Below are 70,801 nucleotides of genomic sequence, written 5' to 3' on the forward strand. Positions count from 1 at the left end.
GTGTCCCCTGAGGGATACATTTTTGTGTTTTGTGCATGGCTCCATTTTATTTCCAGAACAAAGCCTGGTGCGTGGGAAGTCTTCAGTTACTATCTATTGTGTACTAACCGGATGAATGAAGTTGGTTCATTCTTGCCACGCCTGGTCCCACCTATTGCCAGACTTTGAGTCCCAGTTCCATCTCCATGTGCACCCCTCACAAGTCTGCCACTTCTATGACCCCATGGCTATAACTCTATCTTTACCCTCAGTCTCACTCTGACTCATCCGGATTCAAGCCTTGTCCTTGACCTTCACCTTATTGGTCTCCACCAGTGAGACTTTCTTTCCCCATTCACTGGGCTCCTGAATTAAATATCCTAGGCCCTCCCTGGAGGCCTGAGTTCTTAAGGGCTTTGAGATTCCACTTCACCCCGGGGCCTTGAAGCAGGCCAGGACAGAAGAGTTCCCCCCTGCAAATCCCCAAGGGGACTGTGCCAGATCCCAAGGTAAGGCTGCCTTGGAGGGGTTGGGGCTCATGCCCTAAACTCGGTGCCTTCCTTCAAATGGCTTTGGTGGTATCCGCGCAGTTAGAAGTGTGGGCAAGGCTTCCTGGCAGCGGCTCAATCCGGTCTGACGGTGGGAGGCTCCTTCCTGGTGGCTTCACTTTCCCAGGTGGCGTTGGGGGACCAGGAGGCCTGCAGCGCCTGCTCCCAACACAAGCACGAAAATGACTTTCCCACGCGCCGAGCCTTCCCCGTCCCTCCTCACACACATCCTCATGCCCTGCTCTAACTCAGAAGCACCTAGAATCACAAGCTCATTCCAAAGCGGTGGTGGAGAGAAAGCAAAGGCTTCCTTTAAAGCCACATCCGCCCCCGAGGGGAACCCCTCCAAAGTGGGCCCCCGCCGAGGTGGGACTGCCCAGGCCCGCAGGATGGCTGGGGGCGAGGCCGGGGCACCGGTGACCACCCCTGGCCGCCCCTCCTCTCCTCCCTCCTGGCCTCCCTCCTCCCCTCCCCGGTCTCCCTGTGCCCTCCAGGCCTCCGGGGAGGGTCAGCTCCGGCGGCTCAAGTTACAAGAACTTGAAGACAGGAAGATTTAGCGCGGGAGCCGCGGAGCCGCACAGTGTGCTGTTTGTCCGCCTTTGAAACCAGAGGCCCGGCGCGGGGGCGGGGGCGGCGGGAGGCCGCGGGGCGCTCGGGTGAATTATCGCTCCTTTCGGGCTCGGACTTCCAAGGCCCGGCCGCCCTCCCCCAGCCCGGCTCCTGTTTCTCCAGGTGCTGGGGTGTTTTGCTACGTGTTAATTTGCCCCAGTTGACGCGCCCATTCGTGGCCCCGGCCCCCCAGGGGGAGCCTAGCCCGCCCTGGGTGCGCCCACAGGGGCCTCGCGGGTGCGGAGACGCTGCCCCACGTCGCGCTGCCCTTGCCTCGGGCCTGGGAGGAGCAAGGGCTCGGGGGAAGCGCGTTAGGAGAGGGTGGTATCGGCGCACAGACGGTGCATTGTCCTCCGCAGGACGGCGGTCCCCTCCCCAGCGCGGCGGGCTCCTGATGGGCCGCGCGCTCGCGGCGACCCCTGCCGGCCCTCCATGCGCCCCGCCGCCTCCTCCAGGTAGCTCGCCCGGTTTCCCAGACCTGGGGAGAATGTCTGGAGACGCTTTCGGCATCTCAGACATCTGTCACAGGGTCTTCGCTAATACATCCCGAGGTCAGCCAGGCCCCGATGGCTGTGATTTTTGGAGAAACAAAAACAGGCTTTGAGCAGCTAAGCAGCTGGCCACACAGCTACTGACTGAGAGGCAAGATCGGGATGTGAGCCGAGGTTTTCTGAGCCCTGTGCGGGTCAGTGCAAGGAGAGGTGGGAGCAAAGCCACACGTGGGAAGGGGAGGGGTCTAGCAGAGGGGGTGGGGTGCCCTGCACCAGCCTGACCTTGCCCTTTGACCTTGTGTGCTTGGTTTTCACTGTTTCTCTCCCGGCTGTGCTGGGGCCAGGGTCTGCCGCCAGCCCCAGCTGACCGTCAGCGTGGTCCCCAGTAGGAGGAGGGCACCCAACTCCCCCACCTCCTTTTCTCCTACTGCCCCTGCCCTGCAGGCCTGAGGCCTAAGGAGAGGGGAGAATCCCTATGAAGTTTGGGGCGGGAGGCTGTGGATTAGAAAGTGGCTGCAAAAAGCCAGCAGTAGGAAGAAGTCTCACGGTGACAGGGCCCCTTCCCGCTCCGCTTCCCAGCTGGGCAGGGCTGGGGGTAGGAGTGGGGGAAGGGCTCAGACTGGTGAAGCAGGAGGGAGGGAGGGGCCGAGGGTCCTGAGATCCCCCACTCAGGTCCCGTCCTGCTCTACTCTGCAACTGTGAGACCAGGGCCAGGTCCTCCTGCCCCCTCTTGCCCCCTCTTGCCCCTGACCCTCACTGTGCCTCTCTGCTTCCCTCCCCTTGGGGGCCCTCCGTCGCCTCTCTTTTCTCCCAGAGATTTATAGAAGCATATCCCTAGGCAGGCCTCCATTTGTCCATGGGGGGCACCAATGAGCCCCACTCCACCATTTCCCACTAGTGAGTCCTATCAGGTAGGCAGTGAGGAATGTGGTAGGCAGGTCAGGAAAGGGGACCGGCCACCTCTCTCCCCTGCCAAAGGGGGAAAATGCCTCTTGAGCACAGCTGTGTGACATGGGCATTCAGCCTTTGGGATAGTTTCATCTCCCAGCAGCCCCTCTGCCCATTTTCTCCTTCACACCACCCTAAAGCCAGAGCTCTGGTACAGCCAACCCTCCACCCTCCCATGCGCAACATCTTACCCTTTCCCTCCCAGATTTTCTGCCTTTCAGGATTCTTCCTTAACACCTTTCAGGCTTTCTTACCACCCGTTCTTGGAAGAACCCCAGGGCTGATAGGCAAGATGGGGTACCACCAAGTGTGGGGTGAGCATGCTCAGGAGGGAGGGCTTAAAACCCTTCTCTTGCCCCCACTTAGAGAGCTGGCGTAGTTTAAGGAAGTCCAGAACGCCCTGGATTGGAATCCCAGCTTTGCTTCTCAAAGGTGTGACCTTGGGAATAATCTTGCTACTCTATCTTCTGGTGTGGTTGTAAGGACATTATGCCCAGCGCACAGTAGGCCCTTCATCAAGGATGCTTGCCGGTGTGTGAGCTCCTCTGTGTGCAGGCTGTGGGTGTGCCTGGGGGGGAGAGAGGAGGGGGGGCCCACCTAGAACAAGCCCAGAGGAACCCCTGGGGCTGGCATTTCGGGCATGGGTGGAGATGGCAACTAATGGTTCCAGTGGCTTTCTTGGCACTGAGTTAGGCGTGATGGAGATAGAAGATTCATTCATTATTTATTTTTCTTTTTTGTGGTGCTGGGGATTGAACCCAGGGCCTTGTACATGCAAGGCAAGCACTCTACCAGCTGAGCTATATCCCCAGCCCAAGATTCATTTATTAATCAGTACAATTTTGGGTTTTTTTGTTTGTTGTTTTTGGTACCAGGGATTAAACCCAGGGGTGCTTAACCATTGAGCCACAACCCCAGCCCTTTTAAAATATTTTATTTAGAGACAGGGTCTCACTGAGTTGCTTAGGGCCTCACTAAGTTGCTGAGGCTGGCTTTGAACTCGTGATCCTCCTGCCTCAGCCTCCTGAGCCACTGGGAGCCACCGTGATGGGCTCCCAGTTTAGTTTTGAATACTTTCTATGGCAACCTATGCTGGCCAGTTGTTCTAAGGCCACATTTCCTGCCCTAATGGGGTTCACGTACTAGCCAAGGGACACAGATCCAAAGAAAGTCATTGGACACATAAAACCATTGCAAGATAATTGCAAGTGAGTCTAAGGAAAATGAAGACAATTTACAAAGGGTTTAGCTGGTGGCCACCAGAGAGGGTGACATGCGGATTAAACCGAGAGGATGAGAAGGAGCTAGGGGAAAGAGTTAGTCAGAAGGGACATAAGGTGCAGAGATGACCAGGTGAGAAAAATCTTAGCTTGTTTGTAGGACTGAGAAAAGAAAAAACAACCAACAAAGGAAATGAACCTGAGGAGCCAGGCATGGTGGCACACGCTGCAATTCCCACAGTTCGGGAGGCTGAGGCAGGAGAATCATAAATTCAAAAGCCAACTTCAGTAACTTAGTGAGGCCGTGAGCAACTCAGCAAGACCCTTCCTCAAAAAATAAATAAATAAATAAATAAATAAATAGGATAGGGGGTGTAGGTTAGTGCGTAAGCACCCTGTACCAACCAACCAACCAACAAAAAACCCAAGGAGGTGAGAGCATAGGAGATGAGCAGGGAGTGGTAGGAGGTGAAGCTGAAATGAAAATAACTTTATTAAAAAGAAAGACCATATGATCATCTTGAAAGATATAGAAAACACATTTGAATAATGAGCATTTATTGTGTCGAGCATGGTGGTGCACGCCTGTCATCCCAGTGGCTGGGGAGGCTGAGGCAGGAAGATTGCAGGTTCAAAGCCCACCTCAGCAACTTAGAAGCTAAGCAACTTGGGGAGACCCTGTCTCTAAATAAAATATAGAAAAGGGCTGGGGATGTGGCTCAGTGATTAGGCGTTCCTGGGTTCAATCCCAGATACAAAAAAAAAAAAAAAAGATGGATTTGATCCAGCAGGGCTGGCTGATTGATGGGTTGGAGATGAGGGTGATGAGAAGGGAGGAATCAAAGGGGCACCTAGGCTTGGGGCTGGGGAGTTGAGGCAGATGTGGGTGCCACTTCCTGAGGGGGAAGACCTGGGGGAGGAGCTGGGGGAGGTAGGCTGCAACTCTGCTGGGTCCCCTCACATTTGAGATGCCTGTGGGGACAGGTGGTGAACAGCTGGAGAAATGAACTGGGGGAAGAGCAGCGTGGGAGGTAAATTTTTAAGGTCTTAAGCAGTAGAGGGTCTTTAAATCCATGGTCCTGGATGAGACCACCTGAGAAAGGGTCGCATGGAGAAGGGAGAGGAGAGCGACTGAGCTGGAGCCAGCAATCCCAACCGAGGAAGGGGCAGGTGGGGCGGGGAGGCCAGGAGAAGGTAGGGCAGCTTTGGGAGGGAAGAAGGCTATGGGGTGCTGAGGAGCGGAGAGAGGAAGGACAGAAAAAGAGCTGGAGGTCTTGGCCACCTCCAGGTGGTTTCTGTAGTGTGTCCTTGTGGTTGCAGCAGCAGGAAGGAAGCTCAGCCGAACTGAAGCTGCTGGGCAGACCTCCTGGGGAGGCTCCCTGGGAAGGGGTGGGTCAGAGGTCAAACTGGGTCTCTTGTTTTTAAACACTTGGCTGCCAGTACCCTCCTCAACACCTCGGATCCTACAGCGCCTACAGACTGTGGCAGCTGTGGCAGGAACTGCTAGCGGTCCATCCCCCTATCCACTGTCATCCTCTTAGTAATGGAATCCCGCAGTCCTTCACTGCGCAGGTTCCCCCTTGGAATAAAACTAGGTCTCCCTGAGTCCTCGGCAGTTCTGCCTGGTCATGAGACAGGGTTGTGACCCGAGATCACCTGTCAGGGGGAGTGTGGAGCTTCCAGAAAACACTGAATGCAAAGAGAATCTTTTAAGGTTTCTTTCTTTTTTTAAAGTGTTTTAATTTGTTCTGATTAGTTATACATGACAGAAGAATGCATTTTGACATATTGTACACAAATGGAGCACAACTGCTTCCTCTTGCTGAACATAGTGCAGAGTCACACCAGCAGTGTAATCATACCTGTATATAGGGTAATAATGTCTGTCCTTCCCATCCCCACACCCCTCCCCTCCCTGTTACTCCCCTCTGCACATTCCAAAGTTCCTTCATTCTTCCCAGCCCCGCTAAGGTTTCTTTTTGCTGTTGACTAGGTAATGTAGGTGTGAGGGCTGGAACTGGAGCAGTGCTATTGCATCATGAGGTACAGGAAACCATGTACTGAAGAAAAGGAGGAGCCTGGAATTCTGAAAACTTGGAATCTACCTACCCAACTTGGAGCTTCCTATATATGGGATCTTCCCTCCCTCTCTTTCTTTCTTTCTGTTTTGGCACTGGGGGTTGAATCCAGGGGTTCTCCAGCACTAAAATACACTCCCAGTCTTTATATCTGCCTAAGTTACCACGGCTGGCCTTGAACTTGAGATCCTCCTCCCTCAATCTCCTAAATTGCTGGGATCACAGGTGTGTGCCCCTTTGCCTGGCTTATTAGATGGGGTTTCTGAATGTGAGAGAAATAAACTCTTATATTTATAAATAACTGCTACATTGGTTTTTCTGACACTTGCAAACACTTAATTCTAACTAAAATAGCGACAAAGCAGGGATTGCCTGAGCAGAAGGGACCAGGGGTGTAGCGTCTTCTCACTGAGTTCTGGGAAATGTGTGCCTTGGCAGGAAGGAGAGGGCTGAGGCTTCTTAGCTGCTCAGGGACAGGTGCTCTGCAGGGCTCAGGATAGGCGTGGGGCCTGCCCTGGAGGTCCCCGGCTCAGGGCTGGTTACCTTGTGTATCCCTTACCCGCCGGGCCTGTTCCTCACCCTTCTCTGCTGCGCTGTGCCCAGGGAGGCCGCCACTCTGCTTCCTGTGGATGTGGCCAATGGCGTGAACCTGGGGGCTGGAGGGCAGAGGACTGAGCCCCAGGGGTGGCTGCAGGGCCCTGCCTTCCCTGACCGCCAAAGCACCTGTGCTTCCCTGGCCCTGTCTGGGTGGGGTGGCCTCCAGGGGGTTAACGTCCAGGGCCTGGCCATCTCCAGTTCCTCCCCAACTCTAGAAACAAGCCTTTCTTTAAGTCTCTTCATTTGAGCCAACTGGGGGTGAACTGAATTAGGTTTCTGGCTGGGAACCTTTTTTTTTTTTGGAATGGGGACCCAGAGGAGCTTTATCACTGAGCTATACCCCCAACCCTTTTTATTTTTTGAGACAGGGTCTCACTAAGTTGCTAAGGCTGGTCTTGAACTTGGGATCCTCCTGCCTCAGCCGCCTGAGTTGCTGGGATGACAGGCAGGTGCCACAGCCCCCAGATGTCACAGTGCCTTCTGCTGAGTCATGAGAAAGCCATGGGCCGAGGCAAACCCCAGGATCGAGAGAGAGACCAGAGGGACTCTCACAGTCAGCATCAAACAGGGTCGGAAAGGAAGAACCAAGGAGAAGAAGGCAAAGATAGCGGTGGACGACGACAGAGCAGACCAGAGACAGACCCGAGAGGGAGAGACGAGCCAGGCTGGAATCCTGGTGACTGGGAGGCTGAGGCAGGAGGATCGCAAATTCCAGACCAGCTTCAGCAACTTTGCCAGACCCTGGCTCAGTGGTAGAGTACCCCCACCCAGGCCACACACAGAGGTGCAGTGTGGACTTGGAGGGATGGACACACAGACAGATGAGGATGTGAGAATATTGGAGTCAGGGAAGCCAGAAGGAGGCCGAGGAAAGGATTGGTGTTGAGCCGCAGAAACTGCAAGAGGTGAGGCCACTGCTCCAGCAGAAGCTGGAAACCGCAGCAGAGCACAGAGAGGGTTCCCACCGGGGGTCCTGAGGAACATGTGCTGCGGGGATGCAGGTACAGCTGTAGCACCTGGCTGGTCCCAGGGTCAGGGGAGAGGGTGGCCCAGGGGACCACCACCTTTGTTCCTTGGGGAGAGCTCAGCAGCTGCTAAACCTGCACAGCTTCTTTTGGGAGGCCCCTGGGGAGCAAACACACCACTTCTCTCTCCCAGCCATCCTCGCCCTTTCCTCCACTGGCTGAATCCAACAGCTCGCAGGATGGAGTGAGGCGGCAGGAGAGGCAGTAAGGAGGCGGGCTGCAGAGTGGTGGTCCGGCAGCCTCCCCAGGATGCACTCAGAGGGGCTCCCATCGGCCTGATGGGAGCCGCAGGGTGAGTGGGCGTTCTCTGCCTCTCTTAGCTCAGTTTCCTCATCTGTCAACTCAGGTGGGAGCCCATGCCTATTTCCTAGGACAGTCATGAGGAGAAGCAGCTTGAATCTACATCTGTGGAAATGCCCAGCATAGGATCTGGCCCTTGAGCCCTTGGGTGGAGCTGTTTCTCCCTCTCCCATGTCCAGCACCCCCAGATAGGAAGTTCTGTGAGGTTCCCGGCTATGAGGAGATGCCCTGTCCTCCGGCTGGCAGTGAGCAGAGAAAGACTCTTTTAAAAAAATAGCCAGGTACGGTGGTGCATGCTTGTAATCCCAGCACTCAGGAGGCTGAGGCTGGAGGATTGTGAGTTCAAAACCAGCTTCAGCCAAATCGAGGCACTAAGCAACTCAGTGAGACCCTGTATCTAGATAAAATGCAAAATAGGGCTGGGGATGGGGTTCAGTGGTCAAGTGCCCCTGAGTTCAATCCCTAGTACCCCATCCACCAAAATAATGGCAGCAGGACACAATGGCTCATGCCTGTAAACCCAGCAACTAGGGAGGCTGAGGCAGGGGAACCACAAATTTGAGGCCAGCCTCAGCAACTTAGTGAAACCCTGTCTTAAAATAAAAAATAAAAAGGGCTGAAATGTAGCCTGGGTTCAATCCTCCATTTTTTTTCCAGTGGTGCTGGGGATTGAACCCAGGGCCTTTCGCATATGAGGCAAGCACTCTACCACATGAGCCATATCCCCAGCCCCCTCAATCCCCAAATTGTAAAATAAATATAAAATATAAACTAAAAGCAAAATCAAGTAACTCAAATCACTGGGGACATGTCAAGGGACACAGGAGCCAAATGAAATTACTCCCAATGGCCAAAGCTAGGACAATTTGAGCAACAAAATAAGTATTAAATTATGACCCAAAGAAGAAGATAAATATCCCTGAATCCATACTGATATAAATTATTGAATAAATCAATAAATGGGGAGAAAGGAGAACTCTCTGAGAAGAAGAAATCTGAATGATTTATGTAGACTCTTCTGCCACAGGAAGTGGGGACAGCACCCTGCTGTGCATATGTGGGCTGGGTGCATGGTGACATCCCCCCAAAGAATGAGGCAGGGATGAGGGGACCATGGCTTTCCAACTGACAAACTGACAAACTCTACCTCGCCAGGTGATCAAGGTCAATATCAACTGTCATAAATCACGTGGTCAGCATCCACCCTATTAAGTGACGTGATAAAAATGACACTTGGCCTCTGTGATCCTCTTCCTCCAACCCACCACCCTAGTCGAATCATTAGAAAAACATCAAATCCCAAAAGAGGGACACACTTTAGGAAATACCTGACCAGGACGTCTCAAAATTGCCAAGGTCATAAAAAAACAAGGCATGTCTTAAGAAATGGTCACAACCAACAGGAGCCTAAGGAGATGTGAAACTAAAAGCAATGTGGTCTCCTAGATGGAATCCAGACACAGCAAAAGGGCATTAGGTATAAACTAAGGCAAGCTGAGTTTCCCAGGGGCTTTAGTTAATAATAATAATGTGTCCATATTAGTTCCTCTATTGTAACAAGGCTGCCATACTAATAATGAAAGACGCCAATAATGGGGAAGACCGGGTACAGGGGGTACATGGGAACTCTCTGTGCTATTCTCTCAAATTTTATGTAAACCTAAAACATCCTAAAGAAAAGTCTATTATTTTGTAATTGTCTTTATTTATTTTGGTACCAGGGATTGAAGCCAGGGGTGCTTAACCACGGAGCCACATCCCCAGCTCTTTTTTATATTTTATTTAGAGACAGGGTCTCACTGAGTTGCTCAGGGCCTCACTAAATTGCTGAGGCTGGCGTTGAACTCACACACTCCTCCTGCCTCAGCCTCCTGAGCTGCTGGGATTCCAGGTGTGAGCCACCACACCCTGCTAAAATAGTCTTTAATATTCAGTGAATGTTTAGATTTCCAATTTGTCACAAAGCACACATATGTACTGAATTTTGAAGGAGAGAATGGAATTCATGCATGTTACAGGTCTTGGGCAGGAACTGTTGGGGGAGGAGCATGCTATGGAGAGGGGATGAAGTTTCAGTGTGAGGACGGGGGACAGTTGGTCCCAAGTCTTCAAAGCAAAGCTGACCTGCTAAGGTGGGTTCAATTGATGGAACTGCAAGATCTTGCAAGTTCCTTGGCCCGGTCCAGTGTATTATCATGGGCCTGCCTCCAGAATGATATCTTGGAGCTCGGAGGAAGGGACACAGGCTTCAGACTCAGACGTGAGGTCAGATCTTTCCTGTGCCACCTTGGAAAGTAACTCTACTCCTCTGAATTTCAGTTTCCTCATCTACAAAATCAGACGTGTTTTCAACCTTTTTTTTTTGATAATTGTGAAGATGAAATGAAATAAGAATGCATGTGAAAGTGCCAGGAATTGTCTTTCCTCTATCATCTGGAAACAGAAAGAAGTCATAGACCATTGCTGATCTAACAAAAATATTTATTTGGGAGAAAGCTGGGGCAAGGGGTGGTCACCAGTACCTGAGGAGTGTGAGTCCTCTTTGGCAAAGGGCGCATGGCCACTTTGGAGAGCTGAACCCTTGGCGGGGGCTTTGATAAGAATCGGAGGCCACACTGACATTGGGGCCAGCTGTCGCAGGGCCTGTGAGGCAGTGGATTTCTTAGGGGAGGCCTGGCGCCTGGCCTTGCGGTGATGCCTCCTCCTGATCTTGGGGGTCTTCTTGTGGGAAGCTGACGGAGAAGGCTCTTTCTGAGGCTGGTCCCCCAGAGAAGTGGGTTCCAACTTGGATGACAAGTAGGGCAAGGTTTGAAGGGTGGAGCTGGAGGCCGGGGAGGGCTGGGGGATGAGGGTCACCTTTGCCCCCAGGTTGCACTCACAGGGCCCAGGGAGCGGGGGCAGGGAGAAATTCAGGTCTTCCCACCAAGGAGTCTGCTCCAGAGAGGCCCTGGGCCAGGCCACCAGCCCCCACACGGACTCCTGCCTGGGCACTGAGAGGAGTGTCTTGATCCTGAGCAAAAGGGGAAGGAAGCTGGGGATCAGGGAGCAGAGGGAGATTCAGGAGCCGCAGAGACAGAGATGGGCATGAAGTGGACAGAGGGGAGAGCTGGGCACTGGGCAGGAGCCAGTGATAGAGACAGCAGACAAGGCAGAGGCCCACATACCCCATTTCTTCCTCTTCCTCTTCCTCCTCCTCTTCCTCTTCCTTGTGCCAAATGTCCTCCTCTGGTGAGATCTTGGACACAGATTTGAAGTTGGAGTACACACTTCTTTTCTCTTAAAAAAGGTGAGATAAGAGGGGGACCTCAGACCAGGACAGCGATTGAGAAGAGATCCTGAGATTTTTGGAGAGGAGACAGGGCCCCCATCTCCCAGCTACCCACCTCATCCCAGACTCCTGCTGTAGATATCTTTCTATTCCAGCCTGCTTCAATGCTGTTCCCACCACCCCCTCTCTGCCACTCTCCTCTCTGCCTGATACAAATTCTACCAGTTATGCAAAGCCCACTCAAAGCCTGGACCATTCTTCACCTTGAAAAATTCTTTGCTTAGGTCCCCTTAGCCCCTTGCTCCTCTCTGATGGCGGCGACCACATAGTTTGTACCTGGTATGTAAGGTATGCTTTCTGTACCATTGTTCTTATTGGTGGTAACTGATTGAACCCAGGGATGCTCTACCTCTGAGCTACATCCCCAGCCGTTTTATCTTTTGAGACAGGGTCTCACTAACTTGCCCAGGTTAGCCTTGAACTTGTGATCCTACTGCCTCAGCCCCCTGAGTCACTGGGATTACAGGTGTGTGCCACCCACACCTGGCTTCTATACATCTTTCTCACTGGTGTTTCCTTACAGGTTGGGACTATGGTCATCTCTGATCATGTCCCTCCTTGAGAGGAGGTCCACATTCATTGCTGAGTGGAAGAAAGGTCACAGGCCCCACCCCCACCATTCTATCCTACCCTTTCTGGAGTGGACAAGGGGAGGGGATTGGGAGGAAAGAGGTTTCGCCTCTTGGTCCTTCAAGGTCCAAAAATAACTGAGCTGAAAGATACCAGCCACACCTTAAAACCATTGTGACATCATCCACGTAGGTCACACACACCAAGGAGCCATTGTGTTTTCACATAACCTGGCCTGGGTGAACTCTCCTCTATGACCCAGAGGCTCTCACGATCAGAGCCCTGAGCTCATCGGGGGGAACCCTCTCCTCCTCTGAGGGGTTAGGCTGTTACCCACTTCTTAATTCTCATGACGGCTCTGGGCAGGAGGGTGTTAGGATCCCAGAACTCAAGTCCAGGCCCTGGAGGTGACTCTCTATGCAGTGCTGGGAGGTGGAGACTCCCCTTGAGCCAAAGTAAGGCTGAAGATAGGAGACCCAGAGGGAGAGGGCTGAGAGGAGCCCTAAGCAGGGGTGGGATCTCTCAGGATGCTGGCCAGGCCTTTGGGATTCCTGGTACCGGCTTGCTTTCACACTTCCCATGATAGAGTCCTCCAGACACTCTTTTTTATCTTCTTTTTCACCTTCTCAACAAGGACTCCACCCTGAAGTATATTTCTCCCCATCCCAGAAGCTCCCCCCCACCTGGCCCAGCTGAGGGTCCTTCTTCCTTCCCCGATGTTCTCTACCTTGAGAGCATTTCCATTCAGAGATCCACAAAACACTTCCGCACCACCTGAACTCCACGGGACTGCACTGAGGCCCTCTGTGTGTATGGCAGTGTATCTGGAGTTCTGGGTTAGAATTGATTTCTGAGCAAGGAAGCCCAGGGGGGAGTTGGAATCCGTTTGCCATCACTGCTGGATAGGGAGCTTCCGGCCTGTGTCCACATACTGGAAGTGACGGGCAGCTCAGCTGTAAAATAACCCTGAACTCCTAGAAATACCTTTCTTTTATGTAACCACAACCTGCGCCCCTGTTTGGGGGAGTGTGTTTATGGTTTTGGATGCCCTTGGAGGAGGCATTACAAAGTATATAAATACTTTTGGAAAAGGAGTTTGTTGTAGTGGTGGTGGTTTTTTTGCATTAAACTCCACACCCCATTTTTCTTTACTACTCTGAGTAGTGGTCTAAACACAGCATCACTGAGGGTCTATCCAGGTATCCCTCAGCCTCTGGAATGGAAGGTTCTAGGGTTTGAAGAAGCTGGGTGGGGGAATATCCAGGGGAAAAAAATAACATGCCCCAATGACTAACAGGGAGAAGTGGGGTGAGGCAGGAGGATGCCTGGTTGATAGAACACTTGGGGTTGTTGAGTCAACAGATCTCGTATTCACAGAAATCCCCAGAGAAAGGGCTTTCCTTATTGGCTACTCTGATCAAATGACTTCATCTCCTGAAACCTCAGTATCTCCATCTGGAAAGTGGGCATAACATCAGTATCCACCTCCTCGGCTTCAAGAGATATTAAATGAGACAGATTGCAACAGGAGTGCCTGGCACATAGTAGGCACTCAAAACAATGTAAAACCATAATAAATTAGGGAACATACAGTATGACAAATAATTTAGCATTATTTACTCTTTTCTGAGCCCCAACTCTCCTTCCAGCTTCAGAATCTGGGCTCCTCTTCTGTCTCTGCTTAAAAAAAAAAAAAAAAAAAAAATCCCTCCCTCTCTCCCACGTATGTGGTTCCCCCTCTCAGAGGCTCCTTGCCGCAGACAGCAGCCATCACTGGGTGGAGCAGGGCAGAGGCTCCCCTGTCCATTACTCAGGGTTTCCAAGGGCCTGGCAGGGACTCCCTCCTCCCCCTTTCCAAGCCAGGGACAGGAAGTGGGGATGTTTGGAGAGGGAGGAGTCTTCCCCCAGTTGTTATGCCCACAATCAGCACCAGAGTCAGGCCTTGGCTTCTCCACTACCTGCGCTGGCCACCTGCTCTAGCCTCCTCTTCTTCCAAGCCCTTCAGAGGTCTGTCAGCTGGGCAGTCAGGCAGTCTATGTGTTGCCCTGACTTTTAACGCAAACTTGCTGTATGACCTTAGGCAAGTGTCTCCCTTCTCTGGTTTCAGTTTTCTCTCGTAACAAAAAGAGGAGATAAAAGTTAGAATTCCATGATTTAATGATGTAAGTTGTTCAAATGGGTCAAGAGAAGGAGAAAGTTAAGGAAATGGGATTCAGGCACTGGTCTTCAAGTGAAAGCGACTGGGGAATTATCTGAATAACTCTCCCCAATTATCCAAGCAAAAAATCACAGTAATAGAGACCCTTCTGACCACCTTCAGAGTCTGAGAACACATCCCTCTGCTTTTTTCTCTAGTCCCAGGCCGGCCCCTTCCAGGCGTTTTAACCCTGTTTACAGAAATGGGAATTTGCATGATGAAAATAACCCCAGCCGGACTGCGATTTTTACTGCGTTTGGCACGGGGCTCGGAAAAAGCGGCTGCATAGCCAATTACTGGAATTTTTAAACACAAATAATATTTTATGGGATCAGTGGGCTGGCGCAGGGCCGCCGCACCCGGCGCGGCTCCTCCGCCCACAAACAAGCTGCGATTGTGCGACGGGCCAGCGCGCCTGCCCTTGGGTGAGGGTGGAGGACAGCGCCGGCCGGCGGGCGGGGGTCCCAGAGCTCGCAGGTGCAGCGCGGGGCTGAGCCGTCCGGGCGCCCCACCGGCAGGGGGCGTCGGCGCGGCCCGGGGCGGGGTGCGCTGCGCGCGGGGCTCACCTGCAGCGAGGCGCCTGGAAGCGTTTAGCGCGAGAGGCGCGCCCGGCGCTAGCTCCCCCGCCTGGCGGCCGCCCGCTGAGCCTGGCCCGGGCCCCGCGCCCTTGGCATGGACGTGGCCGCCGCGCCGCCTCCGGAAGGCCGGCTTCCCGGAACGGCCCGAGGGCGGCGGGGAGTCCGCTCCGAGGCCCCGAGCCACCCCTGGCTTCCCTCTTCTGCCTGGACGGAGCTGAAGTACTGGAGGCGGATCGGAAAGCCCGCGCCACCTCCTAGGGGCCAGGGCAGGGTGAGAGGCACAGCCAGGGGTACCGGAGCACGCTCCCGCCAAGGATCCCCACTCCTCGGTACCCCGAGGCCGCCAGGCCCGGCCAGGGGACTCCGGGGCTGGCTGTCCCGCGGCCCCGGACTCCTCTTGAGTAGTTGGAGAGTCGCGGTCGCCGCGCGCCCCGCCCCAGCACGCACAGGGTTAAGCAGGAGCAGGTGTGCAGCCAGATGCCGCTGACCAGCCCCCTCCCCGCGCCCCGCCGCCTCCTCCCCCTCCGCCCACCCGCTCGAACCAAACAGTCCCAAAGAAAAGTGCCATTGTTGCCGGGCCTTTCCCCACCCCCGTCGCTGCCCCACCACCTGGAGCGGAGCCCGGTCCCCTCTTCACCTGCCCCGGGGCCGGCCGGGGGGAGGGGAAGTGGGGCCTCCTAGCAGGGACTTCCGCTCCCCCCTGCCACCCCTCCTCCAGTGGCCCCCTCACTGACCCTGGGCCCGGGGGCGGGCACCACCGCCGTGTGGTGGGGGGTTCCTTTCTGTCCTGGGATTCTGGCTTCCACCTTCCACCTCTCACTCTAACCGCCCCGGCCTCCCAGGCTGGGGACGCCGCGGAGGTTTACAAACCTCGGAGGACACCGGTAGGCCCGGTGCGCAGCAGCACTGGGGACAGTGCCAGGCTCACTGGGGTTTGTCAACTGGCAGCTGTTACTTTTCTTTTCTTTGGTCCAGCAACCAGACAAGGAGGCAGGGTGAGACTTTTGTACAGACTAGGAAACTGAGGAACAGAGAGGTGAAGTGTTGAGCCCCATCGCAAGGCTGGCTTGCGCAGATCTGAAGTCACCCCACTGCCTTGGCACCACGCGGCCCCCAATGCTCATTTGGCAGACAAGGAATGGGGGGCTCCTGAGACCCGGAGTTTGGCACCACCTAGGACTCGCTGTTGTCCTGGGCAAATTACTCCTCGCTTCAGTTTCTTCGTTCTTAAATCGACGGGGTGGGCTTCCGTGGTTCCTGGCTCCTCACGCGGACACTTGGGATCCAAGGGGCTGGCTGACCCCCGAATGTCTGGGTCCCCCGGGAGGGACTACACGCTATTAGGCAAGCGGGGCCTATCACGGGGAGGAAAAGGATTCTCTCCCCTCCCCCCTTCTCCACCAGCCTTCTCCACCCTGCCTCCATCCCTCTCGGCTGGCCCCCAGGAGGCTGAACTGCGAGGTTAAATAAATATCTGACGGTGGCTCCAGGAAACGAGTCAAGACCGCTGCCGAGAGAAAAAACCCAGACCTCGGTGGAGATCCGCCCCGAATCTCAAGCAGCTCTCGCTCCGCCCAGGATGACTACGGAGGTTTTGGCCCCCTCGGGCCTCGCCCAAATTCCCCGAGACAGCCAGCCTCCTCCGGGCGGGCGCAGCCCCTCTGCTCCGACCTCCTCTAGCCCTGAGGCTGGGCAAGCCCGGGTCGATGCGCGGGGGGTTACCGTATTTCCTCTTCTTGCGCCCTAGGTTTTGAGCGCAGGTAATAACTTCTCCAACACTCTTCTTGAAGAGTGCTCTCCCTACTATGGAAAGGGCTCTATTGGGAGTGGGAAGACAGGAGGCTTCGGTTTTGCTCTCTTAGCTCGACCATTAATTTCTGCTGACCTGCCTTCTTTTAAGTCCAGTTTCCTCTTTCCACCTGAACACATAGTAGGCATCTCAAATTCAGCTTGCATGACTTCAAAATTTCAAACCCTTGTCCAGTCCCCAAACCCCCCATCCCCGTCAGCCTCCTTCATTTCAGGAAAGGGTAACTTGTCTTCCCAGTTGTTCCAGAAGAAAATCTTGGGGTTATTCTCAACTTTTTTTTTTTTCCTGCCATAACTCATCTGAATGCTTAGCAAACCTTATTTTGCCTTCCAAATATGTGTAGAAGTTGCTTTTCTTCACTCCACTCCACTGAGCTCACTGTTCCAAGCCACCATCTTTTCTTGCTGAGACATTGCAACACTTAACTTGGTCCCTTCCGCATCTCTTTTTTCTTAGAACACCCTGAACAGAGCGCCCAGAGTTTTCATTTTAAAACTAAAGTCAGATCTTGTCCCTCTTATGTGTTTAGAATCCTCCAGTGACTGTACATCTCACTCAGGAACAGTTCCTTACCAGACCCTACTGATCTCATCACCTCCCTGTCCTTCCCTCCTACCCCGCCACCCACATTCTGCTCTAGCCATAGTGCCCCCTCACTGTTCCACAGACAGATCCACACACTGCTGCCTCAGGGCCTTTGAACTGCTGTCCCCTCTGCTTGAAATAATCCTTCCCCAGCACCCTAATGTGCTGCCCATCCTGCTTTGAAGTTTTGTCTGACCAACACCCCACCTGTTACCCACACAGGTGGTCCATTTCCTTTGCCCTGCTTTCTTTTTCCCAGTAGTATTTGGGGAAAGGGTTACTGGGAATTGAACAAATGGCACCTTACCACTGAGTTACATCCCCTGGTCTTTTAATTTTTTTCTTCCAAGACAGAGTCTTACTAAGTTGCTGAAGCTGGCTTCAAACTTATGATCTGATCCTCTCAACTCAGCCTTCTGAGTCTTTGGAATTACAGATGTGAGGCCCCTGCCCGGCCCAGTAGCTTTTTGGATACTGGGGACTGAACCCAGAGATGCTTGAGCATGAAACTATATCCCTAGGTCTTTTTACATTTCTTTTAAAATTTGAAGACAAGATCTAAGTAGGGCCTCATTAAATTGCTGAGACTGGTCTCTAACTTGTGATCCTCCTGCCTCAGCCTCGCAAGTCACTGGGATAAGAGGTGTGCACCACCAGTCCCAGCCTCTCAGTAGCATTTTTTGCTGTCTGGCATGCTGCATATCTTGCCTATCTCTTTCTCCTAGATTGCAGATTCTATAAAGACTGAGGCTTTGAAATGAGTCTCAGTTCTAGCTGGGGGTGGTGGCCCATGCCTGTTATCCTAGTGGTTCAGGAGGCTGAGGCAGGAGAATTGGGAGTTCAAAGCTAGCCTCAGCAAAAGTGAGGTGCTAAGCAAATCAGTGAGACCCTGTCTCTAAATAAAATATAAAATAGGGCTGGGATGTGGCTCAGTGGTCAAGTGCCCCTGAGTTCAATTCCCAGTATCCCATCCCCCTCCAAAAAACAGTCTCAGCCCTAGAGCAGGACTTCCCACAACGAGGCACTCACTTCTGTTGAAGGAATTGGCTCATCACTTGCCCTGCCTGGGCCTTACTTTCCTTATCTGTACAGGGAAATAGGACCCAGTGAACGTCTCCCTCTGCCTTGAGAGTGAGTCTATGGTAAGAGATGAGGGAAGGCTAGACTATGGGGCTAAGCTTTGTGCACCTGCGGAGCAGCACAGAGCAGAGAAGCTTACCCCAGGGAGGCTGCAGCCTTGTCCACAGGGCTCATTCATTGGTGAAGTGTCTGTGAAGGTCTCTGATGCACCAGCCTGGGCCAAGACACTGGGAGAGGCCAGGATGCACAGAGCAAGACCGGGGCCAGCAGTTAAGAGACTTGGGCCATCAGCACATCTGTCCTAGGTTGGATGCACCTCAGTTCTCCCAACTATAAGTGACAGGTAATCCCACCTGCCCTATATGACTCATGAATAAGCCTGAATATCAAATGGGATAACCCCACCACGCACGAGACGAGACAAGAATTAACACATAAGGCAAGGTCTCAGTCCTTCAAGAGCTGAGAGTGTGCCCTTTGTAGCTTATCTGTCTCCCAAAGATCCCCCCAAGGTCCTCCAATCTCCTATTTCAGTCTGGGTCTTGGTGGGACCCCTTGGGACTGGAAGACTCCCCAGCCTTCACTTGAGCTGTCTTCCTCCCTGACCCCACACAGCCAAAAGAAGGCTCCCCCTGGTGGCACTTCCAGAAATAACAGGTCTCAGCGAGTCCTGGGCAAGAAAAGCCCTGGTCCTTGACCACAGAAAGGGAGAAGGAAGAGGCCCGAAGAGGGAGTTTCGGAACCTTGAGAAAGAAGCAGGGCAAATCTGAGAAAGAAGTCAGTCCTCAAACAGAATGTCAGACTGGAGGGACCTGGGGCCTCCTACGTTACCCTGTTTTATAGACGAGGAAACAGAGTTTAGAGAAAGGGAGGTAGAGCAGGATCAGAACCAGGTTGTGTACACACTCCTCCGCTGGAGCTCGCTCTGTGGCACCAGGTGTCATATGTATTGACACAAGTCAAGGAATGAATAATGTGGATCCCAGTATCCCCTGAGGGCCTCTGAATGCACAGCCTTCTCTCCCAGGGCAGATTCCCAAATGTCAGAGTCTCTGCATCCCGGGTGACCGGTATAACTTTGGATCTAATCTGTGTCAGAGTCAGAAATCAGAGATAGACAATTTACCTGGGCTTTCTGTTCTTACTAGGTATGGATATAGGGGAGAAGTAGGAACTCAAATAAATCCTGCTGAGATCCAAAATGACCCGCTCAACTGGAGGGGTGTGTGGGAGGGACTACTATAGTTGCAAGTAGGGACTACTTAAAAAAACAAAAAAACCCCAAAACTTCATTTTCTAATTTAGGTCTTGCTGCTATTAGCCCATTTTAGAGATGAAAACAATGAATCATCAAAGTTCAAGTCACCAAGTGACTTGCCCAAGGTCAGGAAGAGCCTTGGGGAAAGACCAATGACTGCCTTATTTTTATTGAGCTGATTTTAGAAGGACTTTTCCCCACCGGAGGTGGCCTCCTACCATGGGGGAGATTTCTCTTGCCTTCTTTGGATTCTGGTAGTCGGAGGAGCCCCTGGCTCCTGTTTAAGGTCATGGGGAAGGCGAGGCCTGGGCACAGAGATTGCAGCAGCAGAAGAGGAGTGAGTGCAGTGCTGGGTGGCCAGAGGAAAGGGCTCCTCACCTTCTCAGTGTTGGCTGATGGGAAGCCTGGATTCTGATGACCCTATGCAAGGGCCACCGTGAAAATATACCCACGCTGTCTAGGAAGAAGAAGATCCTGCTCTCCAGTTGCCTTGATGCATCAGCAGGTGCTCAGTAGATGGAGGAAATCCTGACTGGGACTGGAGGACACCAGGATCTGGATTCCAGTGCTGACCTTTAGACACCAAGACTGCACCATATAGAGCAGAGGGTGGCAATGCAGGCTCCGGAGTCAGATTCCTGGGTTCATGTGCCAGGTGACAATTTCATAGATCTGTGGCCTCGACTTCACCTCTCTGAGCCTCTGTTTCTTATCAGTAAAATGGGAATAATAGCACTTACTTAAAATTGTTGGAAGCATAACATGAATGAATGACACTGAGTATTTTAAAAAAATGCCTGGTGCCTAGTAAGTGCTCAATAAACATTATCAACTATTATGAAAGAACTGTCCACGGGAGTTGCATAAGCTAATAAGGTCGATTCACAGACTTAGATCTCAGAATCCTGAAGTCCCTTTGGCTCTGCCATTTTTCTATGGTTCTGGGGTTGTTTTCTTAGTCTAGAGGGCAATAAAAGTCAGGGGGATATCATACAGGATGGGGGACCCCCAAGGCCTAACCTGGTTGCCCAGGCCTTGGTGCCAAGAGGGTATCTTGGGATGAGTCCCAGGGTCCTGAGGGTCATGGATTGTCCTGCATCCAGCCTGTCCCTTGTGGTTTGACGCGGGTGAGCTGGAGAGAGGCTTTTGTGGGAGAGAGGCAGGCAGGGAAGGTTCCTGGCCCGTCATGTTTACTGAACTGCACTGAATTATGACTAAATGCCAAGATCTGGCTCCAGGCAATTGCCTAAATCATTTAGGGGTTGACAGGGAAGGGAGGGAGGGGACATGGGGAGCTGGAGGGAGAATGTTCCTGTAATTCTTCAGTCTGAGGTACATTAAGGAGCCATAAGCCATGTCGAGAGCTTGAATTACATTAGAGAGATTATCCTGTTACAGTTCATAATCCTGGATAATATACCGTCTTGGAGCACACCTGCCCGTGATAAATCTCGCCTGTAATGGCCTGACCCTGGGGACTCAGGGACGCTGGGGCAGCTGGTAGGGGCTATCAGAGTGGACACAGTCTCTGCAGAGGCACCTGTGAGGCCCAGTGTCCTCCTGACTCACCTCTGTGCCCCTTGCCCCTGCCTCACCCTGGAAGGAATAGAGGTAGCCGGAGCTTCAGATTTCTCTGTTTCCATTCAAGTTGCCTGATGCCCAAGGATCCCCCAACTCTAACTCCCACTCCACGACCCTGCTTCCTACTGTGGGAGAATGGGGACAGGCCATCTGGATCCCTGTCTCCAGACTCTCTTTCCTCTGATTACCTGCCCCCTAATCTCTCCAAACCCAGATGCTGAGAACCCGCATTGATATTCTCCTTAGCTCCAGCTCAGGGCTCTGACCTCCTGTTACAAGGGGGTGTGTCATCAGCCACCTGCAGTGTCAGCAAACCTTTTCTGAATGTCTGTCTCTTCAGCTAGATTGCAAGCACCTGAGATTGGGAACCATGACCTTCGCCACAGCACTCAGCGAGGGCAGGTCCAGCAGCTTGCCCATGGTCACAACTAGTTGGTGGCAGCCAATCACCGGGCTGTGGCCACTTCAGAATGCTGTCTCTACCTGAGAGCTCTGTCTTGTGTCACCGGTGGGCCTGGCCTCACTTTCCATGAGCTGTCGAGCCCTTCCTGGATTGTATCTGCCTTGCCCTGGGGGACCTCACCATCTGAGCACTGACTCTCTCCTGGTGTATCTGGTGTAGAATGGCACTTGACCCTGTCAGGTTCATCTCCAGACTTTTCAAGGGACTGAATGAACTCATTAACCCTCCCCTGAGGGTTCTACTTACCCAGCCCTTGCCCTTTCTCCTCTGCAGACTAAGGCTCAGGTCCCAGGTCCTGGGAGGCCCGGCAGGAGCTGGGCACCTGCTAGATCCCTACTATCTCCTTGCATGACACCCCAAGCCCCATCTCCCCAAACTCTGCTCTACCCCTCCCACCTGCCTTCCCCAAGTGCATATGCCATGTGTCACATGGGGGCACAGGGAAGAAATGTTTGGGGACATCCTGGGTTAGCCACATTCCTGGAGCTTTGGCTAAGCCACGTCACTCCAGTCTTCCACAGTGGTCCCCAGAGCTACCATTCAGCCAGCGCTCACTAAATGCAAACCACGGGGATGTATTTTTCCTTGATTTATCTCATTTGCCCCAGGCCAACTGTATGACAGAGGTACTAATCAGTTCTATTTTATAGATAAAAATACAGAGACTCATATACAGAGTTTAAACATAGTGCCATCTGTCCAGACCTCGCCGAGGGCAGAGCTGGCATTGAAACCAGACCTGATGTTCCAGGCTTGGAGCTTCACCCTTGAGGCCACACTGGCTACTTGGGTGAGTGCTGCACCCAGGCTGCTGCCCCAGCCACCCTCCACCCAGGCCACCCTCTCCAATCGTTCTGGTCCCTGTGGTTTTCTTTTGCACCCCACCCCCCCACTCTTCCGCTGTGAGGTTCGGGAACTGCATCCCAGGTTGCTGTGCCCCGAGGACTCCTTCCCTCCTGTCCACTCCACATCACTGCTGCCGAGACAGGAACCAAGCAGTGTGATCCCACCTATCCGTTTATTCCATCACTTGTTCGTGGAATCCTAGAATGCCCGGGCGAGCAGGGGCCTTTGAGATGATTGGGTCCCGTGGTTTTCAAAGAAAAGCTCCTGTGGGCATCTATAGGAGAAATGAGATCTGTGGGAGATCTGACTCATGCTTTTTGTCCCTCCCTGTCCACTATGACCCCTTCCCTGTCCTCCCAGTGTAGAGCTGGGAAGCAGCTTTGATCCTCTTCCTGCCGTGTGCATGGCAGGAAATGGAAATTCCAGAGCGAAGTGGGCTGCGATGCTCATCAGGGGTTGTTTCTGGATACCCTGCCCACAAGGACCTCTTGATTTTGGTCATTGAGGGTGTCCTGTGGCAACAGTTCACCATCCCCCCCCCATGCTCCAAGTGGTAGAGGATCCTGCACCCTACATACAGAGCTGCGTGACCTTGGGTAAGTCATCATGCAGCCATTATGACCTTCCATCTATTCCCTCCTTGGAAACAGGGAATAATAACAGGTCCTACTGGTTTTAGTTTTGTACTACTGTTCAATAAAACACTCACCATCTCTTGAACCCCCAGGTATCTCCCCACACATGTGGCTGAGCTCAGCTGGGTGGTTCTTCTGCTGGTCTCTATGGCAGTTACAGCCAGGTAGGGGCCAGGGATGTGGTCATCAGCAGGACTGACCAAGAAGCTGGAGTAGGTGGGTCTCTTGCTCTGCAGGCACCCACGGCCACCTCTCCCCCAAGGTTATCTTTCCCACTGGCTAGCCAGACTTCTTCCAGGGCAGCTCAGAGGGTCCCCAGAGGCACACAGGTGGAAGCTTCCAGGTCTTCCTAAGGCTTAGCCTCAGCAGTGCACATGTTCCCATCCATGCATTCCATTGGTTAAAGATTCAAAGGGAAAGGAAATGAACTCCACATCTCAATGGGGGAATGAAAAATTGTCATCTCTCTCTCTCTCTCTCTCTCACAGCAGTGCTGGAAATTGAGCTCAGGGTCCCTCTACCACTGAGCTACATCTCCAGTCCTTTAATTTTTTTTTTTTTTTAAATTTTGAGACAGAATCTCATTAAGTTGCATAGTGCCTTACTAAGTTGCCCAGACTGTCCTTGAATTTGTGATCCTCCTGCTTCAGCCTCCTGAGCTGCTGGGATTACAGGCATGTGCCACTGGCTTGTAGCCATCTTTAATCCACTACAGCCTGTGTGACATTGGAGTATTCCAATATTCCATCTGTGTTCTCATCTGTGAGGAATAAAGACATCAATCATGGTAAGTAGTAAGACCAGGGCCACCCCATAGTTAGCACTCCCAAGTTAGCTGTTGTGATTTTATTTTTAACCCATCTGTCTAGCATTGTGCTAGGTAACGGGTAGTGGTGATGGGGGTGACTGATGGCAAACAGTTTATACTCCTGACAATAAATAATCTAGTTCATGAGATAAAATTAACACACGCAGAGATCAAAGTACTGATTCAAGGCATTGCGTAATTAAGGAGCCCATGAGAGGTTCAGATAACACAGACTTGAAGAAGCTGAAGGACAGAGATTGGAGGTGGGGGCTGGGGAGTCTAGCAAGGGCTTTGAAGAGAGAGAAGCATCTTTGAGGGGCAGGGTAGTAAAATGGTTAGAGTATAGATTCTGGAGTCAAGCTGCTTTCAAATCTTAGTTCTGTCACTGTCTGGATAGACCTATGTAGCTTTTGCAAGTTGTTTAGCCTCATTTTGCCCCAGTTTTGTTTTGTTTGGTTTGGTACCAGGGAATGAACTCAAGGGCACTCGACCACTGAGCCACATCCCCAGCCCTATTTTGTATTTTATTTAGAGAAGGATCTCACCGAGTTGCTTAGTGCCTTGCTTTTGCTGAGTCTGGCTTTGAACTCATTATCCTCCTGCCTCAGCCTCCCAAGCTGCTGGGATTACTGGCGTGCATGACCAGTGACCACCAGGCTCAGTTTCCTTTCCATACAATGTATCTCATCAGTCTTCAGTGAAGAGTAAATGACTTCTTGCCTATAGAGGGACCAGAATATGATGAACGTGTATGTGCTAATTACTCAATAGAGTTCAGTTAGCCTCATAATCTCTAAAGAGAGGGGGCTTGGGTTGGGTGGAGAGGAGGGACAGAGGCCTCCAGATGGATGGGACCAGTGACTGCAGGTGTAAAGCACAAACACACATGTGTTGTGCTCAGACACAGAGTGAGAATGACTTTGCACAGGGGGAGATGTCCCTGGGGGTGGGGCAGCGCCACGTGACCTAAGGCAGAGGGGCAGGGGCAGCGCAGGCCCTGGGAGCCCTTGAGACCCACTCAAGCAGTTTGGACTTGAGCCTTGCAGGCAAAAGGGCACTATGGATGGCCTCAGGGTGGGAGGCCATCTGGGCTGTGTTTTGGAAAGGCCGGTGCTGGTGGAGTAAAGACAGGGAGAAGGTGACGGAGGTATGAAATGGGCATGTCCTGAACCAGGGTGGAGGCAGAGGGAAGGGAAGGGAGAGAGGGTTTCCTCAGGCTCTAGGGGGACCCCGGTCTCCTGCCCATTTGCCCTACCATGGCTGGCAGCAGCTTCTGCCCTGGCCTCTTCCCTGCCGGGCCACACTTGAAGGCTTAGTCTGGGGAGGGGCAGGCAACAGGAAGCACAGGGCTGTGCCCCCCCAGGGGTGATGGGATCCCACCTGGTGTTCCCGGACCCAAAAGAACAATGCTGGGGACTTGGCTGTGGCCCAGAGTGGCCGACTGTGAGCAAGGGCCCAGCGCTGGCTCTGTGTGTGTGTGTGTGTGTGTGTGTGTGTGTCAGAGAGAGAGAGAGAGAATGTGTGTGTGAGAAACAGTGTGTGTGAGATTGTGTTTGTGACAGTGTCTGTGTGTGTGTGCGTGTGTGTGCATGAGGGAGAAGGAACCCACGAGTGTGACAAAGAGGAAAGGGGGGACCATATGTCTATTTTCTTTGAGAAACAGCTGTCTGGTCAAGTGAGTGAGAGCTTCAGTAAGAGAAGGGACACGGCTTGAGGGTCAGTTCCTCATTAGCAGATGAACTGTCCGCCATGGGGCCTATGGGAGTCCATGTGTCTACTTTTTCAGGGAAGTCCCTTCTCTCTCTCTCTCTCTCTCTCTCTCTCTCTCTCTCTCTCTCTCCCCCCCCTCTCCTTTTTCACTATTTCTCTCTTATTTATTTATTTTTTTTAATATTTATTTTTTAGATTTCGGCGGACACAACATCTTTGTTTGTACATGGTACTGAGGATCGAACCCGCGCTGCACGCATGCCAGGCGAGCGCGCTACGGCTTGAGCCACATCCCCAACCCACTATTTCTCTCTTAGATAGCCTCAGGCCTGCCTGGAGTCCCCTCTGACAGTGAGGATTGCCCTTCCTGCCCCAGGTCACCCTGTGGTCACCCTAGGCTACTCCTAGGTCCCCCCTAGGAGTGGGGCTGGCTGGGCCCTAGACCAGGTAGCTCTGTCCCTCAGCCCCTGAGGGACCTGCCCTGGACCACACCCTTCCTTCATTCCCTCCTTTGACATTTACTGTGCCCGGCCCAGAGTCTAGGGGCCTGGGGCAAGCAGATTCCAGAGTCCCCCTGTGGCCCGCTTTGGAAGAGGGGGGTGAGAAGGGAGAGCTGTCCATTCCACAAGGAGCCACAGGCAGGAGAGTGACAGCCCCCGCAGGACTCTCTTCTGGTTGCCCCGGCTCTTCCTGGTTCCTGTCTCTGGTGAGAAGAGCAGGAAGATTGCAGTTGGAGAGGCCTGGATTCAAATCCCGACTCTGCCTCCTACAAACCATGGGGCCTGCAGGTCCACCCTAACCCTCTGACAATCTGACCAAGAATGGAGACATTTGTTGCTGGGTTCTGGGGATAATTAAGTGGGAAATGAGTTTCAAAGCCTAGAAAAAGCACCCTCTCTCCCCTTTCAACTTGTTTCTTTGCTCTTCTTCCTTTTCCTTTATTTAAAAAGTATTTACTGAACCCAGAGTAAAAGAGAAAAGAAAGGAGCAGACATCGGGCGGGTCTGGGCTCCGCAGGGGGCAGGAGCCTCCAGGCCCCATCCCCTAGCCTGGGCCTTCCGTGTCCTGTCTTCATCCTCTGGGAAGTGGGGAGCCACTGAAGGCTTCAGAGCTGAGGAGTACCACGATTTGTCACCTGCCTTAAGACCTGCGATCTGGGGGTGCCGTGTGTGTGTGTGTGTGTGTGTGTGTGTGTGTGTGTGTGTGTAAGTGGGGCAGCAGAGCCTCTGTGAACCTCTCCGGGTGCCTCCTCTCTCTTTTCTTCTTCTTCCCCTCTCCCTCACCACCACTCTCCTCTCTCCCCTCTCCTCTCCCTCCATTGCTCTCCCCTGGGCTCCCCCTGCGGCTTGCCAGCTGCCAGCAGATGACATCTCCTTTCATGTTTGGGGCTGAGCACGGCTTTGAATGTTCGTTTGATTCCGTTAAGATAATAGCTGGTTCACTGTCAGATGCAGACTGATCAGTTAAAGCCTTAATCACTGCCTGTCTCCTCACGCGGCACTTATTTTTTAAGAGATTAATCCCCTCAGCCCTGATCCAGCTCGCATTCAGCTTGGGGAAAAAAAAAAAAGCCCAAGGTTTGTGTTGCCCTTGTTATTATTATTGTTATTATTGTCCCGTTCTTAGGCTGCATATTAACAGCCTCCCTCTGCCCTTCCGACTACTCCTTCTTTTTCCTTCTGGTCTCCCAATCTCATCCTGCCCCCATCTTGCTTGCATATTCTCTCTCTCTCTCTCTCTCTCTCTCTCTCTCTCTCACACACACACACACACACACACTCTGATGCGGCTCTTGATAGTGTGCGATACATCCAGGCAGAGAAATAACCTGAGCACAATGTCCTTGTCCATACCCTCTCTACCTCCTCATGTGCACCTGGGTGTTCTAGAGAGAGGACACAGGTCCAGGCTCCTGCACTCAGGGCAGCTGGGACAGGTGGCTTGATGACCTGGGCAGAGCCAGGAGTCAGACATGCCTGCCCTCCTCCCCCAGATAGTCACATGTTCTGTGACCTTGGGGAGAAGTCTCAGTGTCTTCACTTGCAAAGTAGGTCTGCCAGGCCTGGGGCAATGGCATACTGTTAGTGACCTGGGAGGCTGAGGCAAGAGGATCACAAGTTGGAGGCCAACCTCAGTAACTTAGTGATACTCTGTTAAAATAAAAACAAAAAGAATGGGGGGATGTGGCTCACTGGTGAAGTACTCCTGGGTTCAATCCCTGGGACTTCCAAAAATAAAAATAAAGTGGATGTGGGAACACTTACTTTGGGGGAAGCTGAGTGTTGAGAACCCGTGCTGAGGGGCCAGGCACAGAGTAGGGCTCAGGGCTATTCTCATTCCCTGCTCCCCTCTCCCGGATTCCATGGAAAGATACTTTCTGGAGGTTTTCTAGTCCCTTCCTGAAGGTGTGGTGTCTTCTCTGGGCCCTTGTGTGGACACTCTTCACCTTATTACCTGTCTCGGCAGACAAGCCTTAGCTCGGCTGGGAAGGACCATCGGCCTGATGCTCTGAGTATTTTCTTTTGTAATTTGAAATCAAAGCTAGAATTCCACAGAGGACAGTAACCTAAAGACCATCTTGTCCAACTCCTGGAACTACACAAAAAGGCTGAGGCTCAGAGAGGGGGTTGGCTTGCCCCAGGTCACAAAGTGAGCTGTAGAAGGACCAGGGCTGAGCTCTGTCCTGGCTTGGCCTACATCACCCAAGAGAATCATCCACCTACCAACATTTCCTGGGTGCTTTCTCTAGGAGTTGAGGTGCGTCCTGGGCTTGGTGAGATGACCTTACAGGGGTCAGGTGCTGCTATCTGCACACTGCATCTCCTTAGAGGTAGAAAAGACAGCACAAGGTGGTGTTCTGGTTACTGAGGTTGACATCAGGTGGAAGGAGGAACCTCCCGCCCTTAGGGCATGGGGACAGGTGACAGAGAAGCCCAACATCCTCATTATTGGCAACGCTCCTTTCCTCCTAGTGGTGAGTCATTTAGAGCTTGGTCTCTGAACCAGACGGCCTGGGGTTGAATCACTTGCTGGTTGGAAAACTTGGACGAGTCACTTAACCTCTCTGGGACTCAGTTTCCTCCTCTAAAATAGGAATGAGGACAGTATGTCTTAGCACTCGTGCAGGACGCGCAGCGAGGGCTGTACAGTGTCAGCTGTCACTGTTCAGTGGAGACAGGTTGAATATCTAATCCCATCCTGCCCTGAACGGGGAGCTCAGGGTGCAGAGTTGAGCAAGTTGGGACCTTGATGTCAGTGTATGCTCAGCTGGTGTGGACCACCCTTCCTTGTGCTTCCGTGGTGGATGCCTGGCCCAGCCTCAGGGATCCAGATGCAACCTCCTGGAAGAGGTAGCTTGTGGGACCTGCCAGCGTGGGGCTTTGTTCTGTCCACTGCGTCCCCAGAGCCTAGAACAGAGCCTGAAGTGGGCAGAAGCTCAGTCCATCTTTGCTGAGTGGACAAATGAAGAACCAGCGGAGCTCCGTCCTCAAGGAGGAACGGAATGGCAACCGTCCCTTGCCTGGGCCTCAGGACTTGGTTTGGAGGCCAAGGGTCCCCTGGTTACTCTAGGAATCCATGCAACTGACAGGGGCTTGGGAAGGTCGATAAGGATGGGAGTCGGGGATGAGGGAAGAGGCAGAGGAGGACACTAGGGAAGGAGAGTCCGTGCCAATGGATGGGAGGGACATAGAGGTGGCGGTGGTTGCGTTTCTGCATAGAGGCAGGGGGCTGGAGAGGATGGGGGTCCCTGCAACTTCCTCCCTGGCTGCCCGGCCCGCAGGAGGCCGCGGGGTTAATGGCGTGCCTTCCCGCCGGCGGTCCGCCCGCCCGATGGGCTTCTGATGCCTTTTCTAATTTGGTGAGGGCTGGAGATTAGAAGGCAGGGAGCAGAGAGTTTTCCTCTCGCAGGTTATTATCCTGCCAACTCCCCTGGCGCCGAGGGAGGGAGTCAGCGTGTTCCAGGAGAAAAGGAAGCAGGGCCCGGCATTCTGGATCGGGCGCCCCTGGGGAGCGGGGAGGGCGCAGGGACTGGTGCAAATAAAATTGATGCTATTAATGGATCCGCTGCTGGTGGAAATGGGAGCAGCCGCCTCGGCAGCAGCCGAACTGGGAGGCGGCTGGGGGAGGGGCTTCCTAGGAGTGGAGCTGGCGACGCCACCGAGCGCAAGGTCCTTCCCTTCCAGGGTCCCGGGATCTGCCTCCCCCGCCCCCCCCCCCCCCCCCCAGGATGGAAGGGCAGCCTCGCCACTCGGGCCACACTGTCTCTGTCCCTCAGCTGCACACCCCTGCTCAGTGGTAGGCCACGGCCTGGCTGGATACCAACCCCGGCTCCCCAGGGAAAGGCTGATCCCTCGGGGCCGCAGGACACCTGAAGCCTGTTCTAGAGAATTCCATCACGTATCAGACTCTGCTCCCAGGATACACTGGGGAACAGGAGAGAGACAGGATGACAAGGCCAAGCGGGAGGAAGAACAAAGGAGGAGGGAGAGGAGGGAGAGAAAGAGGGAAGGTCACCTGAGCTCAGGGCCCCACCCCGCACTGAGGGCCATGGGAGAAACAGGAGGCTGCAGTGCCTAGGAGTCCAGTCCTGTGGGTGGCAGCACAAGGAGTCCAGGAGCATCAGAAAAACCCAGGTGGGCTGCCTGGAGGTGAGTCCTGAGCTGGATTCGGATGGGGAGGGCAGAAGTTGCCTGACATGGTGGGGTCCCCACAGGTCCCAAGGGGAAGCTGCCACCTTGAGTAGGATTCTCTTCTGAACATACCCGCACTGCGCCCCCTCTTATCACTGCCCCCCCTCTTATCTTAGCCACTTATCAGTCATCCTTCTAGCTCAAGCACCACCTACTCTGGGAAGCCCTCCTAGACTGCCCAGCCTGCGGCAGGAGCTCTGCTCCAGCTCCTTTAACACTCTGTGCTGTCTTCCATACAACGGCTGTCTTGAGGCTTTGTTTCCTTGAAGACAGTGACCTTGACTTATTTCTGTGTCCTCAGGGTCTAGCACCGAGGCCAGGCACATAGTAGGGCCCATTTGTGTTTGATGAGTTAATGGCATTTTAAAAAAACGCCATCACAATTATCAAGAATACGAGTAACAATAAATGTTGGTGAGGATGTGGGAGAAAAGGTTCACTCATACACTGCTGGTGGGGCTGCAAATTGGTGCAACCACTCTGGAAAGCAGTATGGAGATTCCTCAGAAAACTTGGCATGGAACCACCATTTGACCCTCTCCTTGGTCATATACAAAGGATTTTAAATCAACATACTACAGGGACACAGCCACATCAATGTTTATAGCAGCTTAATTCACAATAGCTAAGCTATGGAACCAACCTAGGTGCCCTTCAACAGATGAATGGATAAAGAAAATGTAGTATAGGGCTGGGGATGTGGCTCAAGCGGTAGCGCACTCGTCTGGCATGCGTGCGGCCCGGGTTCGATCCTCAGCACCACATACAAAACAAAGATGTTGTGTCCGCCGATAACTAAAAAAATAAATATTAAAAAAAAAAAAAAAGAAAGAAAATGTAGTATATATACACAACGGAAGAGAAATTCATTGGATTAGACAAGGGGTAACGAAGGGTAAGGAGGAGGTTGGGAACAGGAAAGACAGTAGAATGAATTGGACGTCAGTTTCCTATGTTCATGTTTGAACACATGACCAGTGTAACTTCACATCTCGAACAACCATAAGAATGGGATCCTAATTAGAATAAGTTATACCCGATATCTATATGTCAAAATACTCCCTACAGTCATGTATATCTAAAAAGAACAAATAAAACATAAACAAATGCCATCAGCCCCTTCTTCTGTTCTGAGAGGAGCACCATAAGCAGGCCCTAGTCTAAGGAGTTTGGAGCAGGGCCCTAGGACAGTCCTAGCCAGAAAGGTCACCCAGGAGGCCTGCATCCAAGGACAGAAGTTCTACCATTGACCTGTCCTTGTTAGTTTAGGGTTGACTATTGTCAAATGACCTAGGCCTGGAGCCTGGGAATACTGAGTTCCCGCTGTGTATGTGTGTATATTACTGGGGTTTGAACCCAGGGCTTGTGCATGCCAGGGTCTTGCTAAGTTGCCCAGGCTGGTCTCAAACTTGCAATCCTCCTGCCTCGGCCTCTTGAGTGGCTGTGATCACAGGCCTGTGTCACCATGCCTGGCTCTAAATTCCAGTTCCACCCTGACCAATGGACTAGCTGGGTGATTGGGCCTCCATTTCCCCAATATGTTGAAAATCTGAACAGCCTTCTTGGATCCTGCGGGGAGGGGCCTTTGTTCAAGTGTGACAATCCTGAGGTCACACTTCTCTGAGATCTTCCCTACCCAGTCACCCCAGAAACTGGGCTGAAAAGACAGGAAGGGAAGAGTGGGGGCTGGCTGGGTGGGGCTGCTGGGAGGGACAGCTGGGAGGGAGCACAGTCCATGCTGAGGGATGGGCTATCTGCTGGCCCCGGGGTGAGGCAAGCTGCCAGTCGTGTGGGCAGTCACAGAGGCTGGGAAGGGGTGGCCTCCGGGGCATTCTGGATCTGACATTCCCCCTAGACCAGTGGGGTACGCATGTATTAGACATCTCAAGGGAATCACTTCTAAGAGCCCCTCATATAAGAAAATAGACAACTAAATAACCAGAAAAAAAAGCCAAACAGTGAAAATGTTCTTTTGTACAACTCTGCATAATCATAGCAGTAAATAAAAAAATAAACGCTAAAGTACAAAAAAAAGACAAAAGTTATTGATTGATACTAGAAAAATTGGATTAATTTGGCCATGGGCAGGAAGCACATGAATGAATGTGCAAGTTTTAGAGAATGATTTGCGTACAGCATGACAGCATCCACGTAGCTTGGGTCTGAAACTTTATCTTTGCCATCATCGGGCGTCGTTGTTTGTTCTTGAATCTGCTGTTTGAAGGCAGGGATGTGTAGAGCTACAGAAAAGTTGACACAAGTGCTAACTGAAGCCAGCTCTCACGATTCAAAGATTGTTACAGACTTACTCTCAAAACAGAGCACAGCTGAGTCGCTCTGGTGCATCCCCCTGTTCCTGTCTGTATCCGGGAGAGCTCTGTAGATGGACCATCATGGAGTGTGTGACCTTCGCTACAGGAGAAGCAACGGAGATGTGCTGTGGAGAAGCTTGCCTACCTGTTCTGGAAACTCAACCATAACTGCAGTAATGACTGTGAACACAGCACATGTGTTGTGATTTGTTTTTCTAAGGACAAGTATATTATCGCTGACACAAGATTGCTGGTATATGGTGATACGACTCTCGTTCTCCATTTGGATTTTGCATCTTTTGCACTTCCATATTCTAGAAGTTTAAGCTCCCAACCCTTCCTGTTCCAGGTAAGTTAAGAAAGCACAGGTAAATAGCAATGCATTTTAATCACTGTCATTCTTTATGTGTAAAGAACATCTATTATTCATCCTTTGGCTTAAGCACCGCCTCCTCCGGGAAGCCCTCCTAGACCACTCAACTTGCTGTAGGAGCTCTGCTCTGCCCCCCCTTAAAAAAATTCTGCACTGCCTCTGACATGGTAACCCAAACTGTGTCTTAACCTGGGGGCAGTGGCACACATCTGTAGTCCTGGCTAAGGCAGGAGTACTCCTTGAGGTTAGAAGTATGAAACCAACCTGGGCAACATAGTGAGACCTCGCCTCAAAAATAAGTAAATAAATAAATAAATACATAAATAAAATGAAATAAAAATAATATCTTGTCTTTAAACCTTATTTTCTCTTGAAGGCAGTGACTTTGACTTACTTGTTTCTGTATCTAGTATTTTTCTTATATGTGGCAAGTGATGTGGACATTTTTCTTTGAATGAGTTGTGCTGCATTCATTTGTCAGATTCAGGGCATCTTGCTCCTACAGGGGCAGAGCTGTCCCTCCCCCCTCCGACTGGGAATTGAACTCAGGGGCACTCTACCACTGAGCTACATCCCTAGTCCTGTTCTTTTCTTTTCTTTTCTTTTCTTTTCTTTTCTTGTGACAGAGTCTTGCTAAGTTGCTGAGGTTGGCCTCCAACTTATGATCCTCCTGCCTCAGCCTCCTGAGTAGATGAAATTATAGGCCTGGGCCACTATTCCCTGGCCTGGGACCAGCAGTTCTCAACTGCATGTGGTTTGTCTCCCTCCTTTCCTACGATGTTTGGCAATTTCTAGGCACAATTTTGGCTTTCCCTCTTGGGGAAGAGGTGTGAGCATGTGATAGTAGCATCTAGTGAGTGGAGGTCAGGATGCTGCTATCCTCTAATGCACAGGACAGCCCCTACAATAAAGGCTTGTCCAGCTCAAATTCAAGACATACTGTTCTGGGAACCCAGTTCTCCTAAGATGGCTTGGATGACCATTACCCCCACCCCACCCTTTTTTTTTTTTTTTTTTTTTCTTTTTTGGTGCTGGGGATTGAACCCAGGGCCTTGTACATGCAAGGCAAGCACTCTACCAACTGAGCTATATCCTCAGCCCAACCATTTTCTTTTTCCCAAACCCTTAAGAAATGATAGTATGGCTCCCCCAGGTGGCATTATGCCCCTGGGCCCAAGCACCCCACTCTCAGGGGTGTCACTGCCAGGACTCCTCCTCTGGGGCTGGAATGAAGGTAGGGCTTTGGGGAACTGAGTTCTAACTCTCATGCCTGGCTCTGCCTCTCACTAGGTACCTGACAGGGGGCATGTACCCTCAGAGTCATGTACCCCCAATCTCAGTTTCTTACCTGTGAAGTAGGATTTAATAGAACTGACTTCAGAGGCTGTGGTGAGGATCAGCTGAGATAATGGCCAGGAAGGTAATTGCAACTGTGACTATTATGGGGTAGGAAATGTGGGACTTGGGGTAAAGCATTGCAGGCCTAAACCTGCCTGTTTCTCCTCCTTCCATAAGAAGGTATGGGGGCTGGGGTTGTGGCTCAGTGGTAGAGCGCTGGCCTAGCATGCACACTTGCCTAGCATGCACACTCGCCTAGCATGCAGGAGGCACTGAGTTCGATCCTCAGCACCACATAGTGTAAAATAAAGATATTGTGTCCACCTAAAACTTAAGAATAAATATTTTTTTAAAAAGAAGGTATGGCTGTTGGGGGGGGGCAAGGGGACAGCCTTTCTGGCTCTCCCATTCCTTCCTCTCTCTCAGGGACAGGGAGGAAGAATGGCGAGTCCCCTGAGCCCGAAGGCCGAGGTCTCCGGAGCCGTCTGCGGTAGAACATAGGGTCTGAAAGGCCTTGAGGGCGAGCAGCACGCTCCGTCCCACTGGAGACTGGATGCCACCTCCCGAGACAGTAGCAATTATCGCAATCAAACAGTTGACACCAATTACGTGCGGGGCCGAGGGGCGACGCGGCTGCGCGGTGGCTCGGCTTTGCATTTCTTAATGCCGACTGACAGCCGCTGACCGCGGGGGCGCCGGCCTTGCCAGCTCTCAGCTGTTTCTGTGGCACCAATTTTCAGAGCCAAATTACTGCCAGGGCCCGCCCATTTGCGGGAGAGAGCCTCGCTGGAAGGCAGGCTGTCTGTGTTTCTGCGCGGGACCGGGGACCCGTCGGGCCGCCTTTTCTGGGAGCCTTTGAGGGAACAGTGGGCCCCGGGCTCTGGGTCCTGGGAGAAGCGTCCATGAGATCCCCACAGCCCGCTCAGGGGACCTGCTGTGTTCTGTGGACAGGACTCAGGTTCATTGTATTGCCCTGCAGGTGTGAGGTCTCGCCCTTGACCCCCAGCTCCAGCAGTGTGAAGGCCAGATGGAGGGGGCTTGCAGGGGGTAAAGCTCCTTCCCATGGAAGCCACCCCACTCACGCTTTTTGCAGAAGAATTAAGAAAAGCGTGTGTCCTGGGCCTTCAGGACACATGGTATCCATGCCCCAAGGCCGAGTAGGAGCCACTGGACCCGCACACTGTGGGAGTGAGGACGCACTGTTTGCCTTGGTGCCATGGTACCCAGCCTGTCGAGTCTTGGTTTTCTGACCTATAAATTCTTGCAAGAGTTAGGTCCTGATAAGGCCACAGCTAAGTCCCAGTCACCACCTAGGGTTGGAATGGAGGTCTCCAGGTAGTGAGGTTCCAGGGCAACAACTTCCTCTGCGCTTATAGGTGACTTCAGTCCCTGCCCCAGGGGCTGCAAGCTCCTCCAGGACTCCAATTCATTCTTCCACCCCTAGCAGAGTGCCAGGCAGACTCTGGCATCTCCCCTCTGCCTCTAGATCTTCTCCCACCCTTGTGCCAGCCACCCTCTGGCCCACCTGAAAGTCATGCAAGCCTGCAGTAGGGAGGTGTCCCCGCCATTTGCAGTCTCTTCCTAGTCACCACCTAGCCACCTCCTAGCCACCCCGGGAAGCAATGGTTTAGGAGAGCGCTTTCCCAAAGTTTCTGAATGCAGTTTCCTTTGGACACACAGTGTGCTCTGTGTGTGGAGAGGAAACTTCCCAGCACACACCCGGAGCTTCCGGGGACCCCTTCCAGCCTGTCACCCCTTCCTCACCTCTTAGGGTCATCTCCATTCTTTCTATTTTTCAATCTTGTGAAAAAGAACCTCTTTGGGAAAACTGCGCCTCCCTCCCTCCCTCCCCCAAAGGTGTTTGGACCTCCACATTACTTAGTGTGGAAGCCAAGGGACCAGGGTTCCCCAGGGAAGAGTTGGGACAGCAGCTGGGACAGGGGCGGGGAGAGAAAGTTCTAATGGGATCACTCCACATCGGCACTTTCGGACACCGCTGCGTGCTCGGGTGGAGCGCCCTCCTGGGGTTGCCAATCTTCCAGTCGAGAGTAGTGCGGGGCGACGGCTCCACTTTTGAGACCTGGCCCACTGAAGTCCCTACCCTTTTTCCCACTGGAGTGGCTCCGCAAAAGCAGTTTTTGCACGCATCTCAGAGGCCGATTTCTGCCTGCCTCTTTTTGAGTTTTGGCCCAGACAGTAATGACCCAAGAATCCGGATCCGGGCCTCCTCTTTTAGCACTGGGAAGGCGGGGTGGGGGTGGGGGTGGGGGCTGCAGCTGCTGGTTCTTTAGGGCTAGGTCCTGAGATCAAGGAAGCCGCCACCGATCCCCCCTCCCGCTCTGGTCAAGGCGTAGTGACCTCCCCTTCGGCCCTTGCCGCCACGTTCACATGGTGTCCTATCCCCGAATTAGTCACCGTCCGTGCCCAGTGTGAACCGGCCCAGGCAGACACTCCGCCTGGATGTCGAGCGGAAGTGCGTGAGGTTCTGCCACCAGAGCTTCGCTGTGCGCTGGGGCGTGGAGGAGGCGGGGTCCTTTGGTGGCACCGCGCAGCGGACCGAGACCCAGGCCTGCCTGTTACCGCGTCTGCCGCGCGCTGCCCAGTAGGCCGGTCCTCGCCCTCCCCCAAGGCTGGGGTGACTTTACCCTGCGAGGCCCGGAGAAGGCAGATTGTGTCAGCAAGTGCATCGGTCCTAAAAGACTGAGCGGGATTCCTGGGGATTAAGGATCAGACACTGGGAGCCCTGTTCTTTCCTTCTCCGCCCTCCTCCCCACCCCAGGAACAAGAAAAAGAAAAATCTGTTGGAAATGCACTTTTCCCCCCTGCCACCCCACCCCCATCTCCTTCTGCTTTCACCAACTTAAAAGAAAAATAAAATACATTCCAGGAACCAGGACGGCTGCAGAGCAAACTCAAACCAGAAAATGCTTAAAGATGTTTTAATGACTTAAACACAGGGGCCGGTTTGTGTCTAAAAGTTTCCACATTAAAAAAAAAAAAAAGCAAATTCAATATTAAATATCCTCCTGGTCCCTTTCTCCAGCCCCTTCACTGCCCCTCCTGGTTCCTGTAGCCCTCTGGGCTGAGGCACCTCCCCGTTTTCCTCTGCGCCCCTGATTTCAGCTGTGGGTTATTAGCACCCGGTGTGAACAGAGACCAGGCCCCTCCATAAAGTTTATATTCACATTCCAAAAATGAAAAAAACAAGGAACAGGGAGAAAAACAACACCCTAGGTACAGGCCCAACTACTTCTGCAAGCAGAGGCCACCTCCCCACCCCCAAGCCCAGGGCCAGAGGAACTGTTAACTAGCAGCTGACAGATTTTTACAGCAGGAATTAGACCCTCATTTGGTTCAGGATTAGCCCAAATCTTCCATCTCATTACTGCTGTGACTTGCTGGAGCCCCTTTTTTGGAGTTGGGGAGTTGCCTAGAGGTCTTTGGGGTCCTGGTCAGTATCTTCACTATCTATACTGGGATTGGAAGGGGCAAAGAGACAGAATGGACACAGGTAAATGGTGAAACCTGGGCTCCAAGATAGAGCTGGGAGTGGCCAGTTAGAAGACTCACATGAATTTCTTGAGATGTTTGTTGGTTGGGAAGGAACTGGACTCCTAACTGGGTGATGGAGATGAGGTGGTAGGATGGAGAGGCAGGTAGGTAGGTGCTGGCTTAGAGACTGGTCCAAGGGATCCCAAATCTTGGGAATAATCACAGTGGTTGTAATATTGTAATATTTAAGGAGCAGTTAGTGTATGTCAAGCTCTGTGTTAAACCCATTTGGATGTAGTCCTCATAGAACAGCCATGGTGTGGGATTGATGATTATCACCACACCCATTTTACAGATGAGGATGCTGAGGCTTAGAGAAGATAGGTAATTTACTCAAGGGAATGAAAATAATTTGAACCAGAAGAGAAAAAAAATGCTTTCACTTTTTAAAAAATATATCTATTTGTCCTATAACTGATAAATAGGAAAGCCAGGATTCAAGCCCAGGACCGAGAGACTATAGGATCCTAAGGCTTCTCTGCTCCCGTTACAGCGGGTTTCTACTAGATAAGCATCTGGCCCTACTCTCGTGGTCCTCATTTCACCCAGTGCCATGATCAAATGTCAGTAACCCCCAGTGTGGACCTTAGGCAGGTGCTTAGGTCATGAGGGTGGAGCTCTCATGAATGAGATTATTGCCCTTATAAAGAGGACTGAGGGAACCAGCCTGTCCTTCCACCCCATCAGTCATGTGAGGATAAAGCAAGAAGGTGCTAAATCTTTGAAGCAGAGGACAAGCCCTCACCAGACACCAAATCTGTCAACTCCTTGACCTTGGACTTTCTAGTCTCCAGATCTGTGAGCAATAAAGTTCTGTGCATAAATTACAAAATTTTAAAGCTAAGGCATTTGATTGTAGCAGCCTGAATGGACTAAGGTGTCTACTAATTGACTACCAGGAACTTTAAGCTCAAATTCCTGATGATTCAGGGGTGTTTATGTGTGTGTGTGTGTGTGTGTGTGTGTGTGTACACCCAGGGATGCTCTACAATTTAGCTATATTTCCAGCCCTTTCTATTTTGTATATTTATTTATTCATTTGCTTATTTATTGACTTTTGTACCAGGGATTGAACCCAGCGGCACTTAACCATTGAGCCACATTCCTGGCTCCTTTTTATTCTATTTTTTAAAAAATATTTATTTATTTATTTTAGTTTTCGGCGGACACAACATCTTTGTATGTGGTGCTGAGGATCGAACCCGGGCTGCACACATGCCAGGCGAGTGCGCTACCGCTTGAGCCACATCCCCAGCCCTCCTGGCCCCTTTTAAAAATATTTTATTTAGAAATCAGGGTCTGCAGAAGTTGTGTAGGGCCTTGTTAAGCTGCTAAGGCTGTCTGTGAACCCACCATCCTCTTACCTCAGCCTCCCAATCTGCTGGGATTTCAAGTATGCACCACCATGCCTGGCTTTCCCATCTTTTTAAATTTTTGAGACAGAGTCTCACTGAATTGCCCAGGCTGGCCTCTAATTTGTGATCCTTCTGCCTCAGCCTCCAGAGTTGCTGGGATTACAGGAGTGCCTCACTGAGCCTGGCTCTGCCGGTACAGTTCTGAGCATATCCTGTCATCTATTCTGAGACAAAGACCAGCACTTCACCCTGTCTTGCTCTGGATCCACCCCCGGTCTCAAGAGCTGTCAGGACCCTGGTGGCCTGGCTGGCTTCCCTCCTGGACTTCCTTGACTCATGGTGCACTTTTCTGAGTGGGATCTCTGCAGAAGATGGTTGGGCATTTGCCAAGAGGTCTGTGGAGAGAAGGGAGTCAGTGTCCACTTTGGAATGGAGAAGGGCTGGAGAAACTAGAGTCTTCCAGCTGCCCAGATGTTTGGCCTTCCGGGAGCTTGACGCTGCCGAGGCCACTCCAGCTGCATATCCCCCCTTCTCCTCATAAAGGTCAGCAGAGGCGGAAAGAGACGAAGGTGGCCAGAGAGGCTGGTGCCTGGACCCAAAGGACATGTCTCCCTTGCCTTTTCAGCTCCAGGGTACTCTTTATGGGACAGACAGCCTCATGGACGCAGCCTGTCTCTCCTGGGTCAGCTTAAGTAGGAAAATGTCTGGGAATTCTGGAGCTCTTCAAATTCTTCTTCTTCTTTTTTTTTTCAAGTGGAAATTTGAGGAAAATTTGAAGCATGCGTAATACTTAGACTTCAAGTGCCCTTTACAAAGCTAAATCACTTTGTCAGTTTAGGAATGTAAATGTTTTATGTATAACTTGGTTTGTTCCTAAAAATCTTCATCTGGGTATATTTAGAAGCCAGAGAAAGGGAAGTCGAAATTTAAGGGTGACCCTCCCATCCCTGGCTTACAGCAACAAATGCAAGGTGGTTTATTCAATTTTCTGTGGTTAGGCACGTGTGCGGTTCTGGAGGTTGAGTGTCTGTCCCCTTCCTAGAAGGGAGCTCCCTGGGAAAGAAGGGTAAAGAGTGGAAGAAATGCCTAGGGCAGCAGGGCAGGGTGGGGCTGGTGAGTTTTCCTAGAGATCTGGAAGGAGAAGGAACAGAGAGAGGATAAGCCACTGTCCTCAAGGTAAAGTCACCTCCCTCACCAGCTGGGAGTGAAGTTTCAAATTCTCCTTATTCTGACGGTCTGCCTCTGACCTTGGAGCAGAGAATCTCCCTGAAGTCCTCTAAGAGCTCTTAAGCTCAGGTCATTTCCACCAACTCTTTTTAGGCACCTCCAGGAATATGGACATAGTAGACCCAGGCTTTGCCTAGGGGGAAGCCAGAAGCAGGCCACCTCAGGAGACGACAGTGGCTATTTATTGATAATTGTTATTTATTGACAATTGCCATTTCTGTATCAAGTGATCACTGTATTAAGTGATATGTGTATTATATTAGCATAGTTAATTTTCCGAACAATTCCAAGAAAAATACTGTCTTCAGTGGGTAATAATATTAGCATAGTTAATCTTCATAACAGCCCCTGTGAAAATACAGCTTACCAATTGGGAAATTGAGGCATAGATTAAGGAACCTACCAAGAGCAATTGAGTTTGAAACTAGGCATTCTGTGCCCTTAACCTTCCCAGTGTTCCAAGGCCAGAGGCATAGCCAAGATGCTCAGTGAGTGTTGGGGAGTGTGTTGACCCTGGCCATAGGCATCTGGAAAGGCCTCCTTAAGGAATGACCCCCTGAGTGGTGGCCATAATCACCAGGAGAGTTGGGGCATCAAGGTCAAGGGGGAAGAACATTCCAGGATGACAGGATGGCCAAAAGCCAGGCACGTGGTAGAAACCCTCTCACCACATTCCAGGAGACACAGATTTCTTGGAATTTCTGGAATATAAATAAAGTGTGGGGTCAGTGGGAGCTCAAGAGGAGGCTGGAGAGACCGTGGGAGGAGGGCCAGACTAAGGTGAGCTTGCACCAGGTTTGGAGGCGAAGGCAACCTGTGTAGGTGACAAGAGCCACCAAAGGGTTTGGGGGTGGGGGATGGTAGGAGGCCTGCATTCTTGATGGAATTCTCAGGGGGGAGGGGAGCACAGTGGACAGATGACCAGATAGAGGTGAGAGTGGAGGAAGGACCCCAGGGCTCCTTGACATTCGGAATGAAAGTGAGTTGAACCAGAGGACCAAAAAAAAAAAAAAAAATTTTGCTTTCCTTTTTTTTCTTCTTGATATATCTATTTAGAGTCTGTCTTATTCCTTTGGAGATTGTCAGCTCGATCTCTGACTGGCTAAATTCTTCCTAGGATCTTTCCTTATTTTCCCCCGACTGGCTGCTCACCACCAGGAAACTGGATCCTGTTCATATTGCTCGCTTTCTTCTCTGAAGTCGGGCATACTTCTTATAGCTGGTGACCATGCAAACTGGAGGCCGGGCTCAGTCCTGACGACACTTGTTGTGTCCTTAGCAGTAACATTCCTTTTCACTCTGCAAATTTCCTGGCTTGAGTTATGAATCCTGTGGGCACATAAGTTAAAGCACACACCTGAACAACCATTGCCACACAGCCTTGAATCTGGATGGTGCTAGTGAAGCAGGCCAGAGATCCCCACCCAGCAGATGCTCACCATAATTAAGCAGAAACCCCACCAGATTTTTAAGATACAAGTTTCTCTTCTTGTCAGAAAGCTTTTTACATAGGATGTCAGCAAAACAAAAGTCTCTTAAGAGAGCATTGTGGTTGGTACTCTTTGTAAATGCCAGGTTTGCAGAAAAAAAAAACCACGTATAAAAACCTCTGTCTAGTCTAAAAAAATATATAGGACAAAAAGCACTTGTCATGTAAACCTTCCAGCCCCTCTTCCCAGTGGATATAAAGTTCAAAGAATTTCCAGATTCTTGGTCCAGGGAACGTTAGGCGATAGCCTCTCTGGACCCTGCAGTCAATAAACTTGCTTCCTGAAAATTCCTTGGGTGTCCACTTCTTGTGTCCTACATCACTAAGTTACATATAGGCACTTTTAAATGACCTCACGTGCTCCTGATGATAACCCTGAGACATAGGTAGGATCCAGGTGACTGATACAGCCCTTCCTGCTCTCTCTCCCTTCCTTCCTAGCCTCCTTCCTTCCCCACATGCAGTAAAGGAGGTCTGAGTGTTAAATGCTTCAGGTACTCACGAGGGAAGGAGTGGAGCAGGAAGAGGGCTTGAATCTCCTGCCATCTTGTCGGGTCACTTCTGCTACATCACAGACTCCCTTTCCATGCTATGGGAAGACTGCAGATGGCCTCCTGTTCTCTGCTACTCCTCCCAAAGGTGGAGTCTCATGCCTTTCCTTCATTCTGGGTTGGTCTTGGAGATTCATGTAACCAACGGGAATGTGAGAGATATGACATTCGGGGAGTTTCAGGGGCTAAGTCATAAGGAGCCACATAATGAGTTTTTTTTTTTTTTTTTTTTTAATCTTTTATTTATTTAATTTTATGTGGTGCTGAGGACCAAACCCAGTGCCTCAGGCATGCTAGGCAAGTGCTCTGCCACTGAGCCACAACCCCAGCCCCACCACGTAGTATTTTTATTTCATTAAGTTTTTGATTGACACATAATAATTGAACATATTTGTGGGACACATGAAGATATTTTGATATCTGTATGTGTTGTATAACGATCAAATCAGGGTACCTAGCTTATCTATCACTTTAAACATTTATCATTTCATTTCAGTCACATCATTCAACAGTCACATCATTCAACATCCTTTCTTCTGGCTTTTTTGAAATATATGCTACATTATTGTTAACTTCAGTCATGCAAATGTGCAGTAGAACATCTCCTATTTAACTGTAACCTTGTTATCACCCCTGCCCCTTTATTTTGGTAGTGGGAATTGAACTCAGGGCAGTCTATACCTGCGCTATGCCCCCACCCCCTTTAATTTTATGTTGAGACAGAGTCTTGTGAAGTTGTCCAGGCTGGTCTCAAACTTGCCATCCTCCTGCCTCAACCTCCTGAGGGACTGGGATTACAAGTGTGCAATCAGACCTGGTCATTGTACCCATGGACCAACCCCTTCCTGTCCCTCCCTCCCTCATTCTCGGGAAAACATGTAAGTTTCACTCTCGAATTCCATGAGATCAACTTTTTTTTTTTTTTAGAGTGAAAATAGCAGTATTAGTCTTTCTGTGCTTGGCTCAATTCTCTTAAAATAATATTCTTCAGGTTTCTCCATGTTGTTGCAAGTGACAGGATTTCATCCTTTTTGTGACTGAATAGTATTCCATTGTGTGCATACGCCACATTTTCTGTATCCGTTTATCCTCAGATGGACACTGAGTTTGCTTCCATACTTGGCTCTTGTGATTAGTGCTGCAGTCAATGTGGGCAGTACAGACATCTCTTCGGCATACTGATTTCATATCCTTTGGGGAATGCGGTGGGATTTCTGGATGGTGTGTAGCTTCTATTTCTTCTGGAGCACGCGCTCTGGGGGAAGGCTAGCACCCTGTAAGAAGCCTAACCACCTCAAGACCGCCATGTTGTGAGAAAGCCCAAGCTAACTACGCCTTGGGCGAGGAGGGGAGAGAGAGGTCTGGCCAAGAGTGACATGCTGGTAGACCTGCTCTCTGAATAAAGTACCCTTGTTTATAACATTTGTTGATTTATGGGTGTAACTAAGCCCATGAGGGCTGATTTCAAACTACCAGTGTGTAACTTGATTTTCTGCATGTTTGACAATTGTCTGTGTGGAGCTGGTAAAAGCCAGATGCGGCACTGCATAGCTTCCAGCTCCCAGGCACATGAATCCTCCCAGCTGAGACCCAGGTGCTGTGAACAGAGGCCATGTCCTTGTAGAGCCCTGCTCTAAGTGCAGGTTCCTGAGCAAAATATACTCTTCTTGTTGTAAGCCACTACATTTTAGGGTGACTTGTTTTGCAGCAATAGCTCACCAGAAAATAGGGAAAGACAGGAAGACAGGGATGCCTGTCCTTGAAGAAACAGAAGCACTCTTTGAATTTTAGAGAAACATTTCTTATCCTGGGTGTTTTTCGTGGTTGTTTGTTTTTGTTTTGACTATTGAGCTAATTCTCCTGACTCCAAGCCCTATCTTCTTGGAGCACTTTTCCAGCAGGCCCTGTTCACGGAGATGGGTGCACTATAAGATGCTGTCCTGCTCCAGTCCTGCAATCGTGGGCCTGCTTTAGCCAGCAGATCTATTTGGTGAAATCTTGATACTTAAAAATTTAAAAGCTTACAGTTTATACCTGTAGGTTGACTTGGTCTCCTTCCCTTTATTATCTTAAACCAGCCAATTCACTCATTGTGTGTTGGGGGGGGGTCCACTTATCCCCTGGACGTTCCTAAGGCCTCAAAACCCTGGTTCGCAACTACCCCTCTCATGTCAGACACAGGGAAACTGAGGCCTAGGGAAACGAGGTTGATTGGGTCAAGGTCAAGGGTGAGTGAGTGACAGAATTAGCTCCTGAACCCTGGTCTCCAGACTCCGACTCCTGCTTCAAGACTCCTTCCACCTCCCCTCATTCTCTTCCTCAAATGGGATACCCTAGTCTCCCCCTCTTCCTGGAGGGCGCTCCTCAGCCCCTTGGCTCCCCATTGATGCCCCGAAGCCCCCTCTGGCAGAGGATATGAGTGGGGAGCGGGATACCTTTCATCTACATATAAAGATCTGAAGGTGGAAAGTTTAAGTACCTCAGCCCTAGAGGACGAGCGAGTCAGGAGTGAATGCTGGGAAACATGGGAGGGAGGCAGCGTGGCGTGAGAGGGAGACCCTGGAGGATTATCTCAGTAGGTTAATAACCTAAGCTGTTGCCAAGTCGAAATTAGAAAGAGGAAGCCTCTGCCTCTGAATGTGGAGGAGGGGGCTAATCCTGTCCTTTGATAAATGGATGACATTCTAGCAAAATGAGTTGCTCCGCCCCAGTGGCTGCAGGGGGACACTGGGCTGGGGAGGCGGGGGTGGGGAGGGGGCCTCTGGAGCCCCAGCAATGAGGTTAAGATGCAGAACTGCCAGGCATTAGTGCATCAGCAATGAAATCGCACTCACTTTGGCGGCTCTTTATTAAATAACCTGCAATAGATATGCACGGGCACAGGCACCTGGCTCAGGTTGGACACTCACCTAGTTCCCAGCCTTCCCTGAGCCTGTCCCTCATTTTGCTTCCCCTGGGGCCCTTGCCCACCAGTCCCCCAGTTCTACTATCTTTTACCCTGTCACTCACCCTCCTTGGTTCTTACCTGGATTTTTAACATCTGGAGGAAATAAAGTCCCCCACCTACACGACCACCACCAGTGGAGCTTTCCAGGTTGGTGCAGGGCGTGCAGGGGCGCTTTCCTCCCGCTACCCCCTCCTGATCTCTAGGTAGTGGCCTGGGGGAAAAAGCACCTGCCTTTTGGGCATTTCCTTGTATTTGCTAAGTCTCCCCAAAGAAAGGTCATAGCTTGTCCTCACAGAAGTCCCTGTTCACCCGCTCCAAGACCTACAAGCATGTATGTTCTTTCTTTGGTACCAGAGATTGGAACCCAAGGGCACTTAACCACTGAGCCACACCCCCAGCCCTTTTTAAATTTTTAAAATTTAGACACAGGTTCTCACTAAGTTGCTTAGGAACCTCACTAAGTTGCTTAGGACTTCACTAAATTGCTGAGGCTGTTTTTTTTTTTTTTTTTTTTTTTTAAATAATTTTTTTTTTTGCAATGTAGCATGAGTTGCCCCTTTCTTTCTTTCTTTCTGGTACCTGAGATTGAACTCAGGGACACTCCACCACTGAGCCACATCCCCAGCCCTATTTTGTATTTTATTTAGAGACAGGGTCTCACTGAGTTGCTTGGCACCTTGCTATTGCTGAGGCTGGCTTTGAACTCACGATCCTCCTGCCTCAGCCTCCTGAGCCGCTGAGATTACAGTCATGCGTCAATGTGCCAAGGCTCAGTTTCCTTAACTCATAGTCTTTTACACTTGTGGTCATCTCAGAGCAAGAAGCTAGAACTAATCGGGCTTAAAACAAGCTCTAGCCCTTGTCCCCTCCTTTTCCTTGCCTCAACTCTACCTTTGAGTCTCCTAAATGTTGTGTGAAAGGCCAGTGTGCAGGGGAAGGAGCCACAGTCTGACAGGGAAGACAGTTCACGGGGCCTGGACAAAGCTCTTGAAAACTAACTCACCTGATGTGATTGTAGGTTTGTCTTATTCATCCCCTTGTTCCATTAGGAAAAACAAATTTGTTTCCCCTAAATGCTGAGCAGAGTCCCAGGCACTGGAGATTGGGAAAAAGGATGGCCCTGTTCTCCAAATCTCAGTTTGGAAGTGTTGACTGTTTGTCAAAAGACAAAATTACAAAATTACGATTTTTTATTTTTTTGTACCAAGGATTGAACCCGGGGGTGCTTAACCATTGAGCCACATCCCCAGCCCTTTTTCAATACTTTATTAGAGACAGGTTCTTGCCGAGTTGCTTAGAACTTCACTAAGTTGCTGAGGCTGGCTTTGAACTCCATATCCTCCTGCCTCAGCCTCCCAAGCTGCTGGGATTACAGGCGTGCCCCACCATGCCCGGTCAAAATGGCAAGATCTTAATTGATTTTTTTTTTTTTTTTTTTTGTGATTCTAGAATCAGGCAACACTTCACTCCATAAAATAAAATAAGCGTTTCAATGAGCAGAGCGCACAGCAGAGGAGTTTGTTTTTGTAGACAGAGAAGGGCTGAAAAAAAAACAACAACCCAGAAGCAAAGAGGGCATTGGATGCTTCACGTTTACTTGCCTTGCAAGGAGGGGATAGGAAGTACCTGAGTGGTTAACGTCAGGTTATTCAGATTATTTTAGTGAAGGCTAAAGCAGGGCTGGGGACGCAGCTCAGTGGCAGAGCGCTTGCCTAGCGTGCTCAGGCCCTGGTTCAGTCTCTGGCACGGGAAAGGGTCAGGAGATGAGGGGTTGGGGAGGAGCCCCCTTGGGAAATTTGGCAGTTATTTCTCTTTCTTGACTTCTCTGGAAAGTCAGATAACTTAGTTTTGGTTTGGTGATGTGGAACTTTAAGTGTGAGTGACTCTGTTTGTTCTTTAGACTTCTGGGGCCTAATAAAGGAGCTTAGTCCAAAACAACAGCTTCCTCTAACTTTTATTTAACAAGACTAATGGTATAATTAGTAAGAGCTTATTAGAACTCTTAAAGAGTATTTTGTATATATCATGACATGTTTAATATATGTATCACTTAATTCTCACAACGATCCTGAGACAATTGTTCTTTCTGCCTCCCATTTATATGGCGGGGAATCAAGGCACAGAGAGACTTAGTACCTTGCTCAAGGTCAGGCAGCCAGTAAGGGGTGGAGCTGGGATTTGAAGCCAGGCTGCTTGACTCTAGCTCCAGAATTCTCCTTTTATACATTAAACTATAAACACTGCTGAGGGCATCAGCACAGGCCCCTGGGGAGGCTGAGGCAAAAGGATTGGAAGTTTGAGGCCAACTTGGGCAATTGAGAAAGAGCCTGTCTCAAAATAAATAAAAAGGGCTGGGGATGCAGCTCAGTGATAGAATACCCCTGAGTTCAATCCCTGGTGCCACAAAAACAAAACAAAACCCCCCAAACAACAACAGCAAAATCAAAGTGATTTTTAAGGTGGGGTGGGAAGGACTAGCATTGAACTTGGAAGAGATGTTAAGGGCAATCCAAAGCAACCCTAATATTTCAACCCTTAAAAAAACCGAAGCTCTGAGAAGCTAAGTGACTTTCCCAAGGTTCAAATTACTGAGTGGTGTGGAACTCACACTATTCGTTCTAATGGGCCTCTTTCCCTTACTCCAGGCTGCCAGGAGTCTGCAATGTCTTTCTAATCGTGGAGACCATCCAGCAGGGGACCAAGGGTGTCATGAGGAAGGCCCAGGATTCCTGGTTGCTGGCAGGTTGAGTCAACCACAAGTGGAGGGGCCTGGCTGGAGCGCAGAGATGGTGTGGGCAGGGAGAGAGCGTGGGATGCAGTGGGTGGAGGCAGATGGAAGGGGCCTGGCTTGATTTGCTAAGAACACCATGAAGCCGGGCGCCACATTGCACGCCTGTAATCCCAGCAGCTCAGGAGGCTGAGGCAGGAGGATCATAAGTTCAAAGCCAGCCTCAGCAAAAGCGAGGTGGTAAGCAATTCAGGAGACCCTGTCTCTAAATAAAATACAAAAGAGGGCTGGGGATGTGGCTCAGTGGTTGAGTGCCCTTGAGTTCAATCCCTGGTACCAAAAAAAAAAAAAAAAAGAAAAAAAAAGGAAAAAAATGCCATGGTAAAATGCACATCACAGAGGCTCGCTCTGGCCAGTGTATTGAAGAGGCAGAGGAGGAGACAGTGAAGAAAGAGGAGAGGAAGCCTGGCTGGATAGGCCAACGAAGTACCCAGAAATGCGTTGATATTAAAAGAACACTTATAAAAGCTAGTATGAAGAACAGAGAAGTTAAACAGAAGTGCTCTTAAGTGGAATCCCAAACTTAACCAAAGTTTTCTTTTTCTTTTTAGTACTAGGGATTGAACCCAGGAGTGCTTGACCACTGAGCCACATTTCTAGCTCTTTATATATTATATTTAGAGACAGGGTCTTACCGAGTTGCTCAGGACCTTGCTAAATTGCTGAGGCTGGCTTTGAACTCGAGATCCTCCTGCCTCAGCCTCCCGAGCCACTGGGATTGTAGCCATGCTCCACCATGCTTGGCTTAACCAAATTTTTCTAAAAGAAAGTTGTAGAGAAGCTATCAGAATATGCTGAAAACCCTTGAGATGATGGGGTTTTGCTACTGGGGCAATAGAAGGAGAGCACTTTGCATCTGTGTTTTGTATTTGTTTTCACAAGGAGAATAAAATTTGGAATGAGGAATGTAAGGTCAACAGGAGCAAGACGGAATCACAGCCTGAGAAAGAGGAAGAGGCGGTAAGACAGCACCTGGGATCTCCAAGCAGATTCATATCTCCGGAATCAGGAGCAGTTAGACACCCAGGGAAGGGGCTTGACCAAGCAATCAAGAGAGGACCTTCCTCAAACTGCTGACCAGTCTCTAACACTGACCTCAGGGATGATCTCAGATGAGATTACTGAGAATATGCTTGTCAGAGTCGTTTACGTTGTTTTTCAAGCAACTTAAAAAATAAATTACAAATAATTTAATAAAAAAAATAATGCCATTTCAAAAGTCAAACGATGCTAGGAGACTTTCCTAGACACTCTCAGTCTCTTGCTCTGTGACCTGTATCACACTCGGGGCTAGTTACCTGCTTGCCTCTCTAGGGGCAAACTTGGAAACCTGCCTCAACTTTTGCTTTAGCTTTCTACATGTTCTGGTATTCAGGTTCACATTTAAAAATGCATGTAATGGTGTCATGATTATTCATCTTACATGGTTTTAAAAACTTCCCCTGGTGAATATTACCAGTTCCCTTCCCCTTCAGAGAACATGGAAGAATGCATTGCCTGGCCCACCCTGGCTAGTTAAACAGGGTCACTATTTATCTGGCTAGTGAAATTGTTAAGAGGAAACGATGAGCATCACTTCTACGTTCAGTCAGTAAAAGAAGTTAAAAGCTCATGGCCGCTTCTCTAGTCTCTCTGTCCTATCCCTCTCTGCCTGTGTTCAGGCGGTGTGCTCAGGTTGGTGAAACCTCTGACTGAATCCCGGAATGACCCCATGGAACAGAACCTCTGAGGGTCAATGTGAGGAGTGTGGTGTCAGTAAGACACAAACTTCTCTTAGATATGCCATTTTGATTTCACAGTTGTTACTATTGAATAACTTAGTCCAACCTCATTATTATACATCTTACTATGAAAAGTTTAGCTACTTATACCCACTCTCCATACCTCTCTTAATTACATCTCAATTTTTGATTAAGCATATCATCACTGTTTTCAGTTTGAAGATTATGTGAAGATTGCTCCCTGTGAGCTACATAGTGCTTTTGACTACATCTTTCATTGTAAAATTGTTTATTTTTCTAGATTTAGTGATTGTCTCATTTTAAAATTTAATTAGCTCTCTTTGATGTTCTGACTATATTCTAATCTTTCAACAATTTTCTACAAAAATGTACCTTGTTACAATTTTTCACTCTCTCACTCTGTTGTAAAATTTATCAGTCCTACTTTATTTCTTGGAGAGAGCTCCAAACGTTTGCTATCAGATGGATCGAAAGCTCTCTCTAGATATACAATTGTTGTTCCTTGTTTTCTGGATCTCACCCTGACTTCTATTTTGATTTAATTTCTCTTCCTGGTGGAGTATATCCTCTAGTAGCTTCATAAGAAAAGGTCAAAGGTATAATTTTTAGATTTTGCATGTCTGAAAATGTTACTGTACCGTCATCTGATTGATAAATGAGTTGGGTACAGAAGCCTACATTGACAATAACCATGGCAGAGACTTCTAGCTGTCCACCCAAATCCTGGGCATACACAGAGACTGCACTTCCTAACTTCCCTTGCAATAAAGTAACCCAGTTCTCTTTAATGGAGATTTAAAAATTCCAGAACTGGCCCATTGAAAATCTACTGTGCACGTTCCTCCATCCTTTCTCCCCTCTGGTCATGGATAGATACAATGAAGTGAAATTCTAGAGGTTTTCAGTCTCAGGATGAAAGGAGGTCAGTTCTTGAATAATCAAGTGGAGAAGAACAGCTCACCGGGAATGTTTTGTGAATTGAAGATGAATACCTATTGTTTTGAGCCAATAAAAATTGGGAGTCTGTTGTTAGCAGTTTAACCTGCTCTAACTAGTACAGAAATTGATTCTAGGAGTGGGGTGACACCATTGCAAAAACTAAAGCAAATGGCACTGAGATTAAATAGAAGAAGTAAGAAACAGGTAAGAAGGAAACATAAAGGAAGGACCAAAAAACTAGAATTTTAATTCAGAAGTTCCATATACTTTTTCAGGTCTGCCATCCCCTAAGCCAGCCTGTCACTCATGCATGTTACTCCCCAAATTTCTGGAAAATCTATACATCTACCCGGGTACTGTTAATTACCTCTCCTAATAGAATAGCAAAGAGAGATATGCTATCTTGAGGAAACTATAATGTAGGGAACTTTTTAGCGCTATCTGTTGTTCAGAAAATGAAGACCACATCAGTCTAAGGATTCTGAGAGTGACCAGGTGGTCAGAAACCATCTTGAGATCACTGGACTGGTACCTTTCCTGCTTAGCTTTCATCAAGTTTCCCTGAAAAGGGACCCTGGGAACCCGCAAAGCACATTCTCTCCTGCACAAGTACTCCTTTCTTTCCTCCAAAGTCTTCTCTTTCTCTTGAGATTGCCCCAATTCTCCCTGGAATATTTATTTTCCTAAATAAACTTCTGTCTGTATGCTAAGAACCCTGTAGGCCCTGAGTCAGGTGGCCCCCTGTCTCCAGGAACTCCTTGGACCCTTTTCTGGAGAGTAGGGATGGGTGGTAAGGAAACAAGGATCAGGCTGGAGAGCTGGAGATCCCTGCTACGATGGGGCCAAAGCACTTAGTAAAACTGGTATCAGAGACCATCTCCTATTGTACTGGAGCTACCATGGAAGAAGCTGGAAAAGCTACGGAGGCTTGTCAGTTTCTTAATTCACTTGGTGGGTTGTCACCAGGAAAAAATGAGCTCAAGGAAGAACTGGGCTGTTTGAAAGCAGAGAATAAGGATCGAAGAAACAGTTTCCAAGCTGGGCATGGTGGTGCACACCTGTAATCTCAGTGGCTTAGGAGGCTGAGCCAGGAAGATGGCAAGTTCAAAACCAGACTCAGAAATTTAGTGAGGCCCTAAGCAACTTAGTGAGACCCTGCCTCTGAATAAAATATAAAAGGCTAGGATGTGGCTCAGTGGTGAAGTGTCCTTGGGTTCAATCCCCAGTACCAATAAATAAATAATAATAATAAAAAAACTAAATAAACAGTTTCCAGACCACTTAGAGGAGGAGATAAGACTAAGTATCTGAGCCACAAAGAAGTAAGCCTTCCAGGACAAACAAGGGGCTCATCCCTTCAGCAAAGATCAGGCTAAGGACATTGTCTCTCTGATAAGCCTCTTGCTACAGGTGGACTTAAAGTAGCTGATGTTGACAAATGGAGATTGGTATGGAGCCAAAGAAACTACAAACAAATTTAAGAACCACACCATAGAAACTTGGAATGTGGTAGCTGGCATGTGGAACCCAGTAGGAACCAAATAGATCAGAAATCTATCTGAAGGAAGCAATTGGCCTTGAGAAACTTGAAAACAGTACTTGGGCCTCCAAGCTTTCATAGCAACAAATGCACCGTGAGACTAAAGGGACCCCCAGAAGGCGGGTACCACTCAACCACTTCAAGTGTGGCCATAGGAGATAATGGACGAGAGAGAAATTCCCAGCAGGCAAAGCAGGGGGTCATGGAAGATGAAGGTGCTCCTCCCAAAGAGGAGATACTGGGTCTAATGAAGAGAACTCCAATTGCCAAGGTGGGTGTGTGTGGGGGGTGGGGTGGGGAGGGGGTTCACAATGCCTTCCCAGCAGGAGGCACTGTTCCTAAGTCTTAGGACCAAGAGAAATTCCACAGACCTGGTGGAAAGGACTGCATGTCAGCCTGAGGTCCCAGGGAGGAGCCAGAGAAACTAGATGGGACTTTGCTTTGACACTTTGGAAAGGGACTGAGCATGTTCTCTGGGTGTCAGGAAGGCCACACTTACCTCTCTCTGACCATGGAAGAGACAGCTAGTTGGGCACCCGAATCTCTACTCTCTTCTTCCTGGCCCACAGATAAGATTACATGTCCAAGCCACATGACTGAGTCCTCCGGGGGGGGGGGGGGGGGGGGGCGGGGGAATGAGAACAAACACCTGTGCGCCCACCAGCTTGGCCCGTAAAGACTCCATTTCTACAGCCCTTTCTGTGCTTTCCCTCTTGGCTGGTGGCACATGTCACAACAGACTCCAGGCAAGGGTCCCAACCTGGAGGTTCGTAGATCCTAAGTTCAGGGAGTCTATGAACTGACATAAATACAACTTTATTTTCCTTAACGTACAACAAGCTGGGCTGGGAGTGTAGCCCAGTGGTAGGGGGCCTGCCTTGAGTGCGTAGGGTCCCCGACATCCCAAAACAAACAAAAAGAGTGTGACAACAAATCACAGTGATCCTAGCAGTACCTGTGGTTCTGTCACCAGTAGAAATCACACCTATTTTCAAATCACATTATAATTGTTGCAGAAATCTCAAAATATCGTTATATTCGTCACTACTTGGAAATTGCAGCAGTTATTAGACCTGCCACCAGATTGCACATAATTGCAGTCTTCTGTTGACAGTCAGGCAACACAACTGGCCGATGCTGAGCCAGGAGGCACTCAGCCACCACATGGTGACGTCCACAGGGCTCATGCTGGTGGGCCAGCCATCTGTACTGCTTCCCTACAGTCTCTACCTTCGTGGTTGATCAGTTAGTACGAACTGACCTTCAGCCCCATGTCCAGGACTTCAGGTGACCTGTAGTCCTTCCCATCAAGACTGGTGGAGTTTCTTAGTCCAAAGACCATGAACTTTTCCCACCAATGATAAAGAAATTGCAATTCAGATGGGGGAGCACAGGCAGCCCCCACTCCCTCCATATCGATGCTGGGCCCTGCTGGGCAGGCACTGTGGATACCCGCTGCCTGGCCAGTGGAGAAGTCTTCTTCATTAGCCTTAGTATCTTCTCTCTTCCATGACTCCTTGCTCTCCCTTCTGGGAAATATGAGGATAAGTTATTTTCTTTATTGTTTGTTAAAGGTTTGCAAAAAAAAAAAAAAATGAATGATTCAAACAACATTTTGTTGTTGCTGTTCATAATCAAAATTATTCAGTTGAGGACGGAGCTCAGTGGAAGAATACTGGGTTTAATCTCTAGTACCACAAATGAAATAAACAACAACAACAACAACAAATCATAAGAATTTTTCAAACAAAAATTCTTAACCCTTAATACTGAGGTGTTCAGGTCATAAGTACATGTGCTTGATTCCCCTGCTACACACACCTTTGCAGTATTGGGGATTGATTCCAGGGACGCTGCACCTTTGACTTACATTCCTGACCCCTTTTATTTTATTTTATTTTATTTTTTATTTTGAGACAGGATCTCACTAAGTTGCACAGGATGGCTATGGCAGGTTTTGATCCTCCTGCTTCAGCTTCCCAAATTTCTGGATTACAGGAATGTGCACTGCTCCCAGCTCACATTGACATGTCGTTAAAAAATAAATGTGGGGGCTGGGGATGTGGCTCAAGCGGTAGCGCGCTCGCCTGGCATGCGTGCGGCCCGGGTTCGATACTCAGCACCACATACAAACAAAGATGTTGTGTCCGCAAATAATACTAAATACTAAATAAATACTAAAAAATAAATATTAAAAAAAAAAAAATGTGACTTTAACTTACCTGTGTTCTAAATGTATTGTCTTATTGAGTTAATGCAGAAATACCTGTATTACTACATCGTTAATTGTCTTTCCATATTTTAATAGTTGTATGTCTGTCTACATAATGAGTATGTTTTGTACTACTATGTGTTGTGGACTTAAAAATATTATGAGTCAGTGTGATAGTGCACACCTGTAATCTCAGCTACTTGAGACAGGAGGATCACAAGTTCAAGGCCAGCCTGGCCACCCTGTCTCAAAAGAAATAAAACAGTTTGAGTGGTAGAATTCAATCCCCAGCACCAAACTAACTAACTAACTAACTAACTAAATAAATAAATAAATAAATAGAGAAAGAAAGAAAAAAGGTATGGGGGAAGGGTGCCCCAGTTAGCCCAAGGGGTCCAGAACCCAAAAAGGTTAAGAAGGATTCTGAGCTAGAGCTAAGCCTCAAGATGAAAGGAGTCTAGGACCCATGGAGGAGATCTGCCTACTACCCACACATCCACCCAAGACTATTCTGTGAGCAAAAGTAAACCTCCATGTTAGTTTTGTGATTTATTGTTACCATAGTATATCCTACCTAATACAAAGCCATCAATCCATTTCTAGCTTTTGCTGCTCTTTTTGAGAGGTACAAGGTCACACTAGAATCTGCTCTCTTGAGTCATTTTCCCACTCCATCAGATCCCTGCCCCAACCATTTTATTTTATTTTTAGAATTTTTACTTTTTCTTTTAGTTCTGAAACTTCTCATATATATATATATATATTTTTTTTTTCTCCATTAATGAAGCTGGGCTTTAGTGGGTCTTTTAGTCTGGTGATTCACATCTTTCAATCTGGGAAATTTTATTCTCTCAGGTAATGCTCTGGTTAGCTATTGCTGGGTGACAAATCATTCCCCAAACTTAAGAGACTTAAAACTACAACCATTTTTTTAATTTTATTTTTGAACCCAAGGATGTTTTACCACTGAGCTACATCTGCAGTCTTTTTTATTAATAGAAATTATTATTATTTATTTTTTGAGACAGGATTTTGCTACATTTGCTGAGGCTCTTGGTAAGTTGCTGAGTCTGGCCTCAAAATTGTGATCCTCCTGCCTCAGCCTCCCAGAGTCATTGACATTACAGGTGTGTTGCCACCATGCCTGGCACACAGCAATCACTTTAGAACTTCTCACGAATCTTGGAAAAGCTCAACTAAGTGGTTCTTTCTCATGAGACTGTAGCAGGTGGCAGCTGGAGTTGGGACAGTGGGGATGGGGGCGGCTGAAGGTTTACGGGGTAGCTCTTTTTCCAGGGTGTCCTCTGTGATCTCTGATATGGCTTTGTTTGGGTTTACTCTGGTGGCTTCAGAGCAGCTCAGGGTTCTGGGGCAGTTCTTCCAGCAAGAAAGGAGGCAGAACATTGCTTTTGGTACCCTAACTTCAGAAGTCACACACTACCCCTTCTACCATGCTATCGTGGTGGACCCAGTTATGGAAGCCTTCCAAGATCCAAGGGTAAAGGAATTAGGGATCACCTCTCGATGGGAGGTGGCAAGGTTCTAGAAGAACATGTGCTAGAGGAGATATTGTTGCAGCCGTCCTTGGAAAATATAATCTGCTACCCTTTTCTCATCCTTTCTTCTCTTTCTCCTTCTTTTTGAGACAGGCTCAGGCTGCCCCAGGCTGGCTCTGTACTTTAGGGTTCAAGTCATCCTTCTGCCTCAGTTTCCCAGGTAGCTGGGGTGACAGGCATGTGTCACTGGGTCTGACTCAATTCTTTATATTTCTCTTAAGAGTCAGTTTTATCCTTAGCACTAATTCTCTAGTTTTCTCATCTCTTATCTCTAATTATCTTTTTGTTCTACTTTGTAGGAGATTTCATTGACTTTATTGGGCATTCCTACTACCATGCTGACTCTTAAATTTTGGTATCATTTAAAATTTGTTCTCAGCTCCTCTTTATTTATTTATTTTTATTAACATTGCACTCTGCTTCTGTTTCATGGATGCCCTGTCTTGTATTATCTCTCTGAGGCTATTAATTATAATTCTTTTGAATTGTTCTGCTTTTGACAGTCGCCTCTTTTCTGCATAAGTTCTTTTCCCACCTTGCTAATTCTTTTTTTGCCTCTTCTTGGGCATTTCTGATTAGAAGTGCCCAGGGTGGGCTTGCTCAAGAGGCCAGCCAGCCACTTTGATTGGAAGTTCCAAATGTCAATATTGGCCTGTTATGGTTTGGATGTGAGGTGTCCCCCGAAAGCTCACATGTGAGACAATGCAAGAAGGTGATTGGATGGTGAGAGTCTTAATCCAATCAGTGATTTAATCCCTTCCTAGGGAATAACTGAGTGGTAACTGAAGTGGGGGGTATGGGTGGAGGAGGTGGGAATTGGGGTGTGGCTTTGGGTATATACTTGTTTCTGGCCAGTGGAGTCTCTCTCTCTTTCTGTCTCTCTCTTTCTCCTTTCTGATCACCATGTGAGTCACTTCCTTCTGTCCCATTCTTCCTCCATGATGTCCTGTCTTACTATGAGCCCTGAGGAATAGAGTCTGATGTCTATGAATTGAAGCCTCTGAAACCCACATTGAAGGGCCCTTGCTGCTTGAATGCTGTGCAGCTGCTGCTGCCATCTTGAAATTCCTACTTATTTTTGAACACAGGCCCCACGTTTCCATTTTGCTCCAGGCCCTGCAAATTGTGTAGCTATTCCTGTCCACCGTTGATCTCCACAATTCATCTTCCACATGGTCTGAGTGATTATTTGGAATTAGGAACCTAATCATGTTATATTCTTGTTCAAAAGACCTCAGTGGCCCCCGTAATCATCAGGATGAAGTCCACGCTCCCTGGTGTTGTATCCAAGTCACTGCGAGTGCCCAGATGGACCTATTAGGGCCTAAAAGACAGACTCTCATCACCTCCTTATAATCCAAAGAACCCTCCTTAAGACAAGCTGGATTCGCCCCTTCCTTTCCAAATTTCTTTGTGCTTAAAATACAACCAAGTCTTCCCTCAGGCTCTCCGGGCCCCCTGGGCTCTGAGCTGTGCTTCACTCTGACCTCATCAGGCCCACAGCTCACCTATGTGGCCCAGGGCCTCCCTGGTGTCCCTTCCTGTTCTGTCTGGCAAGCTACACTCTTTCCCTTAATGCAGGTCTCATCTCAAGTGTCATCTTCTCAGAGGGGCTTGGTGGACAACTACATCTAAACTCCCATCATTATCCCCTTGCCCAGTTTATTTTCTGCCATACCATTGGTCACACTGACGTGCTCTTTGCTTGCTTGTTAATGATCCGTCTCTCCCATGGAGGCTCCACCTTCCCTTGTTCACGGGCTTGTCCCCAGCACACCCTCTCTCACTATTGGTCAAATAACAGTGTTGGGATCTTTCTGTATGAACACATTTCAAGAGATACTCAGTCATCCTCATCCCTAGAAAGGATGTCCAAGGCAGCAGAATCTCAGCACTAGTGTGTTTGGATCAGAAAAGTTACTGGGTGAGCACCCAGGGGTACGAGGAAAGAATGGGGGCACATTATGGAGACATTTTATTCTCAAGAGGCTGTTTTAGAGGCCCCCTCTCTGGGACTCAAGAAGAAAGTCCCGGGCATAGATTGTATGTTGTTCACCTATTTTCCTACCAGGTTAGGAGCACATGCAGGGTAGAACCTGGTTCCTACTCAACCTCATTTACCTGGGGTCAAGGAGGACTTTGGCATACAGGAGGTGCTCAATAAATGTGAATTGATAATAAATGATTATTAAGAATTCTCTCAAGGCCAGGACTGAATGGCAGGACTCTTAGTGAACCCCCTCCCTGTGACAGAAGAAGCTCAGATCCTGTGATTATAAATCCACAGGGCAGTTTTGGTGGGGACAGTACCATGAGAAAAATGGCAGAAGATGAGGTCAGTGGCTTCTGTTAGTGATGGTTGTTGGTGACTTGGATGGAAGTGGTGAGAGGTGGATGGGTATTGGGTCGTTTGAACTCTGAGCCACCGTGACCTGCTGATGAATTGCACTGGGGGATATAGAGGAGGAGAGGAGTCAAGATACCTTGGGAGTTTGGGGCTGAGCACCTTGCTTCAAAGTGGTACCATTTTTGCAGGAAGGGAACAACCATGGGTGCAGAATAAGGGTACATTCAGAAGACAGTAAGTCTGAGTCACATGACTCAGATGGGGAGAAGGCAGGACTAGGGAGGCAGAAGAGCAGCAGCCAAGTCTTCTCTGGAGGCGTGCACTGGAGAGTTGGTAATTTGGAAACCACGAATCATCGGTTTCAACACTGAACATCATTGCACTTGGTCAAATAGCGTCTCCTCCAAAGTTCGTGTCCACCAGGAACCTATAAGTGTGATCATATTTGGAAATAGGATTTTTTAACAGATATAATCAAGTGAACAGGAGGTTGGATTGGGAAGTGCCCTGATCCAGCGATGGGTGTCCTCATTAGAAGAAAGAAATTTGGACACAAACACACACAGAGGGAAGATGGCCAAGGACACCCAGGGGCAGAAGGTGGAATTATTCTGCCACAAACCAAAGAACAGCCAGGGTCCTCTGCAATCACCAGCAGCTGGAAGAAGAAGGAAGGATTCTTCCCCAGAGCACTTGGAGGGGGCCTCGTGACTTGGCTTCTGACTTGTGGCCTCCAGAGCTTCTTAGAGGGAGTCCGTTTCCATTGCCCTCAGCTGCTCAGCCTGTGCTACTTCCCTGTGGTGGGTCTGGGTCTAGTCTGTTGTCAAGGGTGACAAGTAGAAAGTGAACAGAGGAGCCGCGAGGGTGAGCCCCTGAGACACCATTCCTGAGAGGTCAGGAACAGGAGGAAGATCCTTCCAGAGAGATGGAGGTGGCACAGGCAAGGGGTAGGAAGGAAGCAGGAGAGGACATGTTCTAGACCTCAGGGGAGCCAAGGACTTCAAGGACAAAGAAAGCCTATGTTCCAGGAAGTGGGTCACAGGAAGGTCAGAGAACTGGTCCTTGGACGTGGCCATGTGGAGGTCACCGATGACTTTGATCAGCCAAGTTTCAGTGGAATGACTGGTGTGAATGGAAGAATGAGAGGTGAGGAAATTAAAGGATTTGTCCAAGTTCCCCTACAGATAGGAAGTGTCCGGGTCTTCAGAAATAACAGTCCACACTTTCCTCCCCATGTATCCAAGTGGCAGCTGATTTGATGGCTGAAGAGGGTTGGGAACAAACTGGTTCTTGCTTGGACCTAAATCATCCAGGGCCTTCCCAGGAAATAGCTGCATTTAAAGAAGGCTTTCATTGGCCCTTCCCTTGGCCGTCTCCAGCAGCAGTGGACAGAGGCCCATCCTTCCTCATCCCTCTTGGAGGTGAGGGGACACACAGGATTGAGGAATGTCATCCCAGGGGCCGGCTAATCTGCTTCCTCCTCTTCACCCTATATCCTTACGTAAGGGTTGAAAACCACCCACTGGGGCAGGCAGGGAATTTACACAGTAAAGTGGGCTTGGGTCAGGCGATGGGAAACGAGTCTGTGGGTGACCTGAGTGCAAAAAATCCCATCTGAAGATGTTCAAATTCCAATCTGAAAAACTGTATGTCACACCAAATGCTGGTGAAAATGGAAATACAAAACGGATCAGCCACTTAGGAAGAGTCCTGCCGTGTCTTATACAACCAGACATGTTGTCGCGGTAAGATCCAGCAATCATGCTCCTTGGTGTTTATCCAGAAGAGCTGAAAACGTCTGTCCACACAAAAACCTGCACATGGGTGTTGATAGCAGCTTTTATTTCTAACTACCCAAACTTGGAAGCAACCGAGATGCCCCTCAGCAGGTGAATGGATAAATAAACAGTGCCACATCCAGACAAGGGGGCATTATTAACTTCCCAAAATAAGTGAGCTATGAAGTCACGAAAAGCACATTTCTAAGTTAAAGATGCCCATCTGAGAAGGCCACGTACCGCACGGTTCCCACTACCCTGACGTTCTGGAAAACATCAAAGACAGAAAGATCAGGGGTGCCAGAGGGTAAGGGGAGGGAGGGAGGAGTAGGTGGAACACGGAGGGCTTTTAGGGCAGAGAAACTACTTTGCATGCTCCTGTCAGGGTGGGTACATGTCAAATCTGTAGGATGTACAATATCAAGAGGGAATCCAAAGTGGACGTGGTGGCACCCTCCTGTGATCCCAGTGACCTAGGGGGCTGAGGCAGGAAGATCGCAAGTAGGAGGCCAGCCTGGGCCACTTCGTGAGACCCTGTCTCAAAATTAAAAAAATAAAAAGGACAGGGGATGTAGCTCCATGGTAGAGCACCCTGGGTTAAACAGCCAGTTTTTTTTAAAAAAAATGAATCTTAATTCAAAAAGTGGACTTTGGCTAATGATGGCAAGTCAATGTCAGTTCACCGATTGTAACAAATGTTCCCTGTGATGGAGGCTGTTGATTGGGTCTGGGGGGAGGTATGGGAACCTACTGTACTTTTTGCTCAATTTTGCCGTGAACCTAAACCTGCTCTTAAAAAAAAAAAAATCTGTTAAAAACAAACAAACAAAAAAAGCTGGATGTTTGCCAACAAACGTGACCTGGCTAAACATAGTCCTGGCCAGTGTGTGAACTCAGAGGCTTTAAAAGACCTTATCAAGCTTCTTTTCCCAGGACTTGGGCTCTACCTTGTTTTTCTTTTCTTTTTACTGTACTGGGAATTGAACTCAGGGCCTTATGTGAGCGAGACTAGTGCTATACCGCGGAGTTGCACCCCTAAGCACCCACCCTCAATGTCACCCTTTTTTAAAAATGTTGAGACAAGGTTTTGCTAAGTTGCTGAAGCTGGCTTCAAATTTGCAATCCTCCTTCTTCAGCCTCCTAAGTTGCTAGGATTACGGGGTTCATCCTTTTACCCCCAAGATCTTGACACAGATGGATGTCTGGAGCTCACCTATGACTGAATACCCAATGGCTGAGGGAGACATTGTCACCCCACATACCCTGTCCAGACCTTGCCCTCTCTGGAGTGGCCTTCTGGCCCCTCTGCCTGTGTGAGGACTATCTGCTCCTGTTGTCATTATGTCACTGTATTGGCTGTCTCTCATGCCTCTCTGGAGCTACTTTGTACCACCTTGGGAGGTAGCTCTGCATAGACCACATGGCTGTGTTCTGTGATCTCTGGCCAAAGATCTGAAGAAGGGAGGACAGTGAGGGTAGGGACTTAGTGCCCTGCTCCTTCCACACATGGTTAACTCGGCCCTCAAAGTAAATCTATGGCTCCAGTCAAAATGGTCTCCTGACTTCTGATCTAGCTCTCTCAAGGTGAACTGGGGATTGAACCTAGGAGCATTCTACTACTGAGCTATATCTCCAGACAGGAGTCTCGATGAGTTCATTGGCTGGCCTTGAACTTGGGACCCTCCTGCCTCAGCCTCCTGGAGGTGCAGTGATGTCAGGTGTGGGCCACCACACCAGTCAATGCTCCTTGCCCTCACGCTGAAGGTCTGGGACTGGCTACACTTGGTTTCTACAGTCTTAGATCCTGCACTGTTCCTTGGGGTTACCTGTCCATACCTTTGTAAGTAGTCCTTTTGAATAATGTCTCCCCCAAAATTCATGTCTACCCAGGAATCAGAATGAGACCTTATTTGGAAAGAGAGTCTTTGTAGATGTAATTAGTAAAGATAAGATTGTATTGACTTAGGCTGGCCCTGAATCCAGTGATGGTGTCCTTACAAGAAGGACATGCAGGGCCACAGGATGGTGGAGGAAGAGACTGGGGAGATGCAGCTAAATCAAGAGCTTCTAAGAATGTTTGGTCACCAGGAAGGTAGTGCGAGGCCCAGGATGGCTCCCCCAGGTGCCCTGGAGGGAACCCACTTTGCTGGCACTTCATGTCAGATTTCTGGCTTCCAGAATTGTAAGAGAAATAAATTTGTCATTTTAAGCCACCCAATTTAAGATGGTTTTAATCAGCAGCCTTATGCAATAAATGAAGCCTTTATCAAACTTTTTTCAACGTTCCAAGCTTGGGTGGGGACACTCCATCTGTTTCCTGAAGGGACCCGTCTGAGATTGTTCTCTAGCTTGTTTCCTCTCCCAGAGGCTTTTCATGACCCTCAGTAAGCCCCAAACCCTTACCCTGGCACATGGGACCCCCAGTGGTAGAATTCCACCCTGATGGTCGGCCCTCAAAGTAAATCTATTGCTGCAGTCAAAATGGTCTCTTGACTTCTGATCTAGCTCTGCATTTCCCCTGGCAATTCTGCTTGATTCCTCCACCAGCATCTCATCCATCCCTAAGTCTGGCTCTGCCATTTTTCCCCTGGCTGGAAGCTTCTGGACTCCCTGGCATGCAGGGGAGGGTCTTATTAGCTTTTGCTGTTGACATAATCCATCCACCATGTCTGAACCATGCCAGGGGTATAGACACTGGTCTCCTGTGTATCTTTTCCCCAGCTAGCTGGCATGCCCCCTGAGGGGCACACAGGAATGAAGGCATAGGGAGCCCTGGCGTATTTGTGGTATGGATACTCTTGGTGGACCATCAGGGGAAGAAGCAGAAACTTCTAGGCTCCAAAAAGAACCTGGGGTCCTCAGCCCAGTGACTCAACACAGGGGCCCTTGGCACTTAGTAGCCCACACATCTGTGACATCACAGTAAGGACAGGGGCCTTTAACAACACGTACCAAGTAGATTTTCGTGGACATAAAGCTAGTGCAAGAGGTAGAGAAAAAGAAGCGTCTTCTCTCTCATCTGTCCTCTCCGTCCCTCCCTCATATTTCAGTCCCCAACCCAGACTGTAGACAAGAATGAGTCTGACTGGCCTTCCCACTCGAGGTGTGTGTTGGAGGGCAGATGCCGGGTCATCCTCCAGCCGGAGGGGAGCAGATGTCTTGTCTCCTTCTTCTTCCTCCTCTTCCCCTTCCCCGGAAATGCCTCTGGTTCACTGATGTTCCTAGCTCCCAGGTCCCCACAGCCCCCCAGTTCCCAATCTCTTTCTCTTCCTTTTGTAGAGAAAATGAAGAGATACCCTGTGGTAGCATCTGCCTCTTCGTCTCCGTTAGAGGAGAACATCCTCTGGGACGATTCTGAGTGAGTACCTCCTCGGGGTGGGGAGCCTGCCTGGGCACCTCTTTGTATCTCTGGAGTCTTGGATAGATCCGGATGTCTCCCCTTTTCAGGAAAGCCTGGCTCGCCAAAGGATCAAGATGGGAGACTGAGGGGATCCTGGGGGCTCTGACCTGTCCCTCACCAGTGATCAAGCATGGCTCTGAGCCCTGCCTCTGTGGGTGCAGCCTGAGGCCCAGGGTGGTGCTGTACCCCCGGCCTCCTCCAGCTGTGCGCCCCACCTATCAGGTGCTTCCCAGCCTGTCTTCGGGGAGGAGGCTGCCGTCTCCTCCGGTGATTCTCTTGAAGTCTCAACTCTCCTACAGCCTCCCAAAGCCCAAAGCCAAGGCCAAGACCCAACTGCTCTCTTGGCGCAGTGCTACCCAACTGCGTAAGCTGGTGCCCATGGGCATGTGGCCTAATGAATTCAGTGACCCACTCTTCAGGTCTTTGCCAGAGGAATCCCTGAACACCTCTATGTACGTGGAAGAGAGCCATATCCCCAGCATGGGAACCATATCCCCAGTGGTATCATTTGTGGAAGGTGACAACTCCTCCCTACCACCCTTATTTAAATGAAATGAAAAATTATTTAGTAAATTACGGTCTTTCTCTTGTGTCTACTGAAAGCATGATAAGAGTCTGTTTTAACTGAGAATTTATTTGATCTCTTTATTTGACTCTCATTTGGGGCCTTCAGGGTTCTTGATTTTACCCTAAGGGTTTTTACTCATGGACACCTGTAGCCCTATATGTAGGGGAAAATGTGACCTTTGGATCTAACATTAATGTTAGAGTCTGTAAACAAATCTGGATGGCGCCTGGCAAAATGCCAGAGGGAGTGGTTTGTGAAGTAACCCCAGCGAGCCATTAAGTGTGGAGATTCCTTATTGGTTGATTGCTGTATCTAGTTTATGCTAATTAAGATAAGCTGTGTGGAATGTATAAATACCACTCCTGTCCTACAATAAACGGCTTCCACTCCTGCTGTATCAATCTACACAAGTTCCTCGTCACCCCTCGCTTATTTTGCTGCAGCCGGACTGCGGCAGAGAATGAAAATTATTACAAAATGAATCTTCCTATTTGCGAACATAGTCCAACTCCACATTTACAGTATTTGCCTCTTATCTATGGGGGATAAGTTCCAAGACTCCCAGTGGATGTCTGAAACCATGAATGGTTACTAAGACTACATATGCTACGTTTTTTTCCCTATGCATACATATCTGTGATAAAGTTTAAGTCATAAACCATAATAAATTTATAAATTAGGCACAATAATATAACTAATAAAAAATAACAGGACAGAATTACAATGATATACTATAATAAAAGTTATGTGAACATGGTCTCTCTGTCTCTTTTTTCACCTATTGCAAAATACCTTGCTGTACTTTCACCTTTTCACTTGAAGTACTTTACAGCTTTTCTTTGATGTATCCAAATTGCCAGTATCACTACTCTGGCCCTTTGGGATTATTATTAAGCAAAATAAAGGATACTCCAGCATAAACACTATAATACCACAATCAGACAATATGGTTACTAAATAACTAACGGGGAAGTAGTGTATACAGTGTGGATACGCTGGATAAAGGGATAATTGTCCAGCCTGGATGAAGCAGGATGGCAAGAGATCTCAGAACGGTGGGCAATTAAAAACTTGTGCATTGTTTTCCTCTCAAATTCGCCACTTGATATTTTTTGGATCATGGTTGACCATGGGTAACTGAAACAACAGAAGGGGAGGGGACTACTGTATTTAGGTCTTTAAATTCTCTTAATAATGGTTTGTAGTTTTGGTGTAAAGATCTTGGACATTTTTTCATTAGATTTATTCCTGAGCATTTAATGGGGTTTGCTGCTCTTCTAAATTGCATTTTTATAAAGAATTATTCTAAGGAGTGGTGATGGATATAAGGTGAAGAGCCTCAGCAATACGTATTCTTTACCTTTTCATGAGACACCTTTTAAAACAGTCAAAATTCACATACCACACCATTCAACTACTGAAAACATACTATTCAGTGGCTTTTGGAATTTTCACATACATATATAACCATCATCACAATTTTAGAATATTTGTATCACCTCAAAAGAACCTCATCTTTTATCTATTACCCAACTCTGGCATTTGTGATGACCGGAATGTTTGTATTCCCTAAAATTCATGTTGAAATCAAAGTAATGGAATTAGGAGGTGGGGCTTTTAGAACTTGATTAGATTGTGGAGACAGAGTTCTCATGAATGAGACTACCTTCCTTATTAGAGATGGCCAGACAGCTGCCTGGCCATTTCCCCCATGTGAGCACATAGCAAAGAGGCACCATCTCTGGGAAACAAGGCCCTCATCAGACACTGGATCTGCTAGCACTTTGATCCTGGGCGCCTCAGCCTCCAGAAATATGACCAATAAATTTCTGTTGTTTATAAACTATCTAGTCTGTGGTATTAGGCCAGACTAAGAAGCATTGTTTTAAAAAAAATTATTTTCTAGCCAGACACAGTGGCAAAGGTCTGTAAGCTCAGTTACTTGGGAGGCTGAGCTAGGAGGATCTGAAGTTCAAAGCTGGCCTCAGTAACTTGGGCCCTAAGCAACTTAGTGAGACCCTGTTTCAAAACAAAAAATAAAAAGGGCTTGGGATTTAGCTCAGTGGTAAAGAGCACCTGAGTTCAATCCCCAGTACCAATTTAAAAAAAAATCTTTTTTGTAACTTTTTGTGGTATGGAGAAGTAGAATTTAGTATATTAACCTTGTTGTATTCAGTGACTTGGCTAAATTCACCTACAGTGCTAGTCGTTTATAGATTCTTTTGAGTTTCCCATGCTCACAACTGTGTCATCCATGAATGAAAAAATATTTCTCCTTTCCCTTCTCAATCCTTAAGGCTTTTATTTTTGGCTGGGATGCCTATATTGATTAGAAGTATAGATGGGTGGACATCTGTATCTTGTCCTGGTGAACATGGGCCTGCGTTTCTGTTGGGGCCATGCCTACTTTTGGATGCCGGGTCACAGGATATGTGTGCTTCAGCTTTTGTAGACACTAGCAAAATTTTCCAAAGTTTGTGTATGTGAAGCCTTTAAAGGCCAGAGTTGGTTAGCACTCCCCACTCCCCCAAGGCCGCTTTTCTGAAGACTGGGTAGTTCAGCTTCTCTGAAATCTTTCAGTTGACTATGCCTGGCCTAAGAAACTTCATTACAGGGAAATGATGTCAGAGATTAAAGAAGGGACCATATAGATCTCAAGTCTAAGCCTTTTACAGGAAGATACTGAGGCTGAGCCTAGGATTGACTGGTCCAAGGAGGTGTGGCTTTAGTCCTGCTGAGAACCCAAGTTTCTGAACTCTGGATCCCCCATATTGCTTTTTGCGTACCTGAAGGGAGGTGTTCATCTGGAAGATGGTGGGATGAAACTAGAGGCTGGGTGGGACCCACCAGGATTATATGTGCAGTATGAGAGTGGGGAGGGGGAGGAGGGATGGTGGCTGTCTTGCTCTCCATATTTTCCTTGAGTCTGGGTTGAAGCCAAGGAAAACACAAGCCCAGCTCCTCCTCCCACCAGGAAAGTCAAAGTGAGGGCTTTACAATTAGAGTCTGGAAAATCTTCCACCTCACATCCTCCCCTGGTCCAGGGAGGGGAGGCTGGCTCCTCTGGCAGTAAGGACAGGCGTTCCAGGGTCTGGAAACAAGATGGACTTCCCCCTCGAGGGGCCCACAATCTTTCCTAAAACCAGACAGACCTTGGGCGTAGAGCAAAACCCATTTATTACGCACTGAAATCCCATCCACCAGGAACCTGGCTCGAGAGCCTTGGGCCAGCCTCCAGCGGAAACAGCTCTGCCGGCGACCCACAGCTTCAGTCTGTCTTACCTGGTGCCCCAGACCCACCCCTATTTCTGCAGCCCTTAAATGTCCGCAGCATCTCAGCCCCACCTCCGCCTCGCCGGAAAGTCGATTTCCTTAAGAAGTGGTGTAAGTCGATGAGCCGGAGGGGAGAGAAGACAGGCTCTCCTCCACCCAAAGCCCCTCGTATTACGCCCCCTTCCTCGGCCCAGAGGTCTTCACCTGGTGGCTGAGACTTAGGAACGGGATAAAATAGGGGTTGCTTTTCTTTGCAAACTCTTTTGGCACCCCCATCGACCCTCCCTAACCAGCTGCCTTCCCGCCCCAGCTCCCGCGCCGGGCTGGGGCGCCAACTAAATCTGATCAAAATGCAATTGCCAAGTCGTTAAGGTATTTGAATTTAAAAAAAAAAAAAAAACTCCCGAGAAAGAAAGTATTTGATGGCTAATAATCTCATTTCAATATAATGGGACCTTCTTCTGCAGAGAGCAAGACAGGTTAAGAGATATAATTATGACTTTGCAAACTCTCTCCCAAGCGCGGGAGACGCGCTGACAGGTCTGCGCGCGGCTGCGCCGGGCTCCGCTCGCTCCAAGGGGAGACGCTTTGTCTGCAGGGCCCGTTAAAGAGACACGGTCCCTTTCCCCCCCCTCGGCCTACATTGCAATTTAACTGTCAGCTGCGTCCTCGTCCGGGGATCAGAGTCTGAGTCCCGTTTGAGGGTGGGGGTGGGATGGGAGAGGGGCACCGGACTTGGAGGAGGGAGAGCGAGGGGGCTGACCTGTCAAACGTTGCCCTAGATACTCGGAGCTAAGCTTTCAAACCTGCTCCCTTGGGAGTTCCATAAGGTCACGTCTACAAGGGAGGGTTCGGGAGGAGCAATGATGGCGGAGTTAGGCAAAGCAGATTTATCGCCTGTCTCCGAGGTGGCGCTTTTTGAAGGATCCAAAAGGAACGGATTCCTTCTTGCCAGAATTGCTCGGTGTCTTCGGGCGGAAAGGAACCCATTTAGGAAGCGGGGAATAGGTGGCGGTGGTGCTGTAGGCTGTTTCTTTCCCTCCACTCTCTGGGCAAACTTTTTCTTTTACTACAATGGGAGAAAAATTCTCTTTTTGAAGTTCTGATAGGGACTCTTCCGGGAAAGAAGAATTCTCCCGGGTGTACATCCGACTTTCACGAAAGTGCAAGGAAGGGTATCTCTAAAGCGATGTGCACGTGCGTGTGCGGGGAAGGGTAGTGGAGGCAAGAGAGGGCCCTGCGCCCTTAATGAGTATTGATGGCCGTTCAGGTCTAGAAGCGACCGCGGGAAAGTCAAGGCCTTGAGTTCCAGAGGTGTCTGAGACCCCTGAAGCCAACGAGCTGCGTAGGGCAGCGCGGAGAGAGCTGTGCGAGAGTGCATGTGCGTGTGAGATGTGTGAGCAATGCTCCCGGGAGAGCGCTTGACTCCCAGCCGCGCGAAATAATTGGGAGCTGGAAAGCTCAGGCAGGAACGCATGGAGACTGCACTTCAGACAGGCAATCAGCTATGCCTGTCCAGCGAAAAGGAGCTGGGGAATAAAGGGGACCGAGAGCCCGCGGGGTCGGCCTCTTCGCTTGTCTCGGATTCTCACCCAGCAGATGGGAGCTTTCCTTCGGACATTTTCTCGCGGCTCTTGGTGATGTCCAGGTTTGCAATGAAGGGATTCGGAGGAAGCGGGTGCACCACTGTCCCTCCCCAATACTCGGAGCCCCGGGGCTCGGGAGCCCCCTGAATGGTAGCCTGTCAGGACTAAGGCCGTAGCGATTCCCAGGGCCTCTACGACGGGCGACACCGCCGGGCCACGCGGCGTAACGACCCCTCCTCGAGTTGGTGAGGCCATCTTGCAGGGATCCCAGGATTTCCTCCTCGCCCGGCACCCAGCTCCAGGGATCGTTCTTGGTTCCCTACCGCGGCGCATGTGCACGTGGAACCACGGGGCTCTCTAGAGTCATTCAAATAGCCTTAAAAACCACGGCGGCGCTGTCGCATCCAGCGTGGTCGCACGCGGGGATGCGCTTCTTTGAAGTCGAGTTTGGAGTGGGGTCATTGTCCCTCGCCCATCGGCTCCCCCTGGTGGTCTCGAGTGCAGGTTTTCTCGGCCTCGGAAGACTGGGGGTAAAAGAGCCCCCAGAGGGAGCAATGCTTTTCCTCTGGTGGGTCCTAGTTGAACCACCCCCGTCCCATCATAAGCTACTCCTTTGGGCCCGTGGCGGCCATACTGTGCCTGGCAGGACCAGGTAGGGCCTTTCTTTGTAGTGTCCCTGGCTGCTCTCCCCATACACTGCGGGTTGGGGAGAGCACGTACCTAGAAGCAGCCCCCACCCCTGATCCACTAAGCAACAGTTTGCTAAGGCAGCTTGTTGACACCCCCTGTCCATTTTTTTCCCCCTTGGTGTTTAATGACCTGGTCGCTGAGGTCTGACGCGCGGCCGCCGCAGGGGAGCATTGCTGACAGGAGCCGTGTGGCCTCGAGCGCGCGGGACTTTGCCGACGCTCCCGGGATGACCGGTGGGATGGGGGCCCAAGCCAAGCGCGCTGGGGGGAGGGGGCAGCTCTGGGCCCGGAGAACCGATGGCCAGGGTCCCATCCTGGTGGGGGGCGCCGCGAATGGGGGACGAGGGCCGGGCGCGCAGCCGGCGGGGTCAGGGGCGAAGGGGCAGGCGGAGGGCAGCGCGCGGGGAGCCGGCGCGGCGGCTCGGGTTACCGCGGTCCGGCCCTCCCACCCGCAGCTCGGGCGCGGCGGCCGGGGCGGGCTCCGGCGGTCCCCCGCTGTTTGCATTTCTCTGGCAGGCGGCGGGACTTGGTTTGAAAGGAATCGCCTTCATTTGGAACGTTGTTTATTTTTCTTAACTAGCCAGCGCCGACAGACGACCCCTTAAGCACTGCTGCCGGACCCGGCCGAGCTGGCACTGGAAAGGGTCAGGACAAGGGGCAGCTTCGCTAGAGGGGCACTGAGAAGCCGGGTCCTGGGAATGCGCCCTGGTCCACCCGTGGCAGGGTTGGGGGAAGGGCAGTGGAGAGCCAGAGATCGACTTTCTTCCTAGTAGGGAAACGGACCTATTGCCGTCGTTTACCTTAGCTTTGACCTTGCACGAGGCAGATCAGTGAAGTGGTGAAGTTTTCTGGCTCTGGCGTCCGGCCGCCTTGGATTTCAGTTCCCCCTCCTCGATTTTTGGCCCTACGACTTGGGGCAAGGCACCTTTGTAACTCAGTTTCCTCCACTTTCAAAGGGATCTGAGTGCTTCACCCTGTGGATTGCTGTAAAGATTAAATGAGATAATGCACCCTTAGCGCAGGGCCTGAAACTTACCCAAAGCTCAGGAGCTATCCGCTCTTTTTATGCGGGCTGTAAGCCACGCGAGAGTGGGTGGGGTGAGGGGCAGCCAGCGAGTGTGGGGCCCAAAGGGAAGCCGCTTGAGATGGAGGCCCATGACTCCCAACCCCTGGGATGAGGTGCGGGCTGAGGAGAGTTCTGAGCGTTTTGACATGAAATGAATAAAATGCAAATGATATTCAAAGCAAGATGCTAATGAGGATCTATTCTTTGAGCGTCCACAGCCCCGGCAGTGCCCATAATG

At 49.9% G+C, this 70,801-nt stretch overlaps 1 protein-coding gene across 1 annotated transcript; it reads right to left on the bottom strand.

The window, feature by feature from the left end:
* Window positions 1–10,255: 10,255 nt before the first annotated feature.
* Window positions 10,256–21,202, bottom strand: LOC143641839 (uncharacterized). Its single transcript, XM_077109733.1, has 5 exons — window positions 21,138–21,202; window positions 14,457–14,722; window positions 12,421–12,624; window positions 10,960–11,071; window positions 10,256–10,805 (listed from the first exon to the last, which is right to left on the bottom strand). The coding sequence occupies exons 1-5, from the start codon at window positions 21,200–21,202 to the stop codon at window positions 10,277–10,279; spliced, it is 1,176 nt and encodes a 391-aa protein (XP_076965848.1). The 3' UTR covers window positions 10,256–10,276.
* Window positions 21,203–70,801: the final 49,599 nt, after the last annotated feature.

The sequence above is a fragment of the Callospermophilus lateralis genome, chromosome 6 (assembly GCF_048772815.1).
Source record: "Callospermophilus lateralis isolate mCalLat2 chromosome 6, mCalLat2.hap1, whole genome shotgun sequence".
Classification (NCBI taxonomy): domain Eukaryota; kingdom Metazoa; phylum Chordata; class Mammalia; order Rodentia; family Sciuridae; genus Callospermophilus; species Callospermophilus lateralis.

Bases quoted from the DNA above. Each gene is read 5' to 3' on its own strand.
- LOC143641839 (XM_077109733.1), bottom strand. From the start codon at position 21,202: ATGGGCAAGCTGCTGGACCTGCCCTCGCTGAGTGCTGTGGCGAAGGTC. The intron at 12,625-14,456 runs GTGAGCCCCGCG...CGTCACTTCCAG, and splicing joins TTCCAGGCGCCTCGCTGCAG to TATGTGGACACAGGCCGGAA. The intron at 10,806-10,959 runs GTATGTGGGCCT...CCTTTTGCTCAG, and splicing joins GAGGAAGAGGAAGAAATGGG to GATCAAGACACTCCTCTCAG.